This window comes from Calonectris borealis, unplaced genomic scaffold, assembly GCF_964195595.1.
Source record: "Calonectris borealis unplaced genomic scaffold, bCalBor7.hap1.2 HAP1_SCAFFOLD_40, whole genome shotgun sequence".
Taxonomy (NCBI): domain Eukaryota; kingdom Metazoa; phylum Chordata; class Aves; order Procellariiformes; family Procellariidae; genus Calonectris; species Calonectris borealis.
The window spans coordinates 160,700-230,166 of NW_027441454.1; the positions used below are offsets into that span (position 1 = coordinate 160,700).

Consider the following 69,467-nt stretch of genomic DNA (forward strand, 5'->3'; position numbering starts at 1 on the left):
AAGCCCAAAACCCACAGGTCATGGACCAGACAGGGACAGGACACCCCAAAACAAGTGGGTCACAGCTAGGACACCGGCAGGACACTCCCAAACCCCCCAGGTCATGGACCAGACAAAGAAAGGGCACCCCAAACCCCATGGGTCAGAGCCACGACATGGGCTGGACAAGCCCAAAACCCACAGCTCATGGACCAGACAGGGACAGGTCACCCCAAAGAACATGGCTCAGTGCAAGACCAATGGCAGGATATCCCCAGATCCCACAGGCCATGGCACAGAAAGGGACAGGACACGCCAAAACACGTGAGTTACAGCAAGGACACTGGCGGGACACTCCCAAACCCCACAGGTCATGGACAGTCAGAGAAAGGGCACCCGAAAACATGTGGTTCACAGCTCGGGCACTGGCAAGACGTCCCCAAACCCCAAGGTCATGGACAGACATAGAAAGGGCACCCCAAACCCCATGGGTCAGAGCCACGACATGGGCTGGACAAGCCCAAAACCCACAGGTCATGGACCAGAGAGGGACAGGGAACCCAAAACCCTGTGGGTTAGGGCCAGGACATGGGCTGGACACCCCAAACCAAACACGTCATGGACCAGACAGGGACCCGGGACCCTCAACCCCGTAGCTCAGGGCTGGGACATGGGCAAGACATCCCCAAACCCCAGAGGTCATGAACCAGACAGGGACAGGGCACCCCAAACCCCGTGACTCAGGCGCAAGACACGTGCAGGACTGCCCCAAACCTCACAGGTCATGGACCAGACAGGGACGGGCCACGCCAAACCCCGTGTGTAAGGGCCACGATGGGGACAGGATACTTCAACACACCACAGATCATGAACCAGACAGGGACAGGGCACCCAAATCCCCATGGCTGAGCGCCAAGATACGTGCAGGACATCCCCAAACCCCACAGGCCATGGACCAGAAAGGACAGGGCATCCCAAACCCCGTGGCTCAGGGCCAAGACACGTGCAGGACACCCAAAACCCCACAGGTCATGGTCTAGACAGGCACAGGACACCCCAATCAACATGGCTCAGCGCAAGGACACTGGCAGGACACTCTCAAACCCCACAGGCCATAGACCAGAGAAAGAAAGGGCACCCCAAACCCCATGGGTCAGAGCCACGACATGGGCTGGACAAGCCCAAAATCCACAGCTCATGGACCAGACAGGGACAGGGAACCCAAAACCCCGTGGCTCAGGGCCAGGACATGGACAGAACATCCCCAAACCCCAGAGGTCATGAACCAGACAGGGACAGGCCACCCCAAACCCCGTGACTCAAGCGCAAGACACGTGCAGGACACTCCCAAACCCCACAGGTCATGGACCAGACAGGGACAGGACACCCAAAACCCCATGGCTCAGCGCAAGGACACTGGCAGGATATGCCCAAACAGCAAAGGCCATGGACCAGAAAGGGACAGGAAACCCCAAACCCTGAGGCTCAGGGCCAAGACACGTGCAGGACACCTCCGAAACCCCAGAGGTCATGGAACAGACAGGGACAGGACACCCCAACACACGTGGGTCGCAGCTAGGACACTGGCAGGACACTCCCAAACCGCAGAGGTCATGGACCAGACAAAGAAAGGGCACCCGAAACCCCATGGGTCAGAGCCACAACATGGGCTGGACAAGCCCAAAACCCTACAGGTCATGGACCAGAGAAGGACAGGGAACACAAAACCCCGTGGCTCAGGGCCAGGACATGGGCAGGACTTCCCCAAACCCCTAAGGTCATGGACCAGACAGGCTCCCGGAATCACAAACCCCATGGCTCAGGGCAAGGATATGGGCAGGACAACCCCAAACCTCACAGGTCATGGACCAGACAGGGACGGGCCACCCCAAACCCCGTGTGTAAGGGCCACGATGGGGACAGGACACTTCAACACACCACAGGTCATGAACCAGAAAGGGACAGGACACCTCAAACAACATGGCTCAGCGTACGGGCACTGGCAGAATATCCCCAAACCCCACAGGCCATGGAACAGAAAGGGACAGGGCACCCCAAACCCCGAGGCTCAGAGACAAGACACGTGCAGGACATCTCCGAAACCCACAGGTCATGGACCAGACAGGGACAGGACACCCCAACACATGTGGGTCGCAGCTAGGACACTGGCAGGACACACCCAAACCCCACAGGTCATGGACCAGACAAAGCAAGGGCAACCCAAACCCCATGGGTCAGAACCACGACATGGGCTGGACAAGCCCAAACCCCACAGGTCATGGACCAGAAAAAGGGGACCAGAACCAGAGAGCGACAGGAAAACCCAAACCCTGTGAGTTAGGGCCAGGACATGGGCTGGACACCCCCAAACTCCACAGGTTATGGAACAGACCTGTGGAAGCCCTGTCTGCGAACGTGGAAAACCAGGACAAAATGCTAACTTCAGAAGAATATGTGCGTGGGGATAATATGGAAAAGAGCCAAAAGGAATCCCCCAAAAAATCACATGAGCCAGACAAACCAGCCAATGAGCCCATGAACTCCAAACTGGATTTCGAGGTGCCAAAGAGAGAGGAAGGGTGCTGGTGGGGAACTCCCTTTCCCCGTGGTTGTGGGGGATCTGACATGTACCTGTAAGACCCCTGTGGGGTGCAGGTGGGGGCTATATAGGTCTCCTTGTCCTTAGGTTGATGACCTGATTGCATGTTTCAAAAAGCTCTGGCTGACTGAGTGAGGGGAGAAGTCAGGAGGGTGCTGGCACTTGCCCATGTCCACCTGAGCCACACCAGCCAAACCCACTATGCTGTGTGCGTGTCATGCCAAGGGATGGGGAAGGGAGTGGTGGTGGTGGATGTAAATGTACTGAATAATGTAGGACCTGAGCAGGACGCACATGGTATGGAATAAGGGGTGGAGGTTGTACTGGGTCTGGCTGGGATGAAGTGAATTTTCTTGTTAGCAGCCCCTCTGGTGCCGTGCTTTGCCTTGGTGGCCCAAACAGCTCTGATAACACACTGACATCGTAGCTATTGCTGAGCAGCGCTTGCCCAGCGTCAAGGCCTGCTCTGTTTCTCCCTCTGCCCCAACAGTGAGGGGGCTGGGGGTGGCAAGAGGCTGGGAGGGGACAAAGCCAGCACAGCTGACCCCCAAGTGACCAAAGGGATATTCCACACCATGTGATGTCATGGTCAGCAATAAAACTGGGGAGGAGGGTGTGTTCTTTGAAGTGTCCTTTACTCAGAGACTGGCTGGGCATTGATCTCCTGCTGTGAGCGATTGATTCTGCACTTATTAAACTGTCTTCATCTCGACCCAGGAGATTTTTTTTTTCTCGTTTTTTTTCTTCCAGTTCCCTCCTCCATCCCACTGGTGGGGAGTGAGCAAGTGACTGGGTGGGGGCTGCCACATGGGGCCACTCCACCACGTGGGCACATAGCAAATAGGTTGGTATGTGCTTGTGAGGTCCCTGGTGCCTAAGTAGATCATAGGCCGAGAGCTGGCACATGGCTTGTGTAAGTGGTTGTGACATTACTGATACCTGAGTAGCTGATAGGCCAAGAGTAGGCACGTAGCTTGTGAAGTCACTTGTACCTTCATATCTCATAGGCGAGTAGGTAGCAAGTAGGTGGCTTTGTGGTGGTCAGGTCACTGATGCCTGAGTAGATGATAGGCAAGAGGGAGGCACATGGCTTGGGTATGTACTTGTGATGTCACTCTTGGCTGAATAGCTGATAGGCCAGGACCAGGTGCATGGCCTTTCTAGGTGCTTGTGAGGTCACCGGAGGCTGAGGCCCTCAACAGCAAGTACATGGCAAATGGGTGTACATGTTCTTGTGAGGTCCCTGGTGCCTGAGGAGCTGATAGGGCAGGAGCAGGCACCTGGCATTGTACTGCTTTTGGCTGGGACAGAATTAACTTTCTATTTAGTGAAACAGTGAGCGCGCGACTGTATGGGACTTAGCTGCTGGCCGGGGTTAAACCACGACAGGTACGTGTAGGTTGTTTTGAGGTCACTGGTGCCTGAGGAGCTGATAGGGCAGGAGTAGGCCCATGGCTTGTGTCTGTGCTTATGAGGTCACTCATGTCTGAGTAGCTCACAGGCCGGGAGTAGGCCCATGGCATGTGGAGGTGCTTATAATGTCATTGCTGCCTGAGGAGCTGATAGGGCAGGAGCAGGCCCATAGTTTCTGTAGGTGGTATGAGGTCATTGGTGCCTGAATAGCCCATAGGCCAGGAGCAGGCCAATATGAGAGGCAGATGCTATGACGTCATCTGTGGCTGAGTAGCAGATAGGCCAGGGGCTGTGTAAGAGCTTGTGTTGTCATTGCTGCCTGAGTAGCTGATAGGCCAGGAGCTGGCACATAGCTTGTGTAGGTGCTTCTGATGTCACCAGAATAATATTTAGGCCATGCCCAAATGCGGCGTTTTGGAAGAAACAAGGTCAGCAGAAGTCCGTGCGCCACGCACACGTGTGACAGCGTAACTCGTACACACGGTGTCGGCAGTAGGAGGGTGTGAGGTCACCACCAGTATAACTCATGGGCACGCAGCAGTGGCAGGAGGAGGGTGGCAGCAGCCGTGGCACCGATGGCACCCCGTGGCTGTGGGGCTCGGTGCAGAGCGGCCGTGTGCTGCCACAAGGGCATCCTGGGGGATGGGAGCTGCCCGGCCCTGTGTCTGCGAGGCCGAAGGAGCAGCCCCTGCAGCCCTGGCTGGAGCAGTCGGGGTGGGGGTGGCTCGGGGGCACCCCAGGGCTGTGCCCGGGCACGGTGCCACGAGGAAACCACAGACTTCCTGCCTGGGCGCTGCGGGGGGAGCGCGGCGAGCGCTGTGAGGCCACGTGGGCTGTGGTTTGTGCACCTGCAGGCTGCGGCTCCCGATGCGCCGGCGGGGAATAACGGCCCCGTGGTGACACGCTGAGAGCCAGGGATGTGTCTGAGCCTCTGGGCTGTTCGTCTGCTGCCAGGGCAGGGACGTGTCCCAGCGCTGGCTCCTGGGAGGGGTCTTCCATGGGCTCTCCAGGGAAGGAAGGGGGAGCCAGCACTGCTGGGGTGAGGTTCTGGCCTGGGCTAAGGCCCATTCGCAGCTGCTGCTCCCAGCAGAGGGGGGTCTGTAGCAGGGGCAGGGGCTGTTTCCTTCCCTTCCTGACACAGACCCTGCTGCAATCCCAGCCCTCGGGTCCCCCTGGCACGGGGACGGCTGGACTCTCTCACCTTGGGCTCTTGGATGGGCCTGGCGTAGGAGATGCTCAGTGCTCCTGGTCAACACAAGAGGGTTCCAGGGGTGAAAACCCCATTTCCCCCCCAACAACCTGCCCTGTCCTGTGACGGCCCCCCACCACAGTGACGTGACACCTGCAGCAGAGCCGTCTCTCATATATGGTCACGAACGGCGCTGGAGAAGTTCATTGGAGGGCTGGGCTGTGTCGGAGGGGAGATAGCTCCCGATAATGTCTAAAAAGGTCCTGCTGCTTTGATTGGCTCCTCCTGCAGCTGGGCTGGGATCTGCAGAGATATATTGCCCTCCTGTCATCATTGTCCCCAGGAGGCCCCAGGAGCTGAGGCAGGGAGCGTGGCGCAGCAGGGATGTGCTGGCAGGGCAGGAGGCTCAGGATGGGCACAGAGGGACTCCTGTGCCCTCAGATGCTGTGGTTGCTCCTCTGGGTACAGCTGTGCAGCGGTAAGTGCCCATTCCCTTGTCCCACAGCCCAGGGCCAGCGGGCGCCAGCATGGTCATAGGATCTGTCTGGGAATGGGTTTCTTTGAGGTGCTACTGAGCTGAGGGTCAGAAGGTGCTCGAGTCCATGGACCCTGTGCCTGCCTGTCTGCGTGGGAGAGAGAATCTCCTTTTCCAGGGCTCCGGCGTTTCGGGCAGCCTGTGCCGGGCTGGATTCATAGACGCTCGTAGACACCCTTTTGGGACCCTCTCTTCCCCAGCCGGTGGTGGCCTCTGGTGCCGGTGGTGGCGCAGCTGGTGATGGCAGCACCCAGAGATGCCCAGGGCACTGTCAACCTCTGGGGTGCCCCGGAGGGTCTGTGTGCTGCTCCCTGCCTCCCGGTTCCAGGGGAGCCCTGACCCCCTGAGGGCAGTTTGTGCCCCGAAGAGAGAAGGGGACGGGGACATCTGCGTCGAGAGACATCCTTCCTGGGGGGCCCGGCCCAGCGCAGGGGCTGGGCTGACAGCAGGGGCAAGGAGGGGCTGTGGGTGGGGAGATCATTGGAATCGTCTCGGTGAGAGCTCGGAAAGCCCTGGGGGTGGGGGTGGGTTTGGATGGTGCGGGGGCAAGTGGTTTGCATGGGAAGCCGGCCTGGGTACACGGGGCTGTTCAGGGGAAGAGGGGTGGGCTGGGGAAGAGCGGGTGCCCTGTGCAGGGCTGGGCACAGTGTGGAGGTGTGCATGGGCAGGGGGTAGGTGGCCGTTGGGGTGGGCAAAGGTGCCTTGTGTGGTGGGATGGCGAATGACCCAGCAGGGCCAGAACTGCACACCCCCAGCCTTGCGCAGCGTGTGGGGATAGAAGGGACCCCCGTACTGCACTGGGGACAGCCTGGAGGGGAGAGGGCCCCCACCCTGGTATCTCGGACATGGCCAGGGCGTTCCCCCAGACCTGCAGAGCTGGGCCTTGGCACTCTCCTGACTGGTCCCATGTTGGTGTTTGAAGGGGCTGCAGAGGTGAGGCTGGTGGATGGCGGCAGGCGCTGTGCTGGGAGAGTGGAGGTGAAACACAGGGGCGAGTGGTGGACCTTGTGTGGTGACTACTGGAGCATGAACGATGCGGCAGTGGTTTGTAAGCAGCTGGGCTGTGGGTCTGCTGTTGGAGCTCCTCAGTACGGACACTTTGGGCAAGGATCTGGCCCCATTTGGATGGATGATGTTGGCTGTAATGGCACCGAATCTGCCCTGTCTGACTGCCCACATAGAGGATGGGGTGAACATAACTGTGATCATAGACATGATGCTGGAGTGACGTGTTCAGGTAAGAGAACAACCTGTTCCTCACCTTTGGGGATGTGACGGGGGAAGGGACCTTGGCTGTGCCCTCAGGGAGCAACAAATGAGCACTGGAACATTGCCCAATGTGGCCGGGCACACGGCCGAGCTGGGGCTGTCATTGCTGGTGTTCCCAGTCCCTGGGAAAGCCCAGAGGGAGCCCACCCCAGGGTGAACTAACCCTGCCACAGTGTCTCAGCCCCTCTTCAGTCAGTGTCTTGGGCTGCAGATGGATCCTCCATCCCTGCTCCGGGGTGTCCACTGATCTCCACTGATCTCTACCCATTCTGCCAGTTCCAGCCAACAATGCTGGGGGTCCCTGTGCTGGAGAAACCAGGGGGCACTTGCGTGGCACTCCACCCCTTGGAGAAATGGCATGAGATGCTGGTCCCCCTGGGTCATTCCCCTTCACAGGCATGAGTACCTCAGCTGAATCCAAAGGGCTTTTCAGAGGGCGTGAGCGCTGGGCCCTGGGAGAGGAACAGGGTGGCACAGAGCCCTTGGCTGCCTGTCCCCAGGGCTCGGCTGTGTGGTCCAGCACTGCGAGGCTTAGGAGCTTGGCAGCTGCTTGACTCTGGCTGCTCCCTTCTGCATCACCACGTGCCCAGGCTGGTCCTGGGACATCCCTGGGGCTGTGACAGCCCCGCGGGGACACGGCCCCATGCAGGCAGCGCTGACCTGCTGCCCAACCTCTCCTGCCTTCCCATGGTTCCCCACAAAACAGAGGTTTTGGCGGCACTTACTGACTCTCATCTGTGCCTGCTGTTACCCTCTGAGCCCGTGTGAGCCGAGGGGGCATGCAGGTCTCCTGCCCCTCTGCCTGGCCGTTGGCTTGGGACCTGTGCACCTCCAGGCAGAGCACTGTGTGCCTGGCTGAGGACGTGCCCTCCGAGCAGGCATCGGAGAGGTCTGGACAGGCACCAGCCATGGGAACAGCTGCACCATTTCTGTGCTCTGTGACATCTGCCCCTAACAGGAACCTCCCAACACCCGGAACAGCCCTGGGAGCAGGGTGCATTTCTGGCTGCATCAAGGTGATGGTCCTGCCTGGTCCCAAGCTCTGCAGAGGCTGAGCAGGCTGCAGCAGTCATTACCATCTGGGCCAGTTCTCCCAGACCTGAACTGCGCACCCCACTGCAGTGCTGGGGGGACCATGCCGGGCAGCACAGGGCACCTTGTGCCGCAGCAGATTGTCTGAGCGGTGCCTGGTGCTGTGACAGACACAGACCCTCTAGTGCTGTGATGGTGTAGAGAAGGGGTGCTGGGGGGCCTGGACGTGTCTGTGTCACCAACACTCCCCCAACAGCTTCCTCTGGGATGTGCAATGGGGGCGATTGGGTCACGGCTTGCTTGGAGGTGATGCAGGATGTGGTCATGTATCTGTCAGAGGGCTCTGGGAACTCCCAGTTGTTTTGGTTTCTCCAGGATTTGTCCGGCTGGTAGAAGGGAAGAACCGCTGTTCAGGACGTGTGGAGGTCCATGACGGGGACCAGTGGAAAACTGTCTGTGACTCCCACTTTGGTGCCAAAGCTGCTGGTGTGGTCTGCAGGGAGTTGCAGTGCGGTGTGGCCCTGCCTGTGGCTGGGCCAGCTCCCTTTGAAGAAGGGGTGGGTCCCATCTGGGCCGGAGAGCTGCAGTGTGTGGGGAATGAATCCCTCCTCGCCTCCTGCCCCAGGGGGTCCCCCAGGGACCAGCCCTGCACCCGCATGAACAGCGCGGTTGTCACCTGCACAAGTAAGGACTCAGGGTGGGGTGCTGAACACCGGGGTGAGCTCCAGCTTGGGGGGGGGGCAGGCTGTGCCTGTGGAGACAAGGGAACTGGGGGGTGTGTTCCCACAGGCTGGCAGAGAGGTGACCTTCTGGGGGATCCCAGACAAGGGTAGGGCTGGGCTGATGCCCAAGGACAAGGAGGGGCCATGGGTTGGGAGGGCTCACTGGGACCATCATGTTGCACCCCAGGGGACACAGAAAGGCCTGAGGGTGGAGGATGTCCTGGCAGATGCCCAGGGAAGGCTGTGGTCCATGGGAGCTTGGGGCCCTGGGCAGAAGCAGCAGTGTGTGCTTGGGGGAGTCCTGGTGGGGGCAGGTCTCTTCTCGGGGTGCTGGCTGGGGAGGAGCGGGTGCCCTGGGTGGGCATGGGCTGGGGGCAGGTTGCAGGGGGCCGTTAGGGTGGAAGGAAGGCTGGGGTGCCAAAGTCTGTGGGGCCACGAATGAGCCAGCAGGGCTGGAGCTGGGTATCCCCAGCCTTGCACAGCCCATGGAGATAGAAAGGACCCTGCACTACCCCGGGGACAGCCTGGAGGGGAGTGGGCTCCCACCCTGGCACCTCTGACTCCACCCGGGCAGGGGTTCCCCCAGACCCACAGTGCTGGGGGGCTCAGCGCTGTCCTGACTGGTCCTGTGTCAGTGTTTGAAGGTGCTGTGGAGGTGAGGCTGGTGGATGGCGGCAGGCGCTGTGCTGGGAGAGTGGAGGTGAAACAACAGGGCCAGTGGGGGACCGTGTGTGGTCACTACTGGAGCATGAACGATGCGGCAGTGGTTTGTAAGCAGCTGGGCTGTGGGTCTGCTGTTGGAGCTCCTCAGTACGGACACTTTGGGCAAGGATCTGGCCCCATTTGGATGGATGATGTTGGCTGTAATGGCACCGAATCTGCCCTGTCTGACTGCCCACACAGCAGATGGGGTGAAAATGACTGCAGTCATGCTCGTGATGCTGGAGCCATGTGTTCAGGTAAGAGAACGACCTGTTCCTCACCTTTGGGGATGTGACGGGGGAAGGGACCTTGGCTGTGCCCTCAGGGAGCAACAAATGAGCACCGGAACATTGCCCAATGTGGCCGGGCACACGGCCGAGCTGGGGCTGTCATCGCTGGTGTTCCCAGTCCCTGGGAAAGCCCAGAGGGAGCCCACCCCAGGGTGAACTAACCCTGCCACAGTGTGTCAGCCCCTCTTCAGTCCGTGTCTTGGGCTGCAGATGGATCCTCCATCCCTGCCCCGGGGTGTCCACTGATCTCCACTGATCTCTACCCATTCTGCCAGTTCCAGCCAACAATGCTGGGGGTCCCTGTGCTGGAGAAACCAGGGGGCACTTGCGTGGCACTCCACCCCTTGGAGAAATGGCATGAGATGCTGGTCCCCCTGGGTCATTCCCCTTCACAGGCATGAGTACCTCAGCTGAATCCAAAGGGCTTTTCAGAGGGCGTGAGCGCTAGGCCCTGGGAGAGGAACAGGGTGGCACAGAGCCCTTGGCTGCCTGTCCCCAGGGCTCGGCTGTGTGGTCCAGCACTGCGAGGCTTAGGAGCTTGGCAGCTGCTTGACTCTGGCTGCTCCCTTCTGCATCACCACGTGCCCAGGCTGGTCCTGGGACATCCCTGGGGCTGTGACAGTCCCACGGGGACACGGCCCCATGCAGGCAGCGCTGACCTGCTGCCCAACCTCTCCTGCCTTCCCATGGCTCCCCACACTGCCCCATGAAAGAGAGGCTTTGGCAGCACTTACTGACTCTCATCTGTGCCTGCTGTTACTCTCTGAGCCAGTGCGAGCCAAGGGGGCATGCAGGTCTCCTGCCCCTCTGCCTGGCCGTTGGCTTGGGACCTGTGCACCTCCAGGCAGAGCACTGTGTGCCTGGCTGAGGACGTGCCCTCCGAGCAGGCATCGGAGAGGTCTGGGCAGGCACCAGCCATGGGAACAGCTGCACCATTTCTGTGCTCTGTGACATCTGCCCCTAACAGGAACCTCCCAACACCCGGAACAGCCCTGGGAGCAGGGTGCATTTCTGGCTGCATCAGGGTGATGGTCCTGCCTGGTCCCAAGCTCTGCAGAGGCTGAGCAGGCTGCAGCAGGCATTACCATCTGGGCCAGTTCTCCCAGACCTGAACTGCGCACCCCACTGCAGTGCTGGGGGGACCACGCCGGGCAGCACAGGGCACCTTGTGCCGCAGCAGATTGTCTGAGCGGTGCCTGGTGCTGTGACAGACACAGACCCTCTAGTGCTGTGATGGTGTAGAGAAGGGGTGCTGGGGGCCTGGACGTGTTTGTGTCACCAACACTCCCCCAACAGCTTCCTCTGGGATGTGCAATGGGGGCGATTGGGTCACGGCTTGCTTGGAGGTGATGCAGGATGTGGTCTTGAATCTGTCAGAGGGCTCTGGGAACTCCCAGTTGTTTTGGTTTTTTCCAGGATTTGTGCGGCTGGTGGAAGGGAAGAGCCGCTGCTCAGGACGTGTGGAGGTCCATGACGGGGACCAGTGGAAAACTGTCTGTGATTCCCACTTTGGCCCCAAAGCTGCTGGTGTGGTCTGCAGGGAGTTGCAGTGCGGTGTGGCCCTGCCTGTGGCTGGGCCAGCTCCCTTTGAAGAAGGGGTGGGTCCCATCTGGGCCGGAGAGCTGCAGTGTGTGGGGAATGAATCCCTCCTCGCCTCCTGCCCCAGGGGGTCCCCCAGGGACCAGCCCTGCACCCACATGAACAGCGCCGTTGTCACCTGCACACGTAAGGACTCAGGGTGGGGTGCTGAACACTGGGGTGAGCTCCAGCTTGAGGGGGGGCAGGCTGTGCCTGTGGAGACAAGGGAACTGGGGGGTGTGTTCCCACAGGCTGGCAGAGAGGTGACCTTCTGGGGGATCCCAGACAAGGGCAGTGCTGGGCTGATGCCCAAGGATAAGGAGGGGCTATGGGCTGGGAGGGCTCACTGGGACCATCATGTTGCACCGCAGGGGACACAGAAAGGCCTGAGGGTGGAGGATGTCCTGGCAGATGCCCAGGGAAGGCTGTGGTCCAGGGGAGCTTGGGGCCCTGGGCAGAAGCAGCAGTGTGTGCATGGGGGAGTCCTGGTGGGGGCAGGTCTCTTCTCGGGGTGCTGGCTGGGGAGGAGCGGGTGCCCTGGGTGGGCATGGGCTGGGGGCAGGTTGCAGGGGGCCGTTAGGGTGGAAGGAAGGCTGGGGTGCCAAAGTCTGTGGGGCCACGAATGAGCCAGCAGGGCTGGAGCTGGGCATCCCCAGCCTTGCACAGCCCATGGAGATAGAAAGGACCCTGCACTACCCCGGGGACAGCCTGGAGGGGAGTGGGCTCCCACCCTGGCACCTCTGACTCCACCCGGGCAGGGGTTCCCCCAGACCCACAGTGCTGGGGGGCTCAGCGCTGTCCTGACTGGTCCTGTGTCAGTGTTTGAAGGTGCTGTGGAGGTGAGGCTGGTGGATGGCGGCAGGCGCTGTGCTGGGAGAGTGGAGGTGAAACAACAGGGCCAGTGGGGGACCGTGTGTGATGACGACTGGGACATGCACGATGCGGCAGTGGTTTGTAAGCAGCTGGGCTGTGGGTCTGCTGTTGGAGCTCCTCAGTACGGACACTTTGGGCAAGGATCTGGCCCCATTTGGATGGATGATGTTGGCTGTAATGGCACCGAATCTGCCCTGTCTGACTGCCCACACAGAGGATGGGGTGAAAATGACTGCGATCATGCTGAGGACGCTGGAGTGATGTGTTCAGGTAAGGTCAGAGCCTATTCCCCTTCTGTGGGGCTGGGACGGGCGAAGAGACCTGGCTTTGCCCTCAGGGAGCAACAAGTGGGCACCGGAGCATTGTTCAATGTGGCCGGTCGCACTGCCGAGCTGGGACTGTCATTGCTGGTGTCCCGGTCCCTCGGGAAAGCCCAGTGGGAACCTGCCCAAGGGTGCCCATACCCTGCCTGACCCTGCACTGGCTCAGATTAATCCCCCACCCTGCCCTGCATTGTCTGTTGATTCCCATCTTTCTCCTCCTATTCACCCAGGACCTGTCTGGCAGTGCCAAGGGCCAGGTCCCCCCATGCAGAGGCACCAAGAGTGACCCAGGTGGCCACCCACAGTACCGGGGAGGGGCGTGAGATGGCTAGCTACTTTGGGGTTGTGCTCCCTGGCAGACACAAGTCCCTTGGCTGAATCAAAGGGGTTGCTTGGAGAGGAGGAGCGCTTGGCCTGGTCTGAGGAGCGGGGTGGCATGTGGCACCTTTCCCAGGGTCACCCCATGAGAGCCTGCCCGTGGGGACATGGCCCCGTCCAGGAGGGCTGACCTGCTGCCCAGCCTCTCATGTCTGTCCCAGCCCCTGGCTGCCTTGCACTTTTGGGTTTGCCAGCATTTACTGGCACTCCCCTGTGCCTGCCCTTGCACTGGGAGCTTGTGTAAGCCCAGGGTTGCTCTCTGTCCACTCTCCTGCCCTCCGCCTGGCTGTTGTCCAGGGACATGAGCATCCAGCAGCGCACTCTGGCCATGGCTGAGGACCTTTTTGCTGGGCAGGTGCTGGAGCAGGGGCTGGCACAGACACCCACCGCAGGTACAACCTCACTCTACTTTTGCCCTGTGACATGTCCCATCTACCAGCAGTGCCCCACAGCCCAAGACCCCCCTGGGAACAGGGCACGTTTCTGGTGGCACCAAGAGGTTCCTCATGCCTGGCCCTGAGCTCCATGGGGCAGAGCAAGCTGCAGCAGGCAACAGCGCCTGGGCTCATTTCCCTGGAGCCCAAGTGCTCTGGGAGCTGCAGTGCCCAGGGACCAGTGCTGGGCAGCCCAAGGCCTGTGGGGCAGCAGCAGTTTGTCTGAGCAGTGCCTGTGGCAGTGGGTTTGGGAGAGAAGCAAGCCCACAAGTGCTGGGCTGATTTCTGAGGAGCGGCAGGCGGGCCCTGCTCTGTTTGTGCCATCAGCACCCCCTGAGAGCCGCTGGGGTGGTCGTGGGGCTTTTTGCCTTTGGCCACCTTGGACGTGGGTTGTGGTCAGGGGACTGCCAGAGGGCTGTGGGACCTCCCAGGGGTCTTTGGTTGCTCCGGGATCTGGCTGGTTGGTCAGAGGGAATAGCCCCTGCTAAGTACATATAGTGATCCATGACGGGGACCCTTGGAAAACTGTCTGTGACTCACACCTTGGTCCCAAAGGTGCCACCATGGTCTGCAGCGTCTGCTGTGTGTCTGCAATAGACACATGACCTTGAGTGCTGTGATGGTGTAGAGAAGGGGTGCTGGGGGTCTGGACGTGTTTACGTCACCAACAGTCCCCCAACAGCTTCCTCTGGGATGCGCAATGGGTAATTTGGTCACAGCTTGCTTTGAGGTGATGTGGGAAAGTGGGCATTTAACTGCCAGAGAGCTCTCAGTTGGTTTGGTTTTTCCAGGATTTTTCCAGCTGGTGGAAGGGAAGAACCGCTGCTCAGGACGTGTGGAGGTCCATGACGGGGACCAGTGGAAAACTGTCTGTGATTCCCACTTTGGTGCCAAAGCTGCTGGTGTGGTCTGCAGGGAGTTGCAGTGCGGTGTGGCCCTGCCTGTGGCTGGGCCAGCTCCCTTTGAAGAAGGGGTGGGTCCCATCTGGGCCGGAGAGCTGCAGTGTGTGGGGAATGAATCCCTCCTCGCCTCCTGCCCCAGGGGGTCCCCCAGGGACCAGCCCTGCACCCGCATGAACAGCGCTGTTGTCACCTGCACACGTAAGGACTCAGGGTGGGGTGCTGAACCCCAGGGTGGGAAACAGAGCAAGGACCGTGCTGGGCCGGGTACGAGGACAGAAGGGTGATGGGTTGTCTGCAGCATGAAAAGAGGGCAGAAGGAGAAGAAAGGCATGCTGTCCCGCTGGCCGCTCCGCCAGCTACCGAGGGTACAAGAGCACCGGTCCACCCTCAGTTCTCCTCCTCTGTCCCCAGAGTACACAGGGTTCAGGCTGGTGAACGGCAGCACGGCGTGTGCGGGGAGAGTGGAGGTCCAGGTGTTGGGGACCTGGGGCACCCTCTGTGCCTCCCGCTGGCATCTCTCGGATGCCCACGTTCTCTGTCGTCAACTCAACTGCGGGTTTGCTGAGTCCATTCCTGGAGGAGGGCATTTTGGGAGAGGAACCGGACCTGTCTGGAGAGACTCATTCCACTGTGACGGGACTGAAGCCCACCTGGGACAGTGCCCAGTGATCACCCTGGGGGCCTCACCCTGCTCCCATGGGAACAACGCCGCTGTCCTTTGCTCAGGTGAGTGCCGGGAAAATGCTGCATTAACTCCATTTACTCCATGGCCACCCAAAGCAGGGCTCCCAGAGCAGCCCCAGGCTGAATTTCTCCCTGGAGAAACCCTTGCTTCCCCAGGAGCCTTCTGGAGGGCTTTGCCTGCTCAGACTGACTGCTCTACTGGGGGAGAGCTGAGGGCTGAACGGAAGCAGGCATCTGCCCCCAGGGCAGCGCCACTGCCAGGCCTGGCCTCCTGGCTTTTCCTACTGTGGGATGAATCCAGGTCGGGGCTGCGGGGCTCTGCTCCACCCTCTGGCTGCAGACAACCACATCCCACCTCCACAGAGCGCCCTGCAGAGCTTCATCCCACCACCCAGGCAGGAGCTCCTGGGTGCCCCCAGCAGCAGCAGAGCTGGGTGTGAGCTGCAGAGCGGGCCCATGCTTTGCCCTCACTTCTCGTCAGCCCAAGGCTCAATCTTGCCCTGTTTGGTCGGAGAATTCCCCCTCCTCCTGCTCCTGAAGGGTGCCGTGCTCCCCAGTGCCGCCAATGGCCGTGGCATCTCTGCTCTCCGCAGGGTCAGCCGGCTTTGCATCCCTGCGGCTGGTGGGTGGAGGGAGCCGGTGCGATGGGCGAGTGGAGATCTTCCAGCACGGGACTTGGGGCAGAGTCCTGGATGACCAGTGGGATGTGCAGGAGGCCAACGTGGTGTGCCGGCAGCTGCAGTGCGGACAGGCAGAGACAGCCTACAACCCCCCAAAGCCTGAGCGAGGGACGGGCCCCGTAGGGCTGCGAGGGGTCCGGTGCGCAGGGCATGAGACCAACCTGAGCCTCTGCAACACCTCCCTGCCCGAGAGTGCGCTGGCAGCAGGGGTTGCGGAGGACGTGGGAGTCATTTGCCGGGGTGAGCGGCACTGCCCGGGCCCCCCAGATGATGGGGTGGGTGGGCAGCCAGCCCCTGGCAGCAACTGGGGTTTCTCCCCACTGCAGGGAGCCGGCAGGTCCGGCTGGTGAACGGGGCCGGGCGCTGCGCCGGGAGAGTGGAGATCTACTACCAGGGCAGCTGGGGGACTGTCTGCGATGATGGCTGGGACCTCTCTGATGCTGCCGTCGTTTGCCAGCAGCTGGGCTGTGGAGGGGCGGTGGAGGCGGCCGGCTCCGCTCGGTTCGGGGAAGGCTCTGGGCAGATCTGGATGGGTGCCGTGAATTGCTCCGGGGCCGAAGCTGCTCTCTGGGACTGCCCTGCCGGGCCCTGGGGGCAGCACGACTGTGGGCACAAAGAGGACGCGGGAGTCATCTGCTCAGGTCTGTGCTGGGTGGTGTGGTGGGAGCCTGGTTCCCGGGGAGGCCAGGACGTGGGGAGAGCCGCGCATGGCCAAGGCTGTCCCTGGCTGCCTCTAAGCTCCTGCCCGAGCCTGTCCTGCGGACCCTCAGTCCCCCTCAGGGACCTCCCTCTGCCCCTGGGTGCAAGGGGGATGTGCTGGCCGTGCCCCTGCCTGGCTGAGGGCCCGGCGAGTGCAGAGGCGTCCCCTCTCCCACAGCCCCAGACCAGCCTCTTCCCCCTTGCTGCCTTTCCTCCCAGAGTTCATGGCCCTCAGGCTGGAGAACAGCGATGGCTGCTCCGGGCGCCTGCAGGTTTTCTACAACGGGACGTGGGGGAGCATTTGCTCCAACTTGATGACTCCCGATACGGTGTCGCTGGCATGCAAGGAGCTGGGTTGCGGGGACGGAGGATCCCTGGAAACACGCCTGCCCTATGGCAGGGTGTCTGGCCCTGCGTGGCTGGATAATGTGCAGTGTGGGGAGAAAACCAGCTCCTTCTGGCAGTGTCCCTCCACTCCCTGGCACCCGCAGTCATGCGAAGACCTGCGAGACGAGATCCACATCACCTGCAAAGGTAACTCTGAGCCACTCGGGCACCAGTGTCACCCCAGCTCCTGCTCCCCGCTGCCACAAAGGCAGAGAAAGAGCTTGGAGGGGCTTTTCCTTTCCATGTCACCCCGGTGGCACAAATGTGACCACAGCCACACACATCCAGCAGCAGTTGCCACCCAGGTTGCCAGCAGCGCCTGGCGGAGGCAGAGGCATCCCCAGGTGAGGTCTCAGAAGAGACCAGACAGGGCTCAGAAGAGCCTCCCCTCCACAGACACACTACTGCTGCTCTGTGAACCAGGGACCTTTAGGGGCTGAGCAATCAGGGTCCCCCCAGGCCTGCGCATGCCCGCTGAATGACCGGGGTTCAGTTGCTGCCGTGACAAAGATGGTACGGGGAGGCACAAGCAGAGCTCAGCCTCGCTCTCTTCTGCACCATCCCCCAACCAGCCCCTTCACTACAGTGTTTCTCTCTTCAGGGGGACGCCCAGAAAGGTCCCCGGCCCCATTGGCCCCGTGCCCCAACTCCACGAGCTGCACAGGTATTGAGCTGCTCCTCTGTGCACCCTTCTTGTCTGGCAGGGCTCTGCGGGCTGTCTCAGTGCCTTGGGAGGTCTTTGCTTTCTCCAGACAGGGAGAAGATTCGTGCCGTGGGAGGCGAGGATGGGTGCTCAGGCAGAGTGGAGGTCTGGCACCGTGGCTCCTGGGGGACGGTGTGCGACGACTCCTGGGACATGCGGGATGCCGAGGTGGCGTGCAGGCAGCTGGGCTGTGGCCCCGCGCTGTCTGCCCTGAAGGAGGCTGCATTTGGGATGGGGCAAGGCCCCATCTGGCTGGAGCAGGTGGAGTGCCAGGGGACGGAGCCGTCCCTGCAGGACTGCTGGGCCCGGCCCGGGGATGGCGGTGCTTGCCGGCATAAGGAAGACGCGGCCGTACGCTGCTCAGGTGAGCGGCAGGGCTGGGACCCCTTGCTCGGGTATTTGGCAGGGAGCTGGGGAAGGCCTTTCGCCCGCTTGGTCCTGGCATGGCCCCTGACCTGCCAAGAGCACGAAGGTTCCTGCAGAGTGCAGGAGCCTGGTGCCAGGTGGGGAGCAGCCGTGGTGGGACTGGGTGTCCTCCGGCCACTGCCCATGGGGCCCTGCAGCCCCAGGGCTATGCCCTGGGCTGCCTGTGCCATCCTGCCTGCTGCCCAGAGCAGCGGCGCTGGACCCTGTCCCGGCCTCCCTTTCTAGCACTACCGGAGGGGCAATTTGGGTGGGATGTGCCAGGGACATCTACAGACACACACACAGTGTGTTGGGGAGGAGGCTCCCCGGTACCCACACCCCCACCCTCTCAGCCCAGCTCTCCTTTTCCTCCTCTGCAGCTACACCCAGGACAACAGCATCCCCACCCCAAGCAGGTAATTTGTCCTCCCGCTGGGACTGGGTATCCCCGGGGCCAGGCTGTGCCCCACAGCTGGATGGAAGGGGCTCCTTGCTGGGGTGTGAAACTCCCAGGAGGAGGCACTGGGGTGGTGGGGGGGGTTGGGGAGGGTTTTAGTTTGCTCAGCAGGGTGGAAGCTTCCCCATCACTCAGCCCTGGGGCTCTGCACCCCCTGCTGCCGTGTGTGATGGGAGTCAGGAGTGGGGCTGCCCCCAGCTCTCCAGGCCTGGTGCTGCCCCTTCCATGTTCTCGCCCATGCAGATCCCACCCGGGGCCGTTTGAGCAGCAGCGGGAGAGTCTCAGTGCCCGTCATCATCTGCATCATCCTGGGGGCCCTCCTCTGCCTGCTCCTGGCCTTCCTGGCCGGGCAAGTGCTCCGTGCCAGGGCTGGGCGCAGAGGTGGGTCCTTCCACAGCGGTGCCAGGGGGAGAAGCCTGCTGGAAGGGCTGTGGGGTGCTGCGGGCTGTCAGGCACAGGCAGGGCTGGGGGGATGAGGCTGTGTGCTGCCATCTGCCTCAGGCACCACCCCACTGACTGCCTGGCTGTGGGGCACGAGCAGCAAGGGGTGGAGAGAGTCCGGAGGCGGGGGGAGCTCGCGATGGGGCGAGCAGGGAAATGGCAGAGTGGGGATGGCCAAGGCTGGCAGCGCTCTGGGTAGTGCTGGAGGGGGCTCTGGGGCAAGGGAGAGAACAGGAGGAGCGTGAGGCAGTAGGGTCCATCTCCGTGGTGTCAGGCCCCCAGGCTGTCCCTCTGCCCAGCCCTGCCCACCACCCGGCAGGACAGGGGCCCTGCTATAGACCCGTGGGGCAGATAGGGGGCAGCTCCAGGTGGAGAGGAGACATGGGAGCTGCTCCGGGGTCAGACAAGGGAGGCAGGACCCAGGGGCCAGAGGGGCATGAGCGCTGTCTCCGAAAGGATGATGCAAGGGTGACGCTGCCCCAGATAATCTCCACAGCAACGTTGCCCTCACTGGGGATGTGCCTGGACAGCACATTTGGGCTGTGCTGTCGGATCAGTCCTGGGCTGGCCAAAGGAACAGGTTTGGGGGAGCACAGTGGGGTCCCATCCCCCTCTGCCTTTCCCTGGGCCAGCCCTGTCTCTGTCCACAGGCTCCAGGAGAGCTCAGGAGCTCTTCCCCGAGGCCGTGTATGAGGAGATCAGTTACAGCCCAGCGTGGGAGAAGCAGGAAAGGTTTGGTCGCTCAGGTGGGTAGGGGTCCTCCCCAAGCGGGAGGCACATCTGCAGGACCCTTTCCCCTGGCCCCAACCAGAGCTGATCCCCTGAAGCCCCCCAGCCCATGGTTCCTGCAGCGCTGGGGCCATGTGGTCTGTGGGGAGAGCATTGAGGTCCTGGGCCCGGGAGAGGAGCTTCCCCCAACCAGCTGGACAGCCCCTCTCTTCCTGCCCCTGCACCCAATGTGGCACCCGAGGAGTGAGGGAAGGGGCTGTCCTAGGGCAGCTCTGGGAGCAGCTTTGAGACAGTGTTTGTCCCAGGGGAGCAGGGTCAATTCCCAGCCTTCCTCCCCATGCAGCCCCAGCTCTGTGGGTCCCCCTTCCCCCGCAGTGCTGACCATGCGGCAGGGCAGTGGGGCTCACTCCCTGACCCCCGCTGTGCATCTCTCCAGACTCCTATTCAGAGGAATCCCCGAGCCAGCTGCAGCCCTACCCTGGGAACACCGAGGAGGAGGATGGTCTGGGATCAGCACCAGGTAACGGAGGCAGGAAGGGGTTGATCTCCCTGCAGACATGTGATAGACAGGAGTGTCACTGAGCGTCACCGTCAGAGATGGGGAGGACATGGTGCTGCCAACAGCAGTGTCTCAGCCCTCTGTCCCTGCTCGTCCTCCCCTCCTCTGCTCTGCAGGACCTATCTTCTCACTGTCACCAGCTCCCCTCTCCTTTCAGATGTTCTTGTCCTGCCCGGAGGTGACCCAGCAGATGGCTATGATGATGCCAGGGAGGTTTCTGACCCTGGCGATGATGCTGCCCCTGGGCAGGGAGCTTGGGAAATGCCCAGGGCACCAGAGGAGGGAGCAGGGCCCCAGGATGCACTGGGAGGTGAGAGGGAAAGAGAGCGCTGGTGGTTCCTGGGGTGCCGTCCCTGGTGCCACCCAAGTCTCTACTGTACTGACACCCAAACCCCCTGGGAAGGGGGAAGCTGAGCCAGGAGTTTTCCTTGGAGGGACTGGGCGTGGGAGAAGGAGCTGAATGTGGTGAGGAGCAGGGAGGAAGGTGATGTACAGACCCCATGGGACGAACTGCAATGTCCTGCCTTGCTGCTTGCAGGGGGTAGCCTGTGCTCCTGGAGAAGTGATGGGGTCCCTGGAGCTGAAGGAGACACCTCATCCCTGACCCTGGGGAGCATGGGCTATGACGATGCTGAAGAGGTGTCTCTGGCACATCCCCGTGAGGACACAAAGGCTGTGACACCAGAGCTTGCTACGCAACCGTCCCTGAGCCCCAGGCCAGCAGAGCCCATCTGTGCTGTGCCGCTGGGTGCCGCCAGGAGGGAGGAGAGGTCTGTGCAGCTGGGAGAGCTGTGAGCTGTGAAACATCTCCCTGTGCCATGGGCAGCAGAAACCGCCTGGCGTTTCCTCTATCTTTATTCCCATTTTTACACGGTGCATCCATATTTGTTCCTATGAAAAGTCTGTGAGGGCTTTGACCCAGAGCTGGTGCTCGCGGGCCCAGGTGTCGGGTTGTCTCCCTGAGTCTGATCAGGGGGCGCAGAGAAAAAGGACACGGTGGTAGGGAAGGGGCGCGTCTCAGGGACAGCAGGTTTGGGGTCAGGCTGTGGGGCTGCGAGAGCCCATGGTCCCTGGGGAATAATCCTGCTGACAGAGGCATTTCCATCCTGCTGCCCACAGCCAGTTTCTAGTCCAAGTGTCTCTCTGATGGTCCCGTGATGCACTCCAGCGGGAGCACCCATTTCCTCACCCTTGGCTTTCCAGATCCTCTTTCCCCCAGGCCCTGTCCGGGCCATGCTGGTCCCACAGTGCAGAGGCCATAACAGAGCTGCCGTGTCAGGGTAAGCCCTGGGCTATGGCCCCACACAAGTGAGCCCGAAGGTGGCCGCAGTGCCCTGAACACCCCAGCCAACCCCAGGGGACATCACGGCCCATGGATTACCTCCCACAACAGTTAATCATAGAATCATAGAATCATAGAATCATACAGGTTGGAAAAGACCTCTAAGATCATCGTGTCCAACCGTCAACCCAACACCACCATGCCCTCTACACCATGTCCCTAAGGGCCTCATCTACACGTCTTTTAAATACCTCCAGGGATGGTGACTCCACCACTTCCCTGGGCAGCCTGTTCCAAGGCCTGACCACTCTTTCAGTTAAGAAATTTCTCCTAATGTTCAATCTAAACCTCCCTTGGTGCAATTTGAGGTCATTTCCTCTTGTCCTATCGCTAGTTACTTGTCAGAAGAGACCAACCCCCACATCGCTACAACCTCCTTTCAGGTAGTTGTAGAGCGCCATGAGGTCTCCCCTCAGCCTCCTCTTCTCCAGACTGAACAACCCCAGTTCCCTCAGCCACTCCTCATCAGACTTGTGCTCCAGGCCCTTCACCAGCTTCGTTGCCCTCCTCTGGACACGCTCCAGCACCTCCATGTCCTTCTTGTGGTGAGGGGCCCAAAACTGAACCCAGGATTCGAGGTGCGGCCTCACCAGTGCCGAGTACAGGGGCACGATCACCTCCCTAGTCCTGCTGGCCACACCAGTTCTGATACAGGCCAGGATGCCGTGGGCCTTCTTGGCCACCTGAGCACACTGCCGGCTCATGTTCAGCCGGCTGTCAATCAGCACCCGCAGGTCCTTTTCCTCTGGGCAGCTTTCCAGCCACTCTTCCCCAAGCCTGTAGCGTTGCCTGGGGTTGTTGTGGCCCAAGTGCAGGACCCGGCACTTGGCCTTGTTGAACCTCATACAGTTGGCCTCAGGTATCGACCCAGCCTGTCCAGGTCCCTCTGCAGAGTCTTCCTACCCTCCAGCAGATCAACACTCCCGCCCAACTTGGTGTCATCTGCAAACTTATAGAGGGAGCACTCGATCCCCTCGTCCAGATCGTTGATAAAGATATTGAACAGGACCAGTCCCAGTACTGAGCCCTGGGGAACACCGCTCGTGACCGGCCGCCAACTGGATTTAACTCCATTGACCACAGCTCTCTGGGCTCGGCCGTCCAGCCAGTTTTTTACCCAGCGAAGAGTGCACCTGTCTAGGCCGTGAGCCGCCAGCTTCTCTAGGAGAATGCTGCGGGAGACAGTGTCAAAGGCCTTACTGAAGTCCAGGGAGACCACATCCACAGCCTTTCCCTCATCCACTAGGCGGGTCACCTGCTCATAGAAGGAGATCAAGTTGGTCAAGCAGGACCTGCCTTCCATGAACCTGTGCTGCCTGGCCCTGATCCCCTGGTTGTCCCACACATGGCTCGTGAGTGCCCTCAAAAACAACCGCTCCATGATCTTCCCTGGCACCGAGGTCAGGCTGACCGGCCTGTAGTTCTCTGGATCCTCCTTCCGGCCCTTCTTGTAGATGGGCGTCACATTGGCGAGCCTCCAGTCGTCCGGGACCTCCCCAGTTAACCAGGACTGCTGGTTAATGATGGAGAGCGGCTCGGCAAGCTCCTCCGCCAGCTCCCTCAGTACCCTTGGGTGGATCCCATCTGGCCCCATAGACTTGTGAACGTCCAGGTGGCGTAGCAGGTCGTTAACTGCTTCCTCTTGAATTATGGGGGGTTCATCCTGCTTGCCATCCCTGTCTTCCAGCTCAGGGGGCTGAGTACCCTGAGGATAACTGCTCTGACTATTAAAGACTGAGGCAAAGAAGGCATCGAGTACCTCAGCCTTATCCTCGTCCTTGGTGGCAACGTTCCCCCCCACATCCAATAGAGGATGGAGATTCTCCTTGGCTCTCCTTTTGTCATTAATATACTTGTAAAAGCATTTTTTGTTGTCTCTCACGACAGTGGCCATGTTGAGTTCTAGCTGGGCTTTTGCCTTTCTAATTTCCTCTCTGCACGACCTAACGAGATCCCTGTACTCTTCTTGAGTTGCCTGCCCCTTCTTCCAAAGGTGGTAAACTCTCCTTTTTCCCTGAGTCCCAGCCAGAGCTCCCTGTTCAGCCAGGCCGGTCGTCTTCCCCGCCCGTTCTTCTTGCGGCACGTGGGACAGCCCGCTCCTGCGCCTTTAAGACTTCCTTCCTGAAGAACGTCCAGCCTTCCTGGACCCCTTTGCCCTTCAGGACTGCCTCCCAAGGGACCCTCTCGACCAGTGTCCTAGGCATGCCAAAGTCCGCCCTCCAGAAGTCCATGGTAGCGGTTTTGCTGGCCCCCCTCCTTACTTCACCAAGTATCGAGAATTCTACCATTTCATGGTCGCTAAGCCCAAGCCGGCCTCCGACCACCACATCTCCCACCAGTCCTTCTCTGTTTGTGAACAGCAGGTCAAGCGAGGCACCTCCCCTGGTAGGCTCGCTTACCAGCTGCGTCAGGAAGTTATCTTCCACACACTCCAGGAACCTCCTCGACTGTTTCCTCTCTGCCATGTGGTATTTCCAGCAGACGTCCGGAAAGTTGAAGTCCCCCACGAGAACAAGGGCTAGGGATTGGGAGACTTCTGCGAGCCTCTGGTAGAATATTTCGTCTGCCTCCTCGTCCTGGCTAGGTGGTCTATAACAGACTCCCAGCAGGACATCTGCCTTGTTGGCCTTCTCCTTCATCCTTACCCACAAGCAGTCGACCTCATTGTCACTACCATTGAGCTCTAGGCAGTCGAAGCACTCCCTAACACACAGGGCTACCCCACCGCCTCTCCTTCCTCGCCTGTCCCTTCTGAAGAACTTATAGCCATCCATTGCAGCACTCCAGTCGTGAGACTCATCCCACCGTGTTTCCGTGATGGCGACTAAGTCATAGCTACCCCGCTGCACAATGGCTTCCAGCTCCTCCTGTTTGCCGCCCATGCTGCGTGCATTGGTGTAGATGCACTTGAGCTGGGCTGCCGATTTCTCCCCCGACATTGGCATGCGGTCCCTAGGAGCTTCTCTAGTGAGCCTGGTTTTACCCCCTTCCCCCTTCGAATCTAGTTTAAAGCCCTCTCGATGAGCCCGGCCAACTCACACGCGAGAATCCTTTTCCCCCTGTGAGACAGCTGAACTCCGTCCGTCGCCAGCAGCCCCGGTGCTGTGTAAACCTCCCCGTGGTCAAAGAACCCAAAATTCTGCCGATGGCACCAGCCCCTGAGCCACGTGTTGATCCGATGAGTTTTCCTGTTCCTGTCAGTATTCCTCCCTGCCACCGAAGGGATCGAGGAAAACACCACCTGTGCTCCCGATCCTCCCACCAGTCGCCCCAGTGCCCTGAAGTCCCTTTTGATCCCTTCGGGACTTCTCCCTGCAACCTCCTCACTGCCAGCCTGTATAACCAGTAGCGGGTAGTGATCGGAGGCCTGCATGAGACTAGGGAGTTTCCTAGTAATGTCCTTCACCCGGGCCCTGGGGAGGCAGCAGACTTCCCTGTGGGATGGGTCTGGCCGGCAAATTGGGCCCTCCGTCCCCCTCAGAAGGGAATCACCTACGACAATTACCCTCCTTTTTTTCTTAGCGGAGGCAGTCGTAATGCGTGGGGCTGACTGCCTCGCCTCAGGCAACCCCCTGGATGGGCCTTCATCTGCGTCCTCGTTTGTCTGGCCCTCAAGTTCCAGGGCCCTGTATCTGTTGTGTAGGGGCAACTGGGAAGGTTGAGGTGAGGGAGGCCGGGCGGGGGTTCGCCTGGCGCCCCGAACAGGGACCTGTGTCCATTCCCCCCAGTCTCCTGGGTCCCCTCCCTCTGCCTGGTGGCAAGAGGGCAGGGGATCCTCCGCTTCTTGTGGAGCCTCCGTGTGCTGCCCTTGCCTCAGGGACGGCAGGGTGCGGCTCCACCAATCCATCTCCCTCTCACACTCCCTGATACTCCTTAACCTCTCCACTCCTCCTTCAGCTCTGCCACCAGGCTGAGCAGATCATCCACCTGGTCACAGCGCACACAGGCGTCGTCTCTGCTGCCCTCCTGTACCAGGGACAGGCTCAGGCACTCCCTGCAGCCGGAGACCGGGACAGATGTGTGTTTGCGTGGGGGCTCGGGCTGGGTCGCCACGTTTCTCCTGGCGATGGCTTTCGGCCGAGTGGATACCATGGCCAGGTCCTCTTCTGGGAGGGCGATGACCACGAGTTGAGCTAGCCTCTGGAGCCTGGAGGGGGGCTGCGCCCTGCCCGCTCGCCTTCCCCGCACGCCCTGCCGGCGCGAACTGCCGCCCAAACTGCCGCGCCACGCCCTGCTGACGCACCACGCCCTGTTTGCCCACCCTGTTCACTGAGCTCCGGGTCGCTCGCACATCCTCCGCGCTGCTCTTGTATCCAAGGGGGTTTGGCCGCCGTCCCGCCTGTCCCCGCCCGCGCTGAGTCAGAGCCGCCGCTCGTCAGGAGCTCGCTCCTCCGGCTCGGGGGAGGGGGGGTGCTGGGGCTCCCTCTCGCTCCCTGCGCTTTTGCCTTCGCGGTTTTTGCTGCGGTTTTGCCGCTTTAGGAAGGGTTCCCTGTCGCGATCCTCCGCTCCAGAGCCCTTCGCCTTGGTGGCGAAGTTGTAGTGAATGGGGCTACATCTGGCTGGTGACCGGTCACCAGCGGTGTTCCTCAGGGCTCAATTCTAAGGCCAGTTCTGTTCAATATTTTTATCAATGATCTGGATGCAGGAGTTGAATGCACCATTAGCAAGTTTGCTGATGATGTCAAACTGGGAGGTGCGTTGACTCTCTTGAGGGACAAGATGTCTTGCAGAGGGATCTAGATAGGTTGGAGCATTGGGCAATGATTAATGGGATGAAATTTAACAAGTCCAAATGCCGGATTCTGCACCTGAGACGGAATAACGCCAGGCAAAGTATAAATTGGGAAAGGAGTGGCTGGAGAGCAGCCCTGCAGGAAGGGATCTGGGGGTGCTGGTCGACAGCAGGCTCAACAGGAGTCAGCAGTGTGCCCTGGCAGCCCAGAGGGCAAACTGCACCCTGGGGTGCGTTAAACACAGTAGAACCAGCCAGTCAAGAGGTGATCCTACCGCTGTATTTAGTGCTGGTGCGGCCTCACCTTGAGCACTGTGTGCAGTTCTGGGCCCCACAATTTAAGAAGGATCTGAAGGTACCTGAATGCGTCCAGAAGAGGGCAACAAAGCTGGTGAAAGGGCTGGAAGGAATGTCCTATGAGGAGCGGCTGAGGACTCTGGGTCTGCCTAGTTTGGAGAAAAGGAGGCTGAGGGGCAACTTTACTTTTCTTTGCTTGCAAACAGAAGAATCCTTCTGTGCCTGTGCACAGCCAGTTCTCCAAGGAGAGCTGGTGGGAGATGGTGCAAAGGAGCTGTAACATTCAGCTGCAGACTTCAGTGGAGAAGTCTGATGTAAGGCAAAGTGATGTAAATCCCTGGTGGCCAATGACAGAAATGGTGGGGTCTGGGAGGTGAGGAGCAAGGTTGTCCATACAGTGTCAGACTCAAGAGACTGATTTTCCTAGCTGTCCAGACCTTCTGAGGAGACACTCTGGATCAATATCAATTGGAGAATGCCGCTATCACCTCTTCTCTAAACTGAAAAGTAATAAAATATAACCTTTAAAATAAAAAATGTTTTTTATTAGGTGCACTTTGAAATCTTCCTCTGTAACTACACTATGAAACGACTCCAATTAGCTGTACAAGCCTTGGAGACTTGAATAAAATTACAGGAAGAGACATGGCTTGTTAGGGCTTTCTGTATTTTAATGACCCCCACGTGGTATTTGGGGCTGTCCATGAACCACAGACACTGAGAGAAGACTGAACAAATTGCTCAAGAAGTCAAAGTGAGAAACAAAACTCAAAGTACCTTGAAGCATTAGTTGGCCCCACTGAGGACCATCACTGACAAAGCCTCCCCATGGACTCGTTAGAGCAGATAATTGGAGGCTGTGATTGCAGGTAGGCAAAGGCACTGAGCAGGTGGCTGTAACGCTGAGAAAACCCTTGGTTTCTTTTATGAAGCAGAAAGGCCAAGCCCTGACCCCAGACCCTGGGAAGGCAGATCCTGTCCCTCGTTAGACCAGGGTTCTTCCCGGGGCAGTGGGGTGTGAGGGTGAGGAATGCCAAGTGTAGAAAAACTGTGCAACCCTTCCCGGCCTCTCCAAGAAGGGGTGAAGAAGAAACAAAGTCCAGAGCCTCAAAATAAAGTTTCTCCTGGTAGGCTTTGGTGGCAGAGGCAGCTGCCATAGCCAAGGGGACAAAGACCTTGGTTCCCTTGGGCCTTTCAACCTTGCCAGAACCCGTGGCCATCTCTACTGCAGGCTGTCCTACACTGTCCATGCCTGCACCTCTTTCCCTTCAGGCTGCAAACACCCATCTTGCTTTCCCATCTAGCTCTCACCCTGGAATTTCTCTGCCTTCACTAATGTGTCTCCACCTTCGCTGGTTGTACCTTGAAATACAAAACCATGTGATGATCCAGACTCCCTCTGGGTGACCTCTTGCACCACAACATGACCCTTTGATTAACATTTCTTTTTCCTCACCTCCAGTCTGAACCTTCCAAGCTGCAATCTGTGGAGGTTTTCTTCTCTTCCCACTACAAAGAAAAGCTCCATCATCTCTGAAACCACCCTTCAAGCAGTTGCCGGCTACTCCTGTTGTGCCCTGAGCCTCCACTTCACCAGTCTAAAGAATTCCAGGATCCTCAGCCTCTCTACACAGGCTCCAAACTTCCTCCTGGCAGATCTCCTCTGGAGCCTCTACAGTTCCTCCCCATTCCTCCAGACCAGGGAGCCCCAAAGCCAGACACCAATAATCCAGATGTGGCCACACCAGTGCTGAGACAAGGGGAATGATAACTCTGTTGTCTGGGTGGCCACGCACCCCATAATGCAGCCCCATAGCAGCTGGCCTTATGCATGGTGAGCGTGCACCACTGGCTCATATGGCATCCCTCCTAATGCCCAGGCCCTTCTCCTCAGGGTAAGTCCTGAGCTGTTCAGGTCCCAACCTGCCCTCTTGTATGGGGTTACTCTGCCCCCAGTAAAGGACTGACCACTTCTACTTGTAAAACCTCATGAGGTTTCTATTGCCAAATCCCAGAGTTTTTCAAGGTGCCCCAGGAGTGAAGCACCATTGGACCAGCTTTTAATATGTGCATGCAGATGGCTCATGCTGACATGGGGTGCCTCTGACAAGATAACAGCATGAGAAATTGCAGGACGCTGCACTCATTCAATGATATTGCTGATCAAGGTCGGAATTTCTATGGTGACAAGCTCAGAAACACCAAATGAGCATACAAAGGAAGTAAAACAAGGGCCAGGGAGAAAAGGGAAAACACAGGTGGGCTGTTTGCCTGGGAGCATACAAGGATGGTCAAGGGGAAGAAACTGTGGGCAGGGAAAAAAGGGAAAAAGAAAAGAAAAGGTGGAGAATAGGCATTAATCAGGGCTGCTTTGGGGGACCTGCCAAGCAGCCCTGCATCTGAGCAACAATGCCTGGAGTGGGACAAGAAAGCCACCGATCATCTGACCAAACTTTCTGTTTGGCTTCAATGGTCACCGGGAACCTGCATGAATTCCCTTCCATCATGAAGGCAAGATCCATGGTGGATGGAAATGCAGAATCCTTCATGCTGGAAGGGAGGTCAGGAGGTCTCTAGGGCAACCTCCTGCTCAAAGCAGGGTCAGCTATGGAGTCAGAGCAGGCTGCTCAGGGCTTTATTCGTCTTGGGCTTGAAAAGCTCCAGGGATGGAGATGACACAAGCTCGCTAGGAAATCTGCTCCAGTGCTTGACTGTCTTGATGGGGAGAAAGTTTTTCCTCACTTGTTTCAGCCCGCTGGCCCTCATCCTCTCATCGTGCACAGCAGGGAAGAGCCTGCCTGCATTTTCTTGCTGATACCCAAGAAGATATGGGAAGGTTGTTAATAGGTCTCCCCAAAGCCTTGTCCTCTCCTGGCTTTACACCTTTGCAGCAAAGACGGCCAACGGCATCCTGGGCTGCGTTAGGAAGAGCACTGCCAGAGGGTTGGTGGAGGTGATCCCTCCTCTCTACTCAGCCCTGCTACAATTTGTCTTGCTCACTTCCCTCGCCGTTTTCTACTCTACCACCTTCTCCCATACTTCAGCCAAAGTCACCCTCCACATCTTCCACCAGTCCTGCCTTGTCTTTTTGTTAAAAACAAGTCCAGGAGAGCATGCCCCCCATGAAAGGTCAGGGATCACCTTCTACCTTCCCTTCAACCCAGGCCCTCAAGTAAAGGTCCATGGTCTTCAAATTTTTCAGTGATCACCAGGGCCTAAAACTGTGTCCGTTCCTCTATTTGTCTAAAGGAGATGTCATCCTCCTTCTAACCTTCACCAGGAGGTTCGGTGATCCTGACCATTGTGCATGGAGGAGTTAGCGATCCATGTAACAGTAAACCTAGGCCTGTGCTGTGCTGGACTGTGCTCCGTGGACAGCTTGGCCTTCAGGCCGTGCTGCGCTGAGTCTATCCCTGGCTTGCAGGATGAGCTTGATCGTAACAGAGAAGTCTGCAGGAAGCTACTGGCGCTTAGGCCAACCGCATGTCCCTACCTTTCTCTGAAACTGTAGTTACAAATTCCCAAGTGCACATCTCATCCTAAACCAGTAGAAATTATGACTAGAATTTTTCCCAGTAAGAAAACACTTAAAGAGCTCGCAGGACCAAAATGGGATAACCCTGCCGTGGGTGGGATCTGCACATCTTGCTGCACCACATCTCTTGCCATGCTGTCAACTCAGTGTTCCCAGCATCTGAAGGAACGTAATATAGCCTACGCAATTGTCTCTTTGTGGATGGTGTTGGCTCTAACAAATGGCATTTTAAATGAGACTTCACAGAGTCTGAGTGCCTTTCTTACTGGGGTCATAACAAACTGGTCTGCTGACTGCCAGTCACCCAAGGAGATTGGAGTCTCCAATGACCTCACACTTGCATTCATGGCCATGTGCCTCCTACTGGCCTATGAGCTTCTCAGACATAATTAATGTCATAATGATAGCCCAACTCATCAGCCTTCTTGTGGCCTATCAACTGACCAGACGGAAGTAACCTCACCATGATCTTCCAAGCCACGTGCCTACTGCTGGTCTTTCAGTTTCTCGGGTGGACATGACTAAGCCATCATGTACTCAGGTGAAAGGGACATGACAAACCATATCCAAGCCCTCTTCCTGGATGGGTCTACCAGGTACTTAGGGAAAGGGATTCTCACAATCAACATACCTCTCGCCTGTCAAAGATACTGGCAGATGTGAGCCTAAGAGCACATATCTCAGCCATGAGTCAAGGGCTGACCTATCAGCTGCTTCAGAAAGAAGTGATCTCACAGGCCCTTTCCCAGCCCTGTTCCTGCTGCTGGCCTTTCAACTCCAGAGACAGAAGTGGCTCACAGCCGCCTTCACAGCCCACGTGCCTCCTGCTGGGCCTTAAGATCCTGAGGCACAGCTGACTTATCATAGCATTCCCACCCATCTCCTCCTTGTGGCCTATGAGCTGATCAGATACAGGTCACCTCACTTTCCTCTTCCAATGCCATGCAACTGCTCCAGGATCTCACGATCCCTGCCCTGGCCAAGCCGCTTAAGTTAGGGTTGGGGAGGGGACAAAGATGAGCAGGTTCGAGCACAGGAAAGAGGGCTTCAGGGATTAGGTGTTCAGGTTAGGGTTTGGGGATTAGAGCTTGCCTTTCAGGGTTAGGGATTAGGCAGAGGCTTAGGGGAAAGCTCTGGTGTTCTGCTTAGGGTGTCTGGTTAGTGTTTAGGATATGGGCTAAGTCTATGGGTTAGGGTTTTTTTAAGGGCTGGGGTGAGGGCTAGGATTAAGGCCAACATTTTAATGCTAGGAAAATGGGCTAGGGATTAAGGTGAGAGGTAAGGCCAGAGTAAGGCTGGGCAGTTAGGAGTTTGGGTTTGGCTTAGAAGTAAGGTTTGAGGTTAGGGATTACGGTAGTGGATTCCTGTTGGGGTGAGGAGTAACATCTAGTGGTAGGGTTAGGGTGTAAGGTTACTGGATAGAAAAAGGGTAAGGGCCTATCATGAATGTTTTCACAGTCAGCGTGGCAGAGGCATCAACATTACCCGAATCCCTTTTTACCTTATCAAAATCTTTATCTCTGTTGGCAAAGCCCCTCTTCCCTCCCCCAAATCTCCCATCTCTCTCATCCAGGCTCCTCCTGGCCTCCCCAAATGTGTCATCTTGTTGGGGGCAGCTTTGTGATGACCTTCATGACCTCTGAGTATCTGCCCCACCGCTGCTGGCAAGTCATTTCCTGAGAGGTTAAGAAAAGTCGCTTGCTGAGCCTGGAGAAGAGATGGCTTTAGAGAGGAGGGAAATACTAGCAGAGAAGGGGCAGGAGGCTGTCAACGAGATTGAACCACCAGGGTCCTCACAGTGGTGCCAAGGAAGAGGATGAGAGCAGCGGGCAGAACTTGAGAGAAGAGAGGTTCAGACTGGAGAGAAGGAAAATATTTTTCCCCACTAAGACAATTAAGCATTGGAAGAGGTTACCCAGGGATGCTGATCAGTTTCCATCCTTGGAGGTTTGCAAAACTTGATGGATAAAGGCCTGAGCAACTTGGTTTGACCTCAGAACTGACCCTGCTTTGAGTGGAGGTTTGACCTCTGGAGGTCTCTTCCAACCTGAATTATCCTTTCATCTTCTGACATGTATCTCTGGGACTATTCTGATGCTCCTGGGTCTTTGAGAGGGCCAAGAGAGCTGGGGAGATGTGACACAGGGCTTTGATTTGATTCTCAGCTTTTCCCAAAGGGCAACTGGAAGCCAGAGATACGCTGTGAGAGCTGAGCTGCACTGGCTTCCCCTGCATGAGGGTCTCCCATGTACCAGCACTCCCGAAACAAGGAGTGCGTGTGTTGAGCTGTGATGCACACACCTTTGTGTTGGTGTGGTGGTGCATTCCCATCCACGCCTTTTCCCTGGGCCGCTTGTTGATCTCAGAAATTCGCGTGAAACCTCGGCCTTGGTGCACTGAGTCTGGCGGTTGAGCGCTCCTTGACCATATCAGAAACTCTGCATGGCTGAGGCTGGGAACGTACTCCCACTGCCTGAGTTGTAGCTCAGTTGTAAAAACACTTAAACCGTCAGAATTTTAGTCGCTACCGCCTTGGACTGTGGCCAGGATGGAAATTTACAGATGACTAAAGTCAATCATCTTGCGCACCTATAGATGGTCCTAAGTGGGACCCTTTGAGCTCTCCTGGACCGCAGCGGGCTGTGCTCAGAATCTCCCTCTGAGATGAATGCTCCTCAGAGTTTGCAAACTCTCGAGTTTGTGATATTCGGAGGACTGTCACCGGCTGGCACGGGACCTGGGCTGCAATGCTCCTCAAGGCTCAACCCTTCTCCCGTTGAGAAATGCCAAGACATTTTATGTGAGCATTTCACTGAACTCGAGGGGGATTTTTAACAGGTGTATCTTTGTATATTTGTCCATCTTTGCATCTGTCTGCGTGTGTGTGTGTATTGATGGAAGTACCTGCTAGCAAATAGAGTCTGCTAAAATCTTATGATCTTTCTGAAGGTTGTGAATGAACCTTAGACTGCTGCTAAACACATAATCTTTAGACATAGACCATTGACCAAGTCTGGGACTAGGGGTAGGTCCAGCCGGGTCTACTCTGAAGCTCGTCACTCAACGGGAGGGTCTCCCTTAACCTTTTTTTTTTCTCGGCCTCTGTATAAATCGTCCCAACTCAGTTTTAACATGATACCCTGGCTTTGGCTGGGATAGAGTTAATTTTCTTGCTAATAGCTGGTAAAGTGCTGTGTTTTGGCTTTAGTATGAGAATAATGTTGATAACACGCTGAGATTTAGTTGTTGCTAAGTAGTGTTTACCCTAGCCAAGGACTTCTCAGTTCCCCATGCTCTTTTCCTTTGTGTGCTTCATGCGTGTAGTGAGTGATAGAGTGAACCTTGCCATCGAACTCTGTTAGGTCGTGCTTTTATAAATTTCTGTTAAAATCATTTTCTGCTAATAACTTCGACAGTGATTCTTTGAGCAGCCTCTAAACCACTCATTTGCGACCGTTGGCCATTACATTAAAATGATTGTGGTATTCATAAGAAATGAATCTTCCTGCTGAGATTCATTATCCTTAGCAGCTACAGCACAACTGTGGTGTCCACCCACAGTGCCACCTTCTCCCGCCTTTCCAGCCAGAGTAGAGGCCAAGGACATGGTATCTCATGACTTGCAAGTCCAAGAGGGCTGTGAGGAATCAACCCTATTTGTGCCACAACAGGAGTAAAGGAGGCCCTGGGCCCACCCAGGTAGCAGAGATGGACCCTAAGTGTGAGGACATCTCGGTACTTCCGCTCCCTTCAGCCCCCAACACGCAAGTCCCCTGTGCCTCAGGGAGGCCGCTCCCCACAGGGGGAGAGCCTGGCATCCGAGGGGTCTCACCCCACTCCAAGTCTCTGTGGCTGAGAGGAAATTCCTGCTGGCTCATTCTCTTCCTTCTTCTGACCACTGGGGGAGGCTGGAGGGGTCAGCTCGGGCAGTCAGGGCTCCCTACACCTAGAAGAGTCAGTGAATATATAGTCAGCTGCAGGGAGGTGACAACGGTCTTAACCTTGGGAACTATTCTGGCATTGTGTCATGAGCTGGGATGATTGCCCTGCCTCACCCTCCTCTCTAGAGGTTCTTGACCCAGAGTTCAAAGGATTCAGGGTTATGGAGAAAGGCAGGCCTTGCCAGAGGCGTTTACAAACTTTCCAGGAGCTCAGAAATTGCAGCCTCCTTTGAGAGTCAATGCAGTAACGCTCCCTTGCTGCAGTCCCCGGGAGACCCGAGCTGTGCCTGGGTCCTTGAAGGAATATTGGTGCTATAAACCCCAGGAAACAGTGCAGAGCCGAGGGCATTCGGGTGCTGCTGGAGACTCACTGAGTGAGCTGTGGGGAGAAGAGGGCAAGGACAGAGCAGGGCATTAGACCTGGGTCAGGGTTTGCAGAGAGATCACGGAAGGGAAGATGTGGTGGGGCAGAGGCAGAGAGTGAGACCCCAGGTCTTTGTTCCCAGTCAGCACAGAGGTCACCCCTTCATGCTGAGCATTGCAGGTGGGTGCTGGATGTCCTGAGTCAGGCTACTGTTGATTGTGCTTCTGGGTGTTTGTGCAGTGAAAGTTTGTGAGCGAGAGCTGAGTCTCTGTCTGCCTGTGTCCCCACCCCAGCTCCCTCCTGCCACAGATACCCCGAGCCCCAGTACCATGGAGCAGAGATGCTGGGGAGGGGCTGGTGGTGCTGGGGTGTGTTGGAGCCAGCCTGGGCACTCACCTACCTCAGCTGGGATGGGGGAAGAGTCTGGGAAGAGTGTTTAGGGCCAGACTGCCTGAGCCCTTCTCCTCCCACAGGGCTGTGTCCTTTCTCAGCCTTTTACATTTTTTCTCCCTCCCTCATCGCCAGAAAGGCTCAGACCCTCAGCTTTCTCACATTTCTCTCATCCAGTGGGGAGGGCTGGCGACTTCATTCACCCTGGTCAGCTCTGCTAAAGCTGGTTGTCTTCATCTCTTCCAGAAGCAAACCATCCCAGCCCGGGAGGTGGGTTTGACAATGTTTACAGTAACAAGTATTTCAAGGAGCAAGGCTCAGGGGGCTGTTTCTCAGGCATGCATTCTCCCTGGCTGTTCACCCAGGCATGTCCTGCTCCTCTCCCACCTCAACCCCCAGGCACCCCTGGGACACTCCTGCCAGCCTGGCAGTGCTGAGCAGGAAGCCTGTGAGCACAGCTGGCCGTGCTGAGGTCCTGCCGCTGGGCTGGACGTGCAGCCCCAAAGCCCTGAGGAACCTGTGCTGAGAAGAGGACGATGGGGAGTGGATGGTCCTCCCTGTCATTTTCCTCCCTGCACAAAGTCTCTCACATGCTGCCTGGTTGATGCACAGTTACACTTTTTCCTTCTTTTTACTGTTTCACACACAGTGAGGGGTTCAAGCATCCTCTGTCATGACCCCATTAAACAGTCCCTTCTTTGTCTGAGCTGGAAACTCCTGACCTGCTCTTTGTCAATGCAAGAAATCGGCCTGCTCAGGGCAGGAATACTCTCCTCGGAAGGGCAGTGTTTCAGAGCTGAGACCACTCACCCGGCACTGTGCTCAGCCTTCTCTCATTTGGAGGAAGCACATCTGCCTTGATCTTTTCACAGAAACAATTTATTTTGAATCATGGCACTGGTTTTCCTTGGCAGAGCGCAAAGGATCTCAGTTCTAAACAGCTATTCTGGTCATGTTGGGAAAACCCCTGAGCACAGGAAAGCAGAATGTCAAAATTTCAGCAAATGCACATGATGTTTTTATTCCAGCGTGAGGAAGAGGCAGGTCCATGGTCAGAGTCAGCCCTGTGGCCAGAGGGAGTGCTCTTGGGACAAGCAGGTTTGCCCTCTTGAAGAAGGGTCCCTTCTTTTAGTTTGGAGGGAGACAAAACGGACTACGAACAAAGGCAAAGTATATGAGATTTTTGTTCGTTTGTATCTTTTTTTGGCAGCATTGTCCATCACAGCTCTTCTTCCACTTAATGCAGGAATGCATGTGTTTTGTCACAGGCCTCCTTCCTGACAACTGGGAAAACAAAAATAACCAAAGCTGTATGGAAAAAAGGGAAGAGGCCAATCAGCCATCACCCACGAGTTCCTGCTGCTGGGAGTGGGGAATGTGCCCACACTCCAGACTCCACTCTTCCTCCTATCACTCATCACCTATTCCATGACCGTGGTTGGGAACGTCCTCATCGTTGTGTTGGTGGTGTCAGTGTGGTGCTAATATCTTTGATGGTGATTCTTTAAGCGGCCTCTAAACCACTCATTCGTGACACAGAGTAACATCTGCACACCTCCATGTACTTCTTCTCCTTGGACACCTGCTACAGCTCCACCATCTTGCCCGGCTGCTGGCCATCTTCCTGACTGGGGACAAGGCGATGTCTGCTAATGGCTGTATGGCTCAGCTCTAGTTCTTTGGCTCTTTGCAAGTACTGAGTGCTACCTGCTGGCAGCCATGTCCTATGATGGGTACTTGGCCATACGCCAGCCCCTGCTCTATGCAAGCTTCATGACCTGGAAAGTCTGTCTTCAGCAGGTGGTTGCATCTTGGCTAGTGGGTATGCTGATGTGTGCAATAGTCACAGACTTCTTATCCCAGCTGAAGTTCTGTGGCCCCAAGGCAATTGACCACTACTCCTGAGACCTTACCCCTCTGCTGGAACTTTCCTGCTGTGACACCAGCATGGTCACACTCAGGTCCTTCATCTTGTCTTTCCTGAGTGTTGTCTTCCCCTTCCTGTTCATGCTGGCCTCCTATGTATACATCATAGCTTCCATCCTGAGGATCCCATCCAGCATGGTCAGGCAGAAGGCCTTCTCCACCTGCTCTTCCCACCTCACCGTCATCACTGTTGTCTACCTGCTGCCCAGAACAGCCCCACTGAGGCAGCTCAACAAAGTGCTCTCCTTTTTCTACACTGTCCTCACACCCCTGGTCAACCTCCTCATCTACAGCCTGAGAAACAGGGAGGTCAGGGAAGCCCTGAGGAAAGGGCTCAGGAAAGCCAAGGCCTGCACCCAGGGCGCACAATAATGTTTCACCTGCAGGAATGAATTGTTTGTGCTTCAGTTTTGTGTAGGTAAGGAGGACTTGGACAGGCATGTGGTGTGCAATGCCCCAGACATTGCTTTAGGAGTGTGCAATATTGAGCATGTTTGTGGGATGGGAAGGGTCAGGGAGAAGAGATTTCCTTTGGGAAGGGTGTGGGAGACAATTGGGTAAATATTGCTTGTTTCTGTAAAGCCAATGACTTGCTTCTTTCTTTAAAGCCAGTTGGTGGTTCCTTCTTTAGGTACTGTGGAAATGTTCTTGGTTTTCTTTCTGTGAGAGGAATAAAGGGATTGCTGCTGAAACGTGAGCTCTATCCATCGTAGAGGCCTGCGTGCCAGCCAGTGACCCCGGTCGCTGCTGTGTTCAGTGGAGAGGCCCAGTTCAGCATGGCTGCCCACCCCCATGCAGGTGCTTCCCGTGATCTGAGATGCCCGCAGGCCTTCCAGAACTAGGTTGTGAGACTGGCAGGTAGAGAATGGGACTTGGGAAGGGGTTTGCTGGGTTCAAAAGCAGAGTGATAATGGAGGCAGGAGGGAGACATGGGGGCATCGGAAAGAGCCCTCAGTGCCAAAGCGAGCCCCACGGCACTCACACCTGCAGGAAGGGACTCCAGAGCCAACCTGTGTGGCGAATAAGGACACGGACTCCGTCTGAGAGGGCACAAAGACAAAGACGAAAATCCTTTATTATACAGCACAAGCGCCTTTTTATACCTCACATTATGCCACGTGTGCACTTCAAAGAATTCCCTAGTACATCCCCTAAGCAAAGGTCATCTCAACACTCTTCCGCTAATTTCCTTATCTTTGTCATGCCCTCAGAACCATGAACTGCCACCTCTTATCTTCCTTTTCCCCAGGGCTTCTTTCACTTCCCATCTTCCCATGGCTTCTTGTTTACCAACGCTATGATACTGCTTGTACTCTCAGACATTGATTCCTCCACATCTCCCCCTTTTTCTTTTACAACAAACACTAAGCTAACTGACTTTTCTATTATTCATTTCACACATTGCAATAAACATAGTACACACACAAGAATACATACAAATACAATCAAACGTATAATTCCCAGTTCAATCAAACTCATTACCCATTTTGCCAAGCCCCAATAATTCTCTCTCTTGTGGCTCTACGCTCAGGGGCGGACAGTACACCAAACATCCGTCCCAATTGTCAGTCACATTGCGGCCACCACTACAAAGCGTGGCATGCGGCTCCGTGAGACCTAGGGTCCAATTGTTCCACGGGAGTCCCACTAAGCAGGTGCAAAAAGGATCTCCAGGTGATGAGAGCGAAAGGCAAATGGTCTCCTGGCCTGTCTGATTCGCAAGGGCCATCCAGACGTTCTCTTTGGGCTGCAGTGGGGCCCAAAACGCGCTTATGCCTGCGACAATGGCGAAAAAGACGGCTTGACGAACCGCGCTGGTACCCATCTTGGTCCTCGATCTGTGGAGACACAAGCATACCCTCGACCCCAGGTTATCAAAACGGGCCTTCCCACTCATGAGATTCCAGGTTTCTCACCTTTACCCACGCCTTGTCCCTTATGATTGCATCATGACCTTCAACAGAATCAAAATGTCTGCAAATGGGGGGTCCACCTTCCCCAGCCCACCGACTGAGAAGATGAAGAACATAAACGGCTTTTGCCAATCTTTCCTGTGGGGTTAAATCCCCTACTCCCTCTTTTTGTTTTGTTAACATGTCTTTGAGTGAATGGTGCGCGCGCTCAACAATGGCTTGTCCTGTGGGGCTGTGTGGAATTCCCGTGATATGAGTGATTCCCCACGTTTGCAGGAGGGTCCGTGTGGCTTGGGCAACGTACCCGGGGCCGTTATCTGTTTTTATTTTGCTCGGTACTCTGAGAATGGAAAAAGCAAGAAGAAAATGTTTTCGGACATCCCGGGACTTTTCCCCAGTGCAGGCTGTGGCTGCAATTGCTCCCGAAAAGGTATCCACTGAGACGTGGACACATTTGAGTCGACCAAAGTTGGGAAGATGTGTAACATCAGTCTGCCAAAGTTCGAGCGCCTGCAAGCCACGAGGGTTGACTCCCCCCGGCTGTGGAGGGCCCGCACACTGGCACTCAGGGCATGCAGTGACAATTTGGCGTGCTTGCGTAAGTGGTAAATGAAACATTCTAGCCAAGGCCTTAGCGTTCTGATGATAAAAGTTACGTGAACGCCTCGCTTGCTCAAATTTCCCCGGGACAACAGCAGCCCCTGCAAGCGAATCAGCCAACCGGTTTCCCTCAACCAGGGCCCCCGGCAATGCAGTATGAGATCTGATATGTAATATAAAAAAAGAGTGGATCCGTTGATGAATGCGTTCTCTGAGGGTTTTAAACAGAGCAAAAAGCTGGGCATTATTTACATCTTTCAAATGAGCAAACTCCATGCGGGACACTACCCCTGCAACATATGCAGAGTCAGTCACGATGTTGACGGGGCGTTGCCATTTTTCAAACACTCGTACCACTGCCGCCAACTCCACGATTTGTGGTGAACCGTCTTGTTTCCGGATATCACATTGCCATTGATCGTGGTCGTCTTTCCAGACAAGGACAGACTTACCCCTACGCCCGGACCCATCCGTGAAGACCGTTAGAGCGTCCCAAGGGGTCACGCTACATTTTGGCAATTGCTGCAGCGGTAGCGGGGACTGCAGCCATTTCTGACTGGGAGGGTGAATAGAAATCGCTCTTGTAAAACCTTCCGTAGCCATTTGAAAAGGTACAGACATTTGCATCAACCAAGTTAGCATAGGCATCACGACAGGAATGGAAATGGTATGCGGCTCTTCTCCGCACAGCGCTATCAACCGTTGCCTCCCTCTCATGACCAGGGATGCAAACATTTCTGCTCTAGTGGTGATGGTTTTTCCAAATTGATGGGGAAGAAACAGCCATTCTATGACCAACAACTGTTCGCCGCTGGGTGTTGGCTTCCATTGAAACAACAAACCATACGGTTGGAAGTCAGTGTTCACTATTGCTAACTGAAAAGGAAGCTCTGGATCACAGCGCTGTGCTTGCCGAGCCGATATCATTGTAGCAACAACTACAACGCTTGCTGAGCCTCAGGGGTTAACGTTCGTCGACACCCCAACGCAGGATCACCTTTTGGCAAATTAAACAGAGGTCTCAACAGCTCTTTGTTGATTCCCAACAGAGGCCTTACCCAACTGATGGTGCCCAATAATTTCTGCAAATCAGTCAGGGTGTGGACCTGACTACTGATCTTGAGCCCTTGCGGTATCACACTTTGCTCAGTAATGCGCCACCCTAGATATTTCCAGGGAGCGGTCTGCTGCACCTTTTCTGGGGCAACTATCAAGCCGTTACGCTGGAGGCTCGTTACGACAACCTCCATGGCCCCTGGTATCATGGCCTCAGAGGGGGTTGCTACAAGGATATCATCCATATAATGATAAATTACGACTTCAGGCAATTGGGCACGGGCTGGACTAAGGGCCCGAGCCACGAACCATTGACATATGGTGGGACTATTCTTCATGCCTTGCGGGAGCACCGTCCAATGGTACCGTTGACTCGGCTGGGCTACATTGGTCGTGGGTACAGTAAAAGCAAACCGCAGCGCATCATCTGGGTGTAGCGGAATGGTAAAAAAACAGTCCTTAAGGTCTATTATAGTGTTGTGCCAGTTCATAGGTATCATGGTTGGTGAAGGGAGACCTGGCTGTAGAGCTCCCATGTAGGCTTTATAGCCTCATTTATACGTCTTAGATCATGAAGGAGCCTCCACTTTCCTGATTTCCTCTAGATGACAAAAACTGGTGAGTTCCATGGGCTCGCGGATGGCACAATGTGCCCAGCGCACAGCTGCTCAGCAACAAGGTCCTGCAAGTGATGCAGCTTGTCCGTGGGGAGGGGCCACTGATCCACCCATGTAGGCTTTTCACAGGACCATTGCAACTTCAGGGTGTGCTGCCGATGAGTAGCCCCTAGGATAAATTTGTCCCCAGCATGATTCCCCATTGTGACAAACAGTCTCGTCCCCACAGCATGAGAGGGGCCGGAAGAACGAACGGTCGGACATTGGCCCGCCGACCCTCCGGTCCCTCGATTTGAATTAATTGAACACTCTGCAGTGGTGCTGTTTGCCCTCTGATACCTGTAAGGGCAATCAGGACCTGTTTCGTCGGCCATTGAGCTGGCCAGTGTGACTGCGCAATGACTGTCACGTCAGCTCCGGTATCAATAAGGCTGCTGATGCGCACAGACTGCTGAGGGCCACCGCCTGACAGGCAGCAAGTCAGCTGCGGTTGCCCCGCAGCAACAGGCTGCGCCCACCACAGTTGTGGCGTGCCGGTGGAACCAAAACCTTCACCCCTCCGTTCCTGGGGCTCCGCCGCAGGAGGGGCAGCTCGAAAGTAGCCGAGCTGTGCTATTCGTGCTCCTGCCGGCACGTAACAGGGCGGAGTAGGCGTCCACAACATGATTTTAATTTCTCCCGTATCGTCTGCATCGATAACCCCAGGGAGAACAAACAAGCCCTGTAACGCGGCGGATGAACGTCGCAGTAACAGTGCGCTGTAACCGCCACCTAGCAGCCCCCACACTCCGGTGGGCACCGCTTGAACAGCCGTAGAAGTCAGGTTCACTGGGTGGGAGGGGGCCAAGTCCACGCCGGCACTTCGCATGTCCAGGCGGATAATTCGGAGGCACGGATGCCAGCAGGGGGCTGGGGGCAGTTTCCATCATCGCATGGGGGGCTGCTTGTGTCATCGCGCGGCCCCTCCCCTCGCTCCTGCAACCGTTTCCCTGGATAGGCTGACCGTCTTTATCATATCGCGACTGGCATTGATTCGCGAAGTACCGGCCCTTCCTACATTTTGGACACGTTCCCAGCTGTGAGTCAGCCAGTTCGCGCCTCCGCCCGCCTGCCTGCGGGCACTGCCTCTTAAAGTGACCAGGACGGCCACAGGTGAAGCACGGCTGTTGACTAAACTTAAAGTTTGCAAAAGCAGTAGCCATCGCCACAGCCTGGTGCTCCGTGATCCCCACACGGTTGCATTCCTCTATCATTTCAGCTACCGTAGGGTTTTTTAACGGACGGAGCACCCTCTGGCAATCTGCGTTAGCGTTTTCAATTGCCAATTTTTGTAATAATATTTTCCGCGCTTCCTCATTCTCTACTTGTTTGTCCAAAGCATCTTTTAATGTCTTGATAAATTTCATATACAGTTCCTGCGGTCCCTGCCTAATATTAGTAAACGAGCGTTGGGGCTTCCCTACATTGGGGACCTTCATAAATGCTAGGTAGGCAGGATTCTTTGAATCATTTAGGGCTTCCATCGGGAGTTGTGCCTGAACAGAGGCAGTGGCATATCGACCCTCTCCTACCAATGCGTTAACTCCCAATAATCTCAGTGGATCTGCCGCAGGACGCTCCGAATATTCCAGTGCTTTTGCCTCACAGCGTCGCCGCCACTCCCCATTCCAGAGCATAAACTGAGCAGAGGAGCGCAACAACTGCGCCAGCGTTCTACAATCGAGCGGACACAACGTATGACTCCTCATGACCGACCCTAGCATGTTCGCAGAGCAAGGGGCACTGAGGCCAAATTCAATCACTCCCCTTCCCAACTCCTTCACTACTTGGAAATTCAGAGCCTCCCACCGGGGCCTTTGATGAGCTTCATAAATCACCGGGAACACCCGGACCTCACGGAGCTTAACTGCGAGGTCAGAGTCCCCTTCTTTCTGTGCCTCCCTTTGAATCCCCTTCCACACATCATGCAGATGCGGGGGATATAAATCCGGCTCTTTCTCTGGGTCGACTGGTCCCGGATCGAACGGATTGGGATCATCACTGCCGCTACCCTGCTCCCCGCAGGCAGCCACCGCTCCAGCCTCAGTGGCCGGGGGCGCAGAAGGCCCTTTGGCCACAGATGCACTCCCTCCTGAGTTTTCACCTCTCAGCTTGTCTTCAGCACTGACATGCTTTTTTAGGGTCTCATTCAGAGTCCTCCAAGGCGCTAGCAGTCCCGCAGCCACCGAGTCCGAACGAGTGGCAGCATCCCAAAGCTGGGTGCCTGCTTCATCCCAAATTTTTGGATCATAAATGTTAGTAGAATCGACTCCCTTAACGGTGGTTGTCACCCACTTCAGGAGTCATTATCCATGGTTACTTGATATTTCTTCAGGATCAATTCCATGGTCCTGCAAAAAGTTTTTTCCTCCTTTGTCATGTTTAAACCCATGACTACCGCCCCCCGCTGCTCACCTCTGTTCTGCAGAGACAATTACGCGACGTCACTATCCTGTTTCCTTTCAATAGCTTTTATCCCATTTCCTTTCAACGGCTTTGCAGTTAAGCGGGGGATCGTCACCGGATCGGCAATTGCCAACTTTATGGCCCTTCAGACAGAATGTCCCTGTCCCTGTTCGGGCGCCATTTGTAGTGAATAAGGACACGGACTCCGTCTGAGAGGGCACAAAGACGTAGATGAAAATCCCGTATTATACAGCACAAGCGCCTTTTTATACCTCACATTATGCCACGTATGCACTTCAAAGAATTCCCTAGTACATCCCCTAAGCAAAGGTCATCTCAACACTCTTCCGCTAATTTCCTTATCTTTGTCACGCCCTCAGAACCGATAACTGCCACCTCTTATCTTCCTTTTTCCCAGGGCTTCTTTCACTTCCCATCTTCCCATGGCTTCTTGTTTACCAACGCTATGATACTGTTTGTACTCTCAGACATTTATTCCTCCACACCAGCCCATGTCCTGGCTCTGACCCATGGGGTTTGGGGTGCCCTTTCTCTGTCTGGTCCATGACCTGTGGGTTTTGGAGGTGTTGTGTGCCATCCGGACGGTGACCCATGGGGTTTGGCGTTCCCTGTCCCTCTCTGGTCCATGACCTGTGGGGTTTGGGCTTGTCCAGCCCATGTCCTGGCTCTGACCCACGGGGTTTGGGGTGCCCTGTCCCTTTCTGTTCCATAACCTGTGGGGTTTGGGAGTGTCCTGCCAGCATCCTAGCTGTGACCCACGTGTTTTGGGGTGTCCTGTCCCTGTCTAGACCATGATCTGTGGGATTTGGGGTGTCCTGCATGTGTCTTCGCCTTGAGCCACAGTGTTTGGGGTGCCCTCTCCCTGTCTGGTCCATGACCTGTGAGGTTTGGGGGAGTCCTGCCCATATACTTGCCCTGACACACCAGGTTTGGGGTGTCCTGTCCCTGTCTGGTCCATGACATGTGGGGTTTGGGGATGTCCTGCCCATGTCCTGGCCCTAAGCCACGGGGTTTGGGGTTCCGGGTTGCTATCTGGTCCAAGACCTGTGGGGCTTGGGGGTGTCCTGCAGGTGTCTTGGCCGTGAGCCACGGGGTTTGGGGTGCCCTGTCCCTCTCTGGTTCATGACCTGTGGTGTGTTGAGGTCTCCTGTCCCCATCATGGCCCTTACGCACGGGGTTTGGGGTGGCCCGTCCCTGACTGGTCCATGACCTGTGATGTTTTGGGATGTCCTGCCCATATCCTTGCCCTGACCTACGGGGTTTGTGGTTCCGGGTGCCTGTCTGGTCCATGAGCTGTGGGGTTTGGGCTTATCCAGCCCATGTCGTGGCTCTGACCCATGGGGTTTGGGGTGCCCTTTCTCTGTCTGGTCCATGACCTGTGGATTTTGGGCTTGTCCAGCCCATGCCCTGGCTCTAACCCAGGGGGTTTTCGGTGCCATTTCTCTGTCTGCTCCATGACCTGTGGGGTTTGGGGGTGTCCTGCCAGCGTCCTATTTCTGATGCACATGGTTTGGGGTGTCCTGTCCCTGTCTAGACAATGACCAGTGGGGTTTGGGGTGTCCTGCACATGTCTTGGCCCTGAGCCTCGGGGTTTGGGGTTCCCTGTCCCCTTCTGGTCCATGGCCTGTGGGGTTTGAGGATATCCTGCCACTGTCCTTGCACTGAGCCATGTTATTTGGGGTGCCCTATCCCTGTCTGCTCCATGACCAGTGGGGTATGGGCTTGTCCAGCCCATGTCGTGGCTCTGACCCATGGGGTTTGGGGTGCCCTTTCTCTGTCTGTCCATAACTTGTGGGGTTTGGGAGTGTCCTGCCAGTGCCCTAGCTGTGACACACGTGTTTTGGGGTGTCCTGTCGCTGTCTAGACCATGACCTGTGGCGTTTGGGGGTGTCCTGCACGTGTCTTGACCCTTCGGCAAGGCTTTTGTGGTGCCCCGTTCCTGTCTGGTCCATGACCTGTGGGTTTTGGGCTTGTCCATCCCATGTCCTGGCCCTGACCCGTAGGGTTTGGGGTGCCCTTTCTCTGTCCTGTCCATGACTTGTGGTGTTTGGGGAGATCCTGCCCATATCCTTACCCTGACCCATGGGGTTTGGAGTTCCAGGTCCCTGTCTGGTCTGTGACCTGTGGGGTTTCGTAATGTCCTGCCCATGTCCTGGCCCTGAGCCACAGGGTTTTGGGTTCACTGTCCCTCTCTGGTCCATGACCTGTGGGTTTGGGGCTGTCCAGCCCATGTCGTGCCTCTGATCCATTGTGTTTGGGGTGCCCTTTCTTTGTCTGGTCCATGACCTGTAGGGTTTGGGAGTGTCCTGCCAGTGTCCTAGCTGCGACCCACGTGTTGGGGTGTCCTGTCCCTGTCTGGTCCATGACCTGTGGGTTTCGGAGTGTCCTGGTTTCGGCTGGGATAGGGTTAAGTTTCTTCCTAGTGCTGTGTTTTGGATTTAGCATGAGGAGAATGTTGATAACACACTGATGTTTTCAGTTGTTGCTAAGTGCCCTCCTAGTCCAAGGACAGCTCCCGTGCCTACTGACTGAGCTAGGTACACAAGATGGGAGGGAACATAATCAGGACAGCCAGCCCAGCTAGCTAATGGGGTATTCCATACCATGTGACGTCATGCTCAGTATATGAACGGTAGGCGTGATCCAGGAAGGACCGATCGTTACTTGGTTATCGGTCAGCGCGGGTGGTGAGCAATTGCATTGTGCATCACTCATTTTGTATATTCTATCATTATTTATTATCATTATTCTCCCTTTTCTGTTCTATTAAACTGTCTTTATCTCAACCCACGAGTTTTTTCTCACTCTTACCCTTCCGATTCTCTCCCCATCCCACTGGGGATGGGGGGAGTGAGTGAGCGGCTGCGTGGTATTTGGCTGCCTGCCAGGTTAAACTACGACAGTCCTTTTTGGCGCCCAACATGGGGCTCGAAGGGTTGAGATAACGATAGATCTGACCAAAGTGTGTTAAGGCAAAATTGTTATAAGCATTCGTTATATTGATTGGTCACAATGTTGATGTATTGGCTGTCAAAGTTGTGGGGCTGGCTCTCAATGTTGGGTCATGTAATACCTTGCTTGCAGTATGTGTTCCCTTTTGTGCTGTTTATCATCAGTCGGAACTGGGCCAAGTTTATCATTTTGCTGCTGTTTTATGAGGTGATAAAATCATTGGTCGTAAGTCTAATCTGGTATCTGTTCTCGGCACTGCCGTCATTTCTGTACCTTGGGAACCACCTCTTAGAAATTATTGGTAATTGCACTTGTTTCTCCTCAGAGAATGAATTTAAGGGGGAGACGGGATGGGACACTCTCTCCCACTTGTTCATCTTCCCTTCCATATCGTCAGAAACTCCTTTTTCTTCTATCCTCTTCACGAAGATATCCACAATATTCCCTGAGAATTTTGAATATCCTTGGGATGTTCAAACAAGCATGTTCATATTGCTATGTCTCCTGAATGTGGTTCAGGCCTTGTTTAGGGTTAAACAACTCTTCAGGAATACTGTCCAGAGATCAACCCTCAGGAACAAGAAAAGAGGGAGGGCAAGCAGCGGTGCCTCATCGGGGCGGGCGGAGCGGCTACAGACACGGTGGCTACTCAAAACCCCACGACAGGCACTGCGGCTACTCCAACCCCATGACAACCCCTGTGGCTACTCAAACCCTGGCAACAGTCACCGTAGCTTCTCCAACCCCTGCAACAGGCACTGCAGCCACTCAAGCTCCGGCAACAGGCACTGCAGTTACTCCAACCCCCATGACAAGCACTGCAGCTACCCAAAACCCAGCAACAGGCACTACAGCTGAACCAGAGGACCAACCCTTGCTGGTATCCGTTGCCCCTGTACAGAATAGGAAATCTTGGAAGCGGAGATCAGGTCGTTTAGAAAGGGATGATGAAAGAGCAGGGCCATCACAAGGAGGGGAGGAGGAAGAGGAAGAACTCATAAATGAGACGGAAACCACCTGATCCCTATCCCTGAGTGAGCTGCGAGATATGCGGAAAGATTTCAGCCGTCGTCCAGGCGAGCATATTGTTACCTGGCTGGTCCGATGCTGGGATAATGGGGCCAGTAGCCTGGAATTAGAGGGGAAGGAAGCCAAACAGCTGGGATCCCTTGCTAGGGAAGCGGGTATTGACAAAACAATCGGAAAAGGGACACAGGTCCTCAGCCTCTGGAGGCGACTGCTGTCAGGCGTGAAGGAAAGGTATCCCTTCAAAGAAGATGTTATATATCGCCCAGGCAAATGGACCACTATGGAGAGAGGTATCCAGTACCTGAGAGAATTAGGCGTGCTGGAGGTGGTTTATAGTGACCTGGACAACAACCAAATGCCCAAAGATCCAGATGAAGTCCAGTGCACACGACCCATGTGGTGGAAGTTTGTACCGAGTGCACCAGCGTCGCATGCCAGTTCGTTGGCAGTACTGTGCTGGAAAGAGGAAGAAGCACCAATGGTGGATGACGTGGTTAGCAGACTCTGGGATTTCGAAGAAACTGTCGCCTCCTCCCTTGTCTCAGCTGTGGAGAAACTGTCCCGGGAGCTCCAGCAACTCAAAGACGATAGGTCCTATCCGCCACTTGTACGGACCAGTATCTCAGCCATTAGGAGTCAGCGTTCTTCTACTCAAGAGAGAGGATATAGAAAGTACACACCACGGGGCACCCTGTGGTTTTACCTGCGTGACCACGGAGAGGACATGAGGCAGTGGGATGGAAAACCTACCTTCATCCTAGAGGCACGGGTACGCGAGTTGCAAGGAAAAACAATGACACAAGGGGGTTCTCCAAGGAAGAATGCTGCTCCAGTTTTCAGGAAAAATCTGTCTCACGACGGTCAGATTCCAGTGAGCAGTTCCCCAGACAGAGTAGAAGGGCTGATCTTACTTTGGATTGTAATTGCAATGAAGAAATTCTTGACTCACGTTTGCAAGAAGTGAGAGTTGGTTACTATGACCAGGACTAGAGGGGCCCTGCCTCCGGCCAGGTGGAGGAAAGGGGCAACCGGGTTTACTGGACTGTGTGGATTCGATGGCCTGGCACATCAGAGCCACAGGAGTATAAGGCTCTCGTAGACACGGTGCACAGTGTACCCTGATGCCATCAAGCTCTAAAGGGGCAGAACCCATCTGTATTTCTGGAGTGACAGGGGGATCCCAAGAGTTAACTGTATTGGAGGCCGAAGTGAGCCTGACCGGGAACGAGTGGCAGAAGCACCCCATTGTGACTGGCCCAGAGGCTCCGTGCATCCTTGGCATAGACTATCTCAGGAGAGGGTATTTCAAAGACCCAAAAGGGTACGGGTGGGCTTTTTGTATAGCTGCCCTGGAGACGGAGGAAATTAAACAGCTGTCCACCTTGCCTGGTCTCTCACAGGATCCTTCTGTTGTGGGGTTGCTGAGGGTTGAAGAACAACAGGTACCAATCGCTACCACGACGGTGCACCGGCGGCAATATCGCACCAACCGAGACTCCCTGATCCCATCCATGAGCTGATTCGTCGACTGGGGAGCCAAGGAGTGATCAGCAAGACTCGCTCACCCTTTAGCAGTCCCATATGGCCAGTGCGAAAGTCTAATGGAGAGTGGAGACTAACAGTAGACTACCGTGGCCTGAACGAAGTCACACCGCCACTGAGTGCTGCCGTGCCAGACATGCTAGAACTCCAACAGGAACTGGAGTCAAAGGCAGCCAAGTGGTACGCCACCATTGATATCGCTAATGTGGTGTTCTCCATCCCTTTTGCAGCAGAGTGCAGGCCACAGTTTGCTTTCACTTGGAGGGGCGTCCAGTACACCTGGAACCGACTGCCCCAGGGGTGGAAACACAGCCCTACCATTTGCCATGGACTGATCCACACCGCACTGGAACAGGGTGAGGCTCCAGAACACCTGCAGTACATTGACGACATCATCGTGTGGGGCAACACAGCAGAAGAAGTTTTTGAGAAAGGGGAGAGAATAATTCAAATCCTTCTGAAGGCTGCCTTTGCCATAAAACAAAGTAAGGTGAAGAGACCTGCACAGGATCCAGTTTTTAGGAATAAAATGGCAAGACGGACGTCGTCAGATCCCAATGGATGTGATCAACAAAATAACAGCCATGTCCCCACCAACTAGCAAAAAGGAAACACAAGCTTTCTTAGGCGTTGTGGGTTTTTGGAGAATGCATATTCCAGATTACAGCCTGATTGTAAGCCCTCTCTATCACGTGACCGGGAAGAAGAATGACTTCAAATGGGGCCCTGAGCAACAACAAGCCTTTGAACAAATTAAAGGGGAGATAGTTCATGCAGTAGCCCTTGGGCCAGTCCGGGCAGGACAAGATGTAAAGAATGTGCTCTACACCGCAGCCGGGGAGAATGGCCCTACCTGGAGCCTCTGGCAGAAAGCCCCAGGGGAGACTCGAGGTCGACCCTTAGGGTTCTGGAGTCGGGGATACAGAGGATCCGAGGCTCGCTACACTCCAGCTGAGAAGGAGATATTGGCAGCATATGAAGGGGTTCGAGCTGCTTCGGAAGTGGTTGGTACTGAAGCACAGCTCCTCCTGGCACCCCGACTGCCGGTGCTGGGCTGAATGTTCAAAGGGAGGGTCCCCTCTACACATCATGCAACCGATGCTACGTGGAGTAAGTGGGTCGCACTGATCACACAACGGGCCCGAATAGGAAACCCCAGTCGCCCAGGAATCTTGGAGGTGATCACGAACTGGCCAGAAGGCAAAGATTTTGGAATATCCCCAGAGGAGGAGGTGACGCATGCTGAAGAGGCCCCACTGTATAACAAACTGCCAGAAAACGAGAAGCAATATGCCCTGTTCACTGATGGGTCCTGTCGCCTTGTGGGGAAGCATCAGAGGTGGAAAGCTGCTGTATGGAGTCCTATACGCCAAGTTGCAGAAACTGCTGAAGGAGAAGGTGAATCGAGCCAGTTTGCAGAGGTGAAAGCCATCCAGCTGGCCTTGGACATTGCTGAACGAGAAAAATGGCCAGTACTCTATCTCTATACTGACTCATGGATGGTGGCAAATGCCCTGTGGGGGTGGTTGCAGCACTGGAAGCAGAACAACTGGCAGCGCAGAGGTAAACCCATCTGGGCTGCCGTGTTGTGGCAAGATATTGCTGCCCGGGTAGAGAACCTGGCTGTAAAAGTACGCCACGTAGATGCTCACGTACCCAAGAGTTGGGCCACTGAGGAACATCAAAACAACCAGCAGGTGGACCAGGCTGCTAAGATTGAAGTGGCTCAGGTAGATCTGGACTGGCAACATAAGGGTGAATTATTTATAGCTCGGTGGGCCCATGACGCCTCAGGCCATCAAGGAGGAGATGCAACATATAGATGGCCTCGTGATCGAGGGGTGGACTTAACAGTGGACACTATTGCACAAGCTATCCATGAATGTGAAACATGTGCTGCAATCAAGCAAGCCAAGCGAGTAAAGCCTCTTTGGTATGGAGGACGATGGTTGAAATATAAATATGGGGAGGCTTGGCAGATGGATTATATCACGCTCCCACAAACCCACCACAGCAAGCGCTATGTGCTCACCATGGTGGAAGCAACCACCGGATGGCTGGAAACATACCCTGTGCCTCATGCCACTGCCCGGAACACCATCATGGGCCTTGAAAAGCAAGTCCTATGGCGACATGGCACCCCAGAAAGAATTGAGTCAGACAAGGGGACTCACTTCCAAAACGCCCTCATAGACACCTGGGCCAAAGAGCACGGCATTGAGTGGGTCTATCACATCCCCTACCACGCACCAGCCTCCGGGAAAATCGAACGATACAACGGACTGCTAAAGACAACACTGAGGGCAATGGGTGGTGGGACATTCAAGCATTGGGACACACATTTAGCAAAGGCCACCTGGTTAGTCAACACCAGGGGATCTGTCACTCGAGCTGGCCCTGCCCAATCAAAACTCTTACGTACTGTAGAGAGGGATAAAGTCCCTGTCGTGCACATAAGAAATATGCTGGGGAAGGCAGTCTGGGTTACTCCTGCCTCTGGCAAGGGAAAACCCATCCGTGGGATTGCTTTTGCTCAAGGACCTGGGTGCACTTGGTGGGTGATGCGAAAGGATGGGGAAGTCCAGTGTGTACCTCAAGGGGATTTGATTTTGGGTGAAAATAGCCATAGAACTGAACTGTATGATGTTAAATGTTATATGATATTATATATCATTATTTCTATGGTTGCTATCAATGGTATAGCAGTAAAAATCACCCAGATTAATGAAGAATGAACTAACTCTGATGAAACTGAGCAAAGTGCAACGATGATAGAACCGGACAAGCGCAGCAGTACCGAAATGAGAACTGGCTTCAGGATGCAACAGCCCAACACCACACACCATCTCTCCTGCCCTGAAAGACTGTTATGACAGATGGAGCCCAAAGTCATGGACTAAATGAACTCGATGGACATTTTAGAGGGATGTCCCTTGGACTAAGGGAATCATATCTGTGTGTATATATAAATATAAAGACAAGAAAGGTGATGGTGATTAATTGGAATGTATTGGAAATTATGAAACCTAAGCATGACGTAAATGGTATAGCATAAGGGGTGGATACTGTCCTGGTTTCAGCTGGCATAGAGTTAAATTTCTTCCTAGTGCTGTGTTTTGGATTCAGTATGAGGAGAATGTTGATAAGACACTGATGTTTTCAGTTGTTGCTAAGTATCTTGTCAAGGACAACTACCCTCTGCTACCAAGCTAGACTGGGAGGAGGGAACACAGCCAGGACAGCCAGCCCAGCTGGCCAATGGGGTATTCCATACCATGTGACGTCATGCTCAGTATATGAATGGTAGGCGTGATCCAGGAAGTACCGATCGCTACTTGGTTATCGGTCAGCGCGGGTGGTGAGCAATTGCATTGTGCCTCACTCATTTTTTATATTCTATCATTATCATTATTATTTTCCCTTTTCTGTTCTATTAAACTGTCTTCATCTCAACCCACGAGTTTTTCTCACTCTTACCTTACTGATTCACCTCCTCTTTTACTAGCAAGACCGGCCTTCAGGAATACCAGGTGCCAGAGATGAGGGGGGCAAGTCTGGAGCCCAGCAGACATACTCCTGGTGGAAGAGGATCAGGTCAGGGAATACTTACGTGACCTGGATATACATAAGTCCATGGGTCCTGGTGCGATGCACCCATGAGTGCTGAGGGAGCTGGCAGATGTCCTTGTCAGGACACTCTCAATAATCTTTTATCAATCATTGAAACTGGGGGAAGTGCCTGAAGACTGGAAGAAATCAAATGTCACTCCTATTTTCAAGAAGGGCAAGAAGGAGGACCTGGGGAACTACAGGCCAGTCAGTGTCTCCTCGATCCCTGGGAAGGTGATAGAGCACCTAATCCTGGAAAATATTTCCAGGTACATTGCACTGGTTTTGGCTGAGATGGAGTTAATTTTCTGCAGAGTTAATTTTCTGCAGCTCTCACAGACCATAGGTGCTATGGTTGGGATTTGTGACCAACACGGTGTTGGTGTGGTCACACTGTGACCACATCACATTGGTATGTTGTAGCTATTGGCTGGACAGTGCTTTCACAGCATCAAGGCCTTCTCTGTTTCTCTCTCTTCCTTCCCAGCAACTAGGTTGGATTTCTTGATGAGGGAAGAGCAGGGGATGTCATTTAGCGAGGCAAAGATTTACACGGCGTATTGGTGTCCATGTCCAGGTTTTGGTAGTGAGGGGGCTGCATGTGTGGCCTCTGTGGGATAAGACCAAGGGCTGCCTCTGTGCCGGACAGGGCTGGTTCCAGCCAGCTTCAGAATGGACCCACCGCTGGCCAAAACTGAGCCCATCAACAAAGCGGGTGGAACCTCTGTGACAAAGTATTTAAGAAAGGGAACAATCGCCAGACTGGGGTAGGAGTTAGGAGAAAAAAAAAGTGTGAGTAACAGCCCTGCAAGCACCGTGGTCGGTGAAGAAGGAGGGGCAGGAGGGGGTCCAGGCACCAGAGCACATATTCCCCTGCAGCCCATGGAGAATACCCCAGCAGAGCAGGTCTTTTCCTGCAGCCCATGGAGAAGACCACAGTGGAGAAGGTAATCCCCGCAGTCCGTGGAGGAGCCAACACCAGAGAAATTGAATAATTCCTGGAAGAACTGTGGCCTGTGGAGAGCCCACAGTGGAGCAGGTTCACCTCGAAGGACTGTAGCTTGTAGGAGGGACCCCATGGGAAAAGTGTGAGAAGGAAGGAGCAGCAGAGAGGAACTGTTATGGCCTGACTACAACCCCCATTCCCCATCTGCTAGCGCTGCTCAAGGGGGAGGAGGTAGAAGAGCTGGGAACAAAGGAGGGAAGTTGAGCTGGGGCAAAAAGGGTGGGGAGGAGGCCTTCCATGGGGAAGGAGATAAGGTCTTCCAACAGCCCCACACTTCTTCCACCCTCAGCCTGTGCAGTTCCACGTGCTTGGCCTGCCCCCTTGCTTTGCCACTGTCGTGTTGGTTCTAAAGTCCCCCACACATTTTGGCATGGCCAGTGTAAGCTGGCCTCCACCCAAATCTGGAGCCCACCTGGCCATGGAGGCAGGGAGAGGCCAGGTCCCCTCTGCCCAGGGCTGGGAGTAGCTTCTCCCTGGGAACCTCCCCAAGGAATGCTCCTCACGTGTGTCAGCGTGTGGCCTGGCAGGGGTGGAACTGGGACAAGGGCTGCTGGAACAGGGCCTAAGTAGCTCAGCTGGGAGAGCATTAGACTGAAGATCTAAAGGTCCCTGGTTCAACCCTGGGCTTCTGCAGGAGTTTCCTCCCTTAGCTTTTTGCAGAGCCTGTCTGCCTTCTTCCAGCCTACCCTGGCCCTCCTTGCTCCTTCACCTCTTGCCAGAGCACTGCCCCTGCACTGTAGCTGCAGATCTGCGGGTTGGAAGGAGCCTTCCTCTTGCACCACAAGTCCCCAGCCTCCCTCTGGGTAGGTCTCTACATTCAGTGCTTCTTTGGGGTGGTCTCCATCTGTCACTCCTTCCCTGCTCCACAGCAACTGGGATCTTTCCGTTGTGGGGTCTCTGCAAAGACCTTGTCTCTCTCCTCTTTGTCATTCTTGATGGTGCACAGACAGCTCCCATCCTCACACACATCCTTCGCCTGGACCTTCACCTGGCAGTACCCAGACCAGAACATACTGCCCATCGGGGAGACCACTGTCCCCCCAGTCCCAGGGAGACGCACTCCCTGGAGCTGAGGCCCCAATGGCAGCATCCTCCCTCCCTCTTGTCACAGCAAGACCTCTGACGTGCCAAGGACAGAGGACAAAGCCATGCCCAAATATACTCACCCACCAGACTGGACTGTCTAGACCAGCTGCAGCCCCCCACAGCCATCAGTCCCTGCACAGAGGAAGAAAGACCTGCTCATGAGCTCCAACAAGCTGCGGGGCTCCCCTCTTGCAGCCTCCTGCTGTTACAGAACCTTGCTCGCCCATCAGGAACACAGTGACAGCTGTGACCCAGACCGTCTCCCTCTGTCTCCAGTCTCAGCCTCTCCCCAGTCAGGCCAAGGAATGGCACATACTGGGCTATAGTCCCACAGCAACGTGCATGTTCTAACCCTGTGCAGTTCTGGTGCCTCATAGCCGGCTCCTCAGGGATGCACCTCCAGAGAAGTTTGGCTTTTGTCGTGAGTGAGCGCAAGTGCGAGGAGGGGAGAGGTAGAGACTGTCTGTCCAAGCAAAGTTACTGTCTTGTCAGCATTGAGCACGAGCTTGAAAATGCTTGGCCGCAGGGGTAGTGCTTGCAGGATTATCACTGCTCCAAAAGAGTCCTTCTAGATCTTTCTGGAGCAAGAACGGGAGAGTCATTGCTGAGGATAGGCTTTGGGGCCATGTATGCAAAGCAGAAGAGATGAGCAGTCCATCCCCTTAACTCCACTCAACGACTCCAGAAGTCCACAGTGACTGTGGTCTGGTTTTGATTCCCCTAAACCCTCTCTGCTAGGCAGGGGCTCAGCAGGGAAAAATCTATGGCATTGGGCAACACAATTGCCCCAGCTGTACCACCATGAGGACACCATCCCTGCGTGTGGTTGTCCTGGTTTCAGCTGGCATAGAGTTAAATTTCTTCCCAGTGCTGTGGTTTGGATTTAGTATGAGAAGAACGTTGATAAGACGCTGATGTTTTCAGTTGTTGCTAAGTACCCTGCTAGTCAAGGACTTTTGAGCTTCCCATGCTCTGCCAAGTGCACAAGCCGCTGGGAGGGAGCATAGCCAGGACAACTGGCCCAGCTGGCCAACGGGGTATTCCATACCATGTGACGTCATGCTTGGTATATAAGTAAGTGGCGTGGTTCAGGAAGCGATCGCTGTTTGGGCATTGCTTGGCGGGTGGTGAGCAATTGCATTGTGCATCACTTATTTTGTATATTCTATCATTGTTATTATTGTTATTATTATTATTTTCTGTTCTTTTTCTGTTCTATTAAACTGTTGTTCTCTTAATCCATGAATTTTACTCATTTTCTGATTCTTCCCCCCGTCCCACTGCGGGGCGAGGAGTGAGCGAGCAGCTGTGTGGTGTTCGGCTCCCTGCCGGGTTAAACCACTCCAGCGGTCAAACCCTCACCTTTGAGTTAAGAGCTGCACATGCCCACCCCCCCTGCCACAGAGACCCCAGCCAGGGCCGTCCAGGGCACTGCTTTGCTGTCAGGACAGTCACCAGTGCTGGAGGAACGGGAAGGTCCCTGAGCCCGACCCACATCCCCAGCCCCGTGGAGATGGAAGCCTGTGGTCCAACTCACCTCCAGGGAGGCTGGGAACAGAGGGGTGCAGGGGGAGGCCCGGTGCCCGGAGGAGGGCGTGTAAGATGTCTGCCTCCATGTCCCCTCCATGGCATGCCCTGGGATGCCATCAGAGCCTGGGGGCACATCAACCCAGGGAGCGCATTTCCCTCACCCTGCTGCACTGCTCCTGCTGTGGAGTTCGGGACAGATGTGGCCCAAAGGGGTGTTGCTCTGGGTGGCAGAGGAGGCTCAGGGGAAGGGGTTTTCTCCTCTTCATTGACCCATGCTGGAGTGGGCCCGAGCGTGGGAGCAGCACCCGCAGCAAGAGCCTTCTCCTGCCCCCTTGCCCTGCAGAGACGTTGAAGGGGCAGCGCTCTGCAGTGCAGCCCTGTGCCAGGATCAGACCCCAGCGGAGATGCAGTCCCAACTTCTGCCATCTCAGGAGGATTCGAGTGCTGTTTTCTGCAGAGGGTCCCTGGGCACCCAGGGGACAACAGGGCTGTGCTGTCATAGACACGTCACGGGAGGAGGGTGTCTCTGCCGCTGGCCGGTGTCAAGGGGATGTAGCTCAGTGGCAGAGCGCCTGCTTCGCATGTGGAAGGTCCTGGGTTCAACCCCCAGCATCTCCAGGGGTGCTTTTGCCCTGACTCCCCAGCCTCAGGCAGGTTTGGCTGGAGCTGGGCACTGGTCCTCCTGCCCACCCAGGGCTTGGCTGTGAGGTGAGGAGGGCTGTGGGAGGGCTGTGTGCCCTGCTGAGTCCTCTCCTGGAGGAGAAGCTGTGCTGGACCTGAGCTCAGGGTACTGCCCTGCGCCACAGACCCACCCCACCCGCCGCCCAGGGACAATGCTTGGCAGCAGAGTGTGCTTGTGGGGAGACCCAGGGAGGGGACAGATGTCAGCAGCACACTACAATCGTTTCTGGCTGCACCGAGAGATGTGGTGTGAGGGTGCTGGTCCAGCCCAGGTGTCCTCTGGGACCAGGGCCACTCTGCCCTGGTGGCTTTCCAGGGGTAAGGGTCTGAGATTGTCTCCAGGTGGAGACCCCATACCACATGGGAAGCACCCCTCTGTGCCAGCAGGTAGGGGCGTCTGAGTTGGACAAGCCTGGGCAGGGCTGTGGGACTCCCAGCTGGAGGAATGACATTTCTTACCCTGAGCCTGTCTCCAGGTCCTTCTTCCACCATCACCGCTGGCTTGAGCAGAGCTTCAGCTCAGGGAACCTGGAACTGCTGAGGTCAGGCACAGCCCTGCAGAGGTGGGACTGGTGGGGCCGGTGCCCACCTCTTGTTCCTGGGGTGTTTGGTGTCTCTGTCGACGCTGTGCCGGTGGGATCAGGGAGGCACAGGCCTGTCCACAGCTGTGCACAGGCGGGGAGGGCCAGATGGTGCCTCGGCTGCTCCCCCGGCAAAAACACCCGCAACAAAAATGGGGAGTAAGACACCTTCCACTGCAGGGTGCCCAGCCCCTGGGAATGGTGACCCCAGACTAAGAGCAATAAGGTTGCTCTCCCATGGGCTTTGACAACCGTGCTCTGCCTGGCGTGGGGCAACAGTGCTGAGGGTTGGTCTCCCTGTGACCGCCCTCACTTCCCCCTCGGGAGCTGCAGGAGAAACCACAGGTCTGGGGCACAGCGAGAATCCTGCTTTGCTGCAGAGAATGGACCCAGCCTGCAGGGCCAGACTGTTCAGGCCCCAAAATGCCATGAAACAGGCTCTTTCTGCTCAGGTGTGCTGCCCCCCAAGCACACCCAGGCCTGTGGCTTATCTCCACGAGGAATAGGAGGCAAACCTTTTCCAGGTGCCAGAGTAAGGGAGAAATATTACACTTGTGGGAGGGCAGAGCTGGTGGAGAGGTGGCACAGGACAGGCACTGGTCTCTTCTCCCCGGTCCCCACTTGGGCCACCTTGAGTCTGCAGGTCAATGTCCATGCTGCCCATAGGCCCCCACCGTCCTGCGTTCAGAAGAGAACACTCCCCTCTTCTTCTTTACTTCACTTTTATACCGTATTTCTCCGAGATGCAGGGCTGGAGCTTACCCTAGTGGGAGTTTTCCAGGGGAAGTAGGCTGGGTTTGCAGTGCCCATGTATGTCACCCATCACCGTGGGAGTCTCACCCTGGGCACGCTGCTCTCCCATAGGGGCTGCCAGCAAAAAGGCTCCAGGGTATGGAGCAGAGGGATGTGGCAGCCTGGGCCTCCTCCAGATCCCCCCAGGGTGACCCCGGGGGTGGAGTAGCTCCCAGCAGGGAACGGGGCAATGATGAAGTGGGAGAGGATGTTGGCAAGAGCTGCCTCCTGCCCTCTCCTCCTCCAGGGCCAGACCCTGCTGTTGGCAGCAGTCCTGAGATGCAGCAGCTCCCCACAGGGAGCCAACGCACCTTCCAGCCTGCAGCAGAGGAGCCTTTCAGGGAGGAGCCGGAGGGTGTGCAGACCCACCAGCGGGAGAGGGAGGGCAGTTTGGGCTCCAGGTCCTGCCCAAGGGTCAAAGCCTTCTCCCCGCCAGACTCCTGTGTAAGAGGGTTTTCTGCCCATGGGCACTGGGGCTGGTGAAAGCCCTGGCCAAGGGAGAGGGACCCTGGCTCAGCTCCCAGCAGCACCTCTTTTAGGGGAGGGACACAAAATCTCCTCTGCCACAGAAACGTTCCCGCATGAGCGTCCTCCTGGATGGGCCCTTCTCCAGGCCAGGGGCTAGACCATGGCTTTTGGCTGCTGCACGTGTCTCATGGGGATCCTTTCTCCATCCCCGTGGCCCTCCAAGAGTGCTGAGGGAAAGGTGCCCCCAAGCCCCCTGCTCCCATCCCTCCTGTACCTGCACACGAGTGCTGCCCCGACACAAACCCAAACGGACGCCTCTGGCGAGGCAGCAGGAGGACAAGGGTGGGGGCTGGAGGGGAGCAGGGGAAGGGGGTCTCAGGGCTGCTGTGGGGCCTTACAGCCCCTGCTCAGGAAGAAGGCAGCTCTGTGGCTGTGACAAGAGCGCTCGGGCTCTGTGAGGGCCCAAGGCAGCAGGAACAGCTCATGGAAAGTGGGGCACTGGCAGAGCATGAGGAGAGGGAATCCCAGCCCCGTGTGTCCCAGAAAGTGGCTCTGCACCCTGTGCTGGGGCAGTGGGGAGCAGAGCTGCCTCTTAACCATTGTGGGAGTTAATCCATGGGCCGTGAGGTCCCCTGGGGCTGGCTGGGGTGTTCAGGGCACTGCGGCCACCTTCGGGCTCACTTGTGTGGGGCCACAGCCCAGGGCTTACCCTGACACGGCAGCTCTGTTATGGCCTCTGCACTGTGGGCCCAGCATGGCCCGGGCAGGGCCTGGGGGAAAGAGCAGCTGGAAAGCCAAGGGTGAGGAAATGGGTGCTCCCGCTGGGGTGCATCACGGGACCATCAGAGAGACACTTGGACTAGAAACTGGCTGTGGGCAGCAGGATGGAAATGCCTCTGTCAGCAGGATTATTCCCCAGGGACCATGGGCTCTCGCAGCCCCACAGCCTGACCCCAAGCCTGCTGTCCCTGAGACGCGCCCCTTCCCTACCACCGTGTCCTTCTTCTCTGCGCCCCCTCATCAGACTCAGGGAGACAACCCGACACCTGGGCCCGCCAGCACCAGCTCTGGGTCAAAGCCCTCACAGACTTTTCATAGGAACAAATATGGATGCACCATGTAAAAATGGGAATAAAGATAGAGGAAACGCCAGGCGGTTTCTGCTGCCCATGGCACAGGGAGATGTTTCACAGCTCACAGCTCTCCCAGCTGCACAGACCTCTCCTCCCTCCTGGCGGCACCCAGCGGCACAGCAGAGATGGGCTCTGCTGGCCTGGGGCTCGGGGACGGTTGCGTAGCAAGCTCTGGTGTCACAGCCTTTGTGTCCTCACGGGGATGTGCCAGAGACACCTCTTCAGCATCGTCATAGCCCATGCTCCCCAGGGTCAGGGATGAGGTGTCTCCTTCAGCTCCAGGGACCCCGTCACTTCTCCGGGAGCACAGGCTACCCCCTGCAAGCAGCAAGGCAGGACATTGCAGTTCATCCCATGGGGTCTGTACATCACCTTCCTCCCTGCTCCTCACCACATTCAGCTCCTTCTCCCACGCCCAGTCCCTCCAAGGAAAACTCCTGGCTCAGGTTCCCCCTTCCCAGGAGGTTTGGGTGTCAGTACAGTAGAGACTTGGGTGGCACCAGGGACGGCACCCCAGGAACCAGCAGCGCGCTCTTTTCCTCTCACCTCCCAGAGCATCCTTGGGCCCTGCTCCCTCCTCTGGTGCCCTGGGCATTTCCCAAGCTCCCTGCCCAGGGGCAGCATCATCGCCAGGGTCAGAAACCTCCCTGGCATCATCATAGCCATCTGCTGGGTCACCTCCGGGCAGGACAAGAACATCTGAAAGGAGAGGGGAGCTGGTGACAGTGAGAAGATAGGTCCTGCAGAGCAGAGGAGGGGAGGATGAGCAGGGACAGAGGGCTGAGACACTGCTGTTGGCAGCACCATGTCTTCCCCATCTCTGACGGTGACGCTCAGTGACATCCCTGTCTATCACATGTCTGCAGGGAGATCAACCCCTTCCTGCCTCCGTTACCTGGTGCTGATCCCAGACCATCCTCCTCCTCGGTGTTCCCAGGGTAGGGCTGCAGCTGGCTCGGGGATTCCTCTGAATAGGAGTCTGGAGAGATGCACAGCGGGGGTCAGGCAGTGAGCCCCACTGCCCTGCCGCATGGTCAGCACTGCGGGGGAAGGGGGACCCACAGAGCTGGGGCTGCATGGGGAGGAAGGCTGGGAATTGACCCTGCTCCCCTGGGACAAACACTGTCTCAAAGCTGCTCCCAGAGCTGCCCTAGGACAGCCCCTTCCCTCGCTCCTCGGGTGCCCCATTGGGTGCAGGGGCAGGAAGAGAGGGGCTGTCCAGCTGGTTGGCGGAAGCTCCTCTCCCGGGCCCAGGACCTCGATGCTCTCCCCACAGACCACATGGCCCCAGCGCTGCAGGAACCATGGGCTGGGGGGCTTCAGGGGATCAGCCCTGGTTGGGGCCAGGGGAAAGGGTCCTGCAGATGTGCCTCCCGCTCAGGGAGGACCCCCACCCACCTGAGCGACCAAACCTTTCCTGCTTCTCCCACACTGGGCTGTAACTGATCTCCTCATACACGGCCTCGGGGAAGAGCTCCTGAGCTCTCCTGGAGCCTGTGGACAGAGACAGGGCTGGCCCAGGGAAAGGCAGCGGGGGATGGGACCCCACTGTGCTCCCCCAAACCTGTTCCTTTGGCCAGCCCAGGACTGGTCCGACAGCACAGCCCAACTGTGCCGTCCAGGCACATCCCCAGTGAGGGCAACGTTGCTGTGGAGATTATCTGGGGCAGCGTCACCCTTGCATCATCCTTTCGGAGACAGCGCTCATGCCCCTCTGGCCCCTGGGTCCTGCCTCCCTTGTCTGACCCCGGAGCAGCTCCCATGTCTCCTCTCCACCTGGAGCTGCCCCCTATCTGCCCCACGGGTCTATAGCAGGGCCCCTGTCCTGCCGGGTGGTGGGCAGGGCTGGGCAGAGGGACAGCCTGGGGGCCTGACACCACGGAGATGGACCCTACTGCCTCACGCTCCTCCTGTTCTCTCCCTTGCCCCAGAGCCCCCTCCAGCACTACCCAGAGCGCTGCCAGCCTTGGCCATCCCCACTCTGCCATTTCCCTGCTCGCCCCATCGCGAGCTCCCCCCGCCTCCGGGCTCTCTCCACCCCTTGCTGCTCGTGCCCCACAGCCAGGCAGTCAGTGGGGTGGTGCATGAGGCAGATGGCAGCACACAGCCTCATCCCCCCAGCCCTGCCTGTGCCTGACAGCCCGCAGCACCCCACAGCCCTTCCAGCAGGCTTCTCCCCCTGGCACCGCTGTGGAAGGACCCACCTCTGCGCCCAGCCCTGGCACGGAGCACTTGCCCGGCCAGGAAGGCCAGGAGCAGGCAGAGGAGGGCCCTCAGGATGATGCAGATGATGACGGGCACTGAGACTCTCCCGCTGCTGCTCAAACGGCCCCGGGTGGGATCTGCATGGGCGAGAACATGGAAGGGGCAGCACCAGGCCTGGAGAGGTGGGGGCAGCCCCACTCCTGACTCCCATCACACACGGCAGCAGGGGGTGCAGAGCCCCCGGGGTGAGTGATGGGGAAGCTTCCACCCTGCTGAGCAAACTAAAACCCTCCCCAACCCCCACCACCACCCCAGTGCCTCCTCCTGGGAGTTTCACACCCCAGCAAGGAGCCCCTTCCATCCAGCAGTGGGGCACAGCCTGGCCCCGGGGATACCCAGCCCCAGCGGGAGGACAAATTACCTGCTCGGGGTGGGGATGCTGTTGTCCTGGGTGTAGCTGCAGAGGAGGAAAAGGAGAGCTGGGCTGAGAGGGTGGGGGTGTGGGTACCGGGGAGCCTCCTCCCCAACACACTGTGTGTGTGTCTGTAGATGTCCCTGGCACATCCCACCCAAATTGCCCCTCCGGTAGTGCTAGAAAGGGAGGCCGGGACAGGGTCCAGCGCCGCTGCTCTGGGCAGCAGGCAGGATGGCACAGGCAGCCCAGGGCATAGCCCTGGGGCTGCAGGGCCCCATGGGCAGTGGCCGGAGGACACCCAGTCCCACCACGGCTGCTCCCCACCTGGCACCAGGCTCCTCACTGCAGGAACCTTCGTGCTCTTGGCAGGTCAGGGGCCATGCCAGCACCAAGTGGGCGAAAGGCCTTCCCCAGCTCCCTGCCAATACCCGAGCAAGGGGTCCCAGCCCTGCCGCTCACCTGAGCAGCGTACGGCCGCGTCTTCCTTATGCCGGCAAGCTCCGCCATCCCCGGGCCGGGCCCAGCAGTCCTGCAGGGACGGCTCCGTCCCCTGGCACTCCACCTGCTCCAGCCAGATGGGGCCTTGCCCCATCCCAAATGCAGCCTCCTTCAGGGCAGACAGCGCGGGGCCACAGCCCAGCTGCCTGCACGCCACCTCGGCATCCCGCATGTCCCAGGAGTCGTCGCACACCGTCCCCCAGGAGCCACGGTGCCAGACCTCCACTCTGCCTGAGCACCCATCCTCGCCTCCCACGGCACGAATCTTCTCCCTGTCTGGAGAAAGCAAAGACCTCCCAAGGCACTGAGACAGCCCGCAGAGCCCTGCCAGACAAGAAGGGTGCACAGGGGAGCAGCTCAATACCTGTGCAGCTCGTGGAGTTGGGGCACGGGGCCAATGGGGCCGGGGACCTTTCTGGGCGTCCCCCTGAAGAGAGAAACACTGTAGTGAAGGGGCTGGTTGGGGGATGGTGCAGAAGAGAGCGAGGCTGAGCTCTGCTTGTGCCTCCCTGTACCATCTTTGTCACGGCAGCAACTGAACCCCGGTCATTCAGCGGGCATGCGCAGGCCTGGGGGGACCCTGATTGCTCAGCCCCTAAAGGTCCCTGGTTCACAGAGCAGCAGTAGTGTGTCTGTGGAGGGGAGGCTCTTCTGAGCCCTGTCTGGTCTCTTCTGAGACCTCACCTGGGGATGCCTCTGCCTCCGCCAGGCGCTGCTGGCAACCTGGGTGGCAACTGCTGCTGGATGTGTGTGGCTGTGGTCACATTTGTGCCACCGGGGTGACATGGAAAGGAAAAGCCCCTCCAAGCTCTTTCTCTGCCTTTGTGGCAGCGGGGAGCAGGAGCTGGGGTGACACTGGTGCCCGAGTGGCTCAGAGTTACCTTTGCAGGTGATGTGGATCTCGTCTCGTAGGTCTTCGCATGACTGCGGGTGCCAGGGAGTGGAGGGACACTGCCAGAAGGAGCTGGTTTTCTCCCCACACTGCACATTATCCAGCCACGCAGGGCCAGACACCCTGCCATAGGGCAGGCGTGTTTCCAGGGATCCTCCGTCCCCGCAGCCCAGCTCCTTGCATGCCAGCGACACCGTATCGGGAGTCATCGAGTTGGAGCAAATGCTCCCCCACGTCCCGTTGTAGAAAACCTGCAGGCGCCCGGAGCAGCCGTCGCTGTTCTCCAGCCTGAGGGCCATGAACTCTGGGAGGAAAGGCAGCAAGGGGGAAGAGGCTGGTCTGGGGCTGTGGGAGAGGGGACGCCTCTGCACTCGCCAGGCCCTCAGCCAGGCAGGGGCACGGCCAGCACGTCCCCCTTGCACCCAGGGGCAGAGGGAGGTCCCTGAGGGGGACTGAGGGTCCGCAGGACAGGCTCGGGCAGGAGCCAGGGACAGCAGCCAGGGACAGCCTTGGCCATGCGTGGCTCTCCCCACGTCCTGGCCTCCCCGGGAACCAGGCTCCCACCACACCACCCAGCACAGACCTGAGCAGATGACTCCCGCGTCCTCTTTGTGCCCACAGTCGTGCTGCCCCCAGGGCCCGGCAGGGCAGTCCCAGAGAGCAGCTTCGGCCCCGGAGCAATTCACGGCACCCATCCAGATCTGCCCAGAGCCTTCCCCGAACCGAGCGGAGCCGGCCGCCTCCACCGCCCCTCCACAGCCCAGCTGCTGACAAACGATGGCAGCATCAGAGAGGTCCCAGCCATCATCGCAGACAGTCCCCCAGCTGCCCTGGTAGTAGATCTCCACTCTCCCGGCGCAGCGCCCGGCCCCGTTCACCAGCCGGACCTGCCGGCTCCCTGCAGTGGGGAGAAACCCCAGTTGCTGCCAGGGGCTGGCTGCCCACCCACCCCATCATCTGGGGGGCCCGGGCAGTGCCGCTCACCCCGGCAAATGACTCCCACGTCCTCCGCAACCCCTGCTGCCAGCGCACTCTCGGGCAGGGAGGTGTTGCAGAGGCTCAGGTTGGTCTCATGCCCTGCGCACCGGACCCCTCGCAGCCCTACGGGGCCCGTCCCTCGCTCAGGCTTTGGGGGGTTGTAGGCTGTCTCTGCCTGTCCGCACTGCAGCTGCCGGCACACCACGTTGGCCTCCTGCACATCCCACTGGTCATCCAGGACTCTGCCCCAAGTCCCGCGCTGGAAGATCTCCACTCGCCCGTCGCACCGGCTCCCTCCACCCACCAGCCGCAGGGATGCAAAGCCGGCTGACCCTGTGGAGAGCAGAGATGCCACGGCCATTGGCGGCACTGGGGAGCACGGCACCCTTCAGGAGCAGGAGGAGGGGGAATTCTCCGACCAAACAGGGCAAGATTGAGCCTTGGGCCGACGAGAAGTGAGGGCAAAGCATGGGCCCACTCTGCAGCTCACACCCAGCTCTCCTGCTGCTGGGGGCACCCAGGAGCTCCTGCCTGGGTGGTGGGATGAAGCTCTGCAGGGCGCTCTGTGGAGGTGGGATGTGGTTGTCTGCAGCCAGGGGGTGGAGCAGAGCCCCGCAGCCCCATCCTGGATTCATCCCACAGTAGGAAAAGCCAGGAGGCCAGGCCTGGCAGTGGCGCTGCCCTGGGGGCAGATGCCTGCTTCCGTTCAGCCCTCAGCTCTCCCACGGTAGAGCAGTCAGTCTGAGCAGGCAAAGCCCTCCAGAAGGCTCCTGGGGAAGCAAGGGTTTCTCCAGGGAGAAATTCAGCCTGGGGCTGCTCTGGGAGCCCTGCTTTGGGTGGCCATGTCGCACACAAAGGGCAAATGGAGTTAATGCAGCATTTTCCCGGCACTCACCTGAGCAAATGACAGCGGCGTTGTTCCCATGGGAGCAGGGTGAGGCCCCCAGGGTGATCACTGGGCACTGTCCCAGGTGGGCTTCAGTCCCGTCACAGTGGAATGAGTCTCTCCAGACAGGTCCGGTTCCTCTCCCAAAATGCCCTCCTCCAGGAATGGACTCAGCAAACCCGCAGTTGAGTTGACGACAGAGAACGTGGGCATCCGAGAGATGCCAGCGGGAGGCACAGAGGGTGCCCCAGGTCCCCAACACCTGGACCTCCACTCTCCCCGCACACGCCGTGCTGCCGTTCACCAGCCTGAACCCTGTGTACTCTGGGGACAGAGGAGGAGAACTGAGGGTGGACCGGTGCTCTTGTACCCTCGGCAGCTGGCGGAGCGGCCAGCGGGACAGCATGCCTTTCTTCTCCTTCTGCACTCTTTTCATGCTGCAGACAACCCATCACCCCTTCTGTCCTCGTGCCCGACCCAGCACGGTCCTTGCTCTGTTTCCCACCCTGGGGTTCAGCACCCCACCCTGAGTCCTTACGTGTGCAGGTGACAACAGCGCTGCTCATGTGGGTGCAGGGCTGGTCCCTGGGGGACCCCCTGGGGCAGGAGGCGAGGAGGGATTCATTCCCCACACACTGCAGCTCTCCGGCCCAGATGGGACCCACCCCTTCTTCAAAGGGAGCTGGCCCAGCCACAGGCAGGGCCACACCGCACTGCAACTCCCTGCAGACCACACCAGCAGCTTTGGCACCAAAGTGGGAATCACAGACAGTTTTCCACTGGTCCCCGTCATGGACCTCCACACGTCCTGAGCAGCGGCTCTTCCCTTCCACCAGCCGGACAAATCCTGGAGAAACCAAACCAACTGAGAGCTCTCTGGCAGTTAAATGTCCTCTTTCCCATATCACCTCCAAGCAAGCTGTGACCAAATTACCCATTGCGCATCCCAGAGGAAGTTGTTGGGGGACTGTTGGTGACACAGACACGTCCAGGTCCCCCAGCACCCCTTCTCTACACCATCACAGCACCCAAGGTCATGTGTCTATTGCAGACACACAGCAGACGCTGCAGACCATGGTGGCACCTTTGGGACCAAGGTGTGAGTCACAGACAGTTTTCCAAGGGTCCCCGTCATGGATCACTATATGTCCTTAGCAGGGGCTATTCCCTCTGACCAACCAGCCAGATCCCAGAGCAACCAAAGACCCCTGGGAGGTCCCACAGCCCTCTGGCAGTCCCCTGACCACATCCCACGTCCAAGGTGGCCTAAGGCAAAAAGCCCCACGACCACCCCAGCGGCTCTCAGGGGGTGCTGATGGCACAAACACAACAGGGCCCGCCTGCCGCTCCTCAGAAATCAGCCCCGCACTTGTGGGTTTGCTTCTCCCCCAAACCCGCTGCCACGGGCACTGCTCAGACAAACTGCTGCTGCCCCACAGGCCTTGGGCTGCCCGGCACTGGTCCCTGGGCACTGCAGCTCCCAGAGCACTTGGGCTCCAGGGAAATGAGCCCAGGCGCTGTTGCCTGCTGCAGCTTGCTCTGCCCCATGGAGCTCAGGGCCAGGCATGAGGAACCTCTTGGTGCCACCAGAAACGTTCCCTCTTCCCAGGGGGGTCTTGGGCTGTGGGGCACTGCTGGTAGATGGGACATGTCACAGGGCAAAGGTATAGTGAGGCTGTACCTGCGGTCGGTGTCTGTGCCAGCCCCTGCTCCAGCACCTGCCCAGCAAAAAGGTCCTCAGCCATGGCCAGAGTGCGCTGCTGGATGCTCATGTCCCTGGACAACAGCCAGGCGGAGGCCAGGAGAGTGGACAGAGAGCAACCCTGGGCTTACACGAGCTCCCAGTGCAAGGGCAGGCACAGGGGAGTGCCAGTAAATGCTGGCAAACCCAAAAGTGCAAGGCAGCCAGGGGCTGGGACAGACATGAGAGGCTGGGCAGCAGCTCAGCCCTCCTGGACGGGGCCATGTCCCCACGGGCAGGCTCTCATGGGGTGACCCTGGGAAAGGTGCCACATGCCACCCCGCTCCTCAGACCAGGCCAAGCGCTCCTCCTCTCCACGCAACCCCTTTGATTCAGCCAAGGGACTTGTGTCTGCCAGGGAGCACAACCCCAAAGTAGCTAGCCATCTCACGCCCTTCCCCGGTACTGTGGGTGGTCACATGAGTCACTCTTGGTGCCTCTGTATGGGGGGACCTGGCCCTTGGCACTGCCAGACAGGTCCTGGGTGAACAGGAGGAGAAAGATGGGAATCAACAGACAATGCAGGGCAGGGTGGGGGATTAATCTGAGCCGCCTCAGGGGCCAGGCAGGGTATGGGCACCCTTGGGCAGGTTCCCACTGGGCTTTCCCGAGGGACCGGGGACACCAGCAATGACAGTCCCAGCTCGGCAGTGCGACTGGCCACGTTGAACAATGCTCCGGTGCCCACTTGTTGCTCCCTGAGGACAAGCCAGGTCTCTTCCCCCGTCCCAGCCCCACAGAAGGGGAATAGGCTCTGCCCTTACCTGAACACATCACTCCAGCGTCCTGAGCATGAATGCAGTTATGTTCACCCCATCCGCTGTGTGGGCAGTCAGACAGGGCAGATTCGGTGCCTTTACAGCCAACATCATCCATCCAAATGGGGCCAGATCCTGGCCCAAAGCGTCCATACCGAGGAGCTCCAACAGCAGACCCACAGCCCAGCTGCTTACAAACCACTGCCGCATCGTGCATGTCCCAGTCGTCATCACACACGGTCCCCCACTGGCCCTGTTGTTTCACCTCCACTCTCCCAGCACAGCGCCTGCCGCCATCCACCAGCCTCACCTCCACAGCACCTTCAAACACTGACACAGGACCAGTCAGGACAGCGCTGAGCCCCCCAGCACTGTGGGGCTGGGGGAACCCCTGCCTGGGTGGAGGTGCCAGGGTGGGAGCCCACTCCCCTCCAGGCTGTGCCCGGGATAGTGCAGGGGTCCTTTCTATCTCCATGGGCTGTGCAAGGCTGGGGATGACCAGCTGCAGCCTTGCTGGCTCATTCGTGGCCCCACAGACTTTGGCACCCCAGCCTTCCTTCCACCCCAACGACCCCCTGCAACCTGCCCCCGGCCCATGCCCACCCAGGGCACCCGCTCCTCCCCAGCCAGCACCCCGAGAAGAGACCTGCCCCCACCAGGACTCCCCCAAGCACACACTGCTGCTTCTGCCCAGGGCCCCAAGCTCCCCTGGACCACAGCCTGCCCTGGGCATCTGCCAGGACATCCTCCACCCTCAGGCCTTTCTGTGTCCCCTGCGGTGCAACATGATGGTCCCAGTGAGCCCTCCCAACCCATGGCCCCTCCTTGTCCTTGGGCATCAGCCCAGCCCTGCCCTTGTCTGGGATCCCCCAGAAGGTCACCTCTCTGCCAGCCTGTGGGAACACATCCCCCAGTTCCCTTGTCTCCACAGGCACAGCCTGCCCCCCCTCAAGCTGGAGCTCACCCCAGTGTTCAGCACCCCACCCTGAGTCCTTACTTGTGCAGGTGACAACAGCGCTGTTCATGTGGGTGCAGGGCTGGTCCCTGGGGGACCCCCTGGGGCAGGAGGCGAGGAGGGATTCATTCCCCACACACTGCAGCTCTCCGGCCCAGATGGGACCCACCCCTTCTTCAAAGGGAGCTGGCCCAGCCACAGGCAGGGCCACACCGCACTGCAACTCCCTGCAGACCACACCAGCAGCTTTGGCACCAAAGTGGGAAGCACAGACAGTTTTCCACTGGTCCCCGTCATGGACCTCCACACGTCCTGAGCAGCGGTTCTTCCCTTCTACCAGCCGGACAAATCCTGGAAAAAATCAAAATAACTGGGAGTTCCCAGAGCCCTCTGACAGATTCATGACCACATCCTGCATCACCTCCAAGCAAGCCGTGACCCAATCGCCCCCATTGCGCATCCCAGAGGAAGCTGTTGGGGGACTGTTGGTGACACAAGCACGTCCAGACCCCCAGCACCCCTTCTCTACACCATCACAGCACTAGAGGGTCTGTGTCTATTGCAGACACACAGCAGACGCTGCAGACCA

The 69,467-nt window shown here is 57.2% G+C and overlaps 1 protein-coding gene, 1 long non-coding RNA gene, 2 other non-coding genes and 2 pseudogenes across 4 annotated transcripts; 5 read left to right on the plus strand and 1 right to left on the minus strand.

The window, feature by feature from the left end:
- The first annotated feature begins 6,621 nt into the window (after positions 1-6,621).
- LOC142076267 (scavenger receptor cysteine-rich type 1 protein M130-like) lies at positions 6,622-16,819 on the plus strand. The gene is made up of 7 exons (XM_075138633.1): positions 6,622-6,952; positions 7,196-7,212; positions 9,394-9,697; positions 12,137-12,451; positions 14,630-14,944; positions 15,496-15,822; positions 16,773-16,819. The coding sequence occupies exons 1-7, from the start codon at positions 6,622-6,624 to the stop codon at positions 16,817-16,819; spliced, it is 1,656 nt and encodes a 551-aa protein (XP_074994734.1).
- A 2,569-nt stretch (positions 16,820-19,388) lies between these two features.
- On the plus strand, positions 19,389-20,242 carry LOC142076254 (uncharacterized). Its single transcript, XR_012671134.1, has 3 exons — positions 19,389-19,420; positions 19,840-19,923; positions 20,120-20,242. It is a non-coding gene; the product is annotated as an uncharacterized LOC142076254 (long non-coding RNA).
- Positions 20,243-33,576: 13,334 nt separating this feature from the next.
- LOC142076268 (olfactory receptor 5AP2-like) lies at positions 33,577-36,861 on the plus strand (annotated as a pseudogene).
- A 16,978-nt stretch (positions 36,862-53,839) lies between these two features.
- On the plus strand, positions 53,840-53,912 carry TRNAF-GAA (transfer RNA phenylalanine (anticodon GAA)). Its single transcript has one exon. It is a non-coding gene; the product is annotated as a tRNA-Phe (tRNA).
- A 214-nt stretch (positions 53,913-54,126) lies between these two features.
- Positions 54,127-65,860, minus strand: LOC142076269 (scavenger receptor cysteine-rich type 1 protein M130-like; annotated as a pseudogene).
- TRNAA-CGC (transfer RNA alanine (anticodon CGC)) lies at positions 56,442-56,513 on the plus strand. The gene has a single exon. It is a non-coding gene; the product is annotated as a tRNA-Ala (tRNA).
- Positions 65,861-69,467: the final 3,607 nt, after the last annotated feature.

Bases quoted from the DNA above. Each gene is read 5' to 3' on its own strand.
- LOC142076267 (XM_075138633.1), top strand. From the start codon at position 6,622: ATGTTGGTGTTTGAAGGGGCTGCAGAGGTGAGGCTGGTGGATGGCGGC. The intron at 9,698-12,136 runs GTAAGAGAACGA...CAGTGTTTGAAG, and splicing joins TGCTGGAGCCATGTGTTCAG to GTGCTGTGGAGGTGAGGCTG. The intron at 15,823-16,772 runs GTGAGCGGCACT...TGGCACCCGCAG, and splicing joins CGTGGGAGTCATTTGCCGGG to TCATGCGAAGACCTGCGAGA.